Source organism: Oryza glaberrima, chromosome 8, assembly GCF_000147395.1.
Source record: "Oryza glaberrima chromosome 8, OglaRS2, whole genome shotgun sequence".
In the NCBI taxonomy this organism is placed as follows: Eukaryota; Viridiplantae; Streptophyta; class Magnoliopsida; order Poales; family Poaceae; genus Oryza; species Oryza glaberrima.
In genome coordinates this window covers 10,978,507-11,050,595 of record NC_068333.1, presented here as the reverse complement: position 1 = coordinate 11,050,595, position 72,089 = coordinate 10,978,507, and the positions used below count along the sequence as shown (strand labels likewise).

General features: G+C 42.9%; 1 protein-coding gene, 2 long non-coding RNA genes and 1 pseudogene across 5 annotated transcripts in view; 2 read left to right on the top strand and 2 right to left on the bottom strand.

Annotated features, from left to right (window-relative positions):
• The first annotated feature begins 29,204 nt into the window (after positions 1-29,204).
• On the top strand, positions 29,205-49,539 carry LOC127782496 (PGR5-like protein 1B, chloroplastic; annotated as a pseudogene).
• On the bottom strand, positions 44,135-47,265 carry LOC127782497 (uncharacterized). 3 transcript variants are annotated; one of them, XR_008019186.1, is made up of 4 exons: positions 46,423-47,265; positions 46,164-46,246; positions 45,918-45,965; positions 44,135-44,383 (listed from the first exon to the last, which is right to left on the bottom strand). It is a non-coding gene; the product is annotated as an uncharacterized LOC127782497 (long non-coding RNA). The 3 variants fall into 3 exon arrangements; XR_008019187.1 differs by having other exon boundaries at positions 45,918-46,246; XR_008019185.1 differs by having other exon boundaries at positions 44,135-46,246.
• Positions 49,540-61,540: 12,001 nt separating the features above from the next.
• On the bottom strand, positions 61,541-64,952 carry LOC127783391 (uncharacterized). The gene is made up of 4 exons (XM_052310657.1): positions 64,457-64,952; positions 63,080-63,163; positions 62,907-62,996; positions 61,541-62,141 (listed from the first exon to the last, which is right to left on the bottom strand). Exons 1-4 carry the CDS (start codon positions 64,895-64,897, stop codon positions 61,863-61,865), a joined length of 894 nt encoding a protein of 297 aa, XP_052166617.1. The 5' UTR covers positions 64,898-64,952; the 3' UTR covers positions 61,541-61,862.
• A 4,981-nt stretch (positions 64,953-69,933) lies between these two features.
• Positions 69,934-72,089, top strand: part of LOC127781169 (uncharacterized) — a 2,207-nt gene continuing 51 nt past the window's right edge. Inside the window, exons 1-2 of the long non-coding RNA XR_008018934.1 lie at positions 69,934-71,107; positions 71,870-72,089. The exon at positions 71,870-72,089 is cut by the window's right edge and continues 51 nt beyond it. This is a non-coding gene — a long non-coding RNA (uncharacterized LOC127781169). The remainder of the gene's footprint in view (positions 71,108-71,869) is intronic.

Sequence of the window (72,089 nt, the reverse complement as noted above, 5' to 3'; positions counted from 1 at the left end):
GTTGTCCCTCAATTAAGTCTTTAACTCCACTAGATTTAAATAGCTGTTTGGCCGATTAATCTCAACTAATCCTCCTTTTGATTTGCAGACAACAGAATCCTCTCCTCCCCGTCAAAGCAACAGTGGTAAGGATATCCAATATGCTCCAGGTTTAATCCCTAACGGAGATGGGCTATCTCCTCCGGTTATTGGCTATGATGCCCCCAAGACCTCAGCTCTTCTTCAAGGGCTTATCAGAGAACCAGCCGATGCCGGTAAAAAGAGGAAAACCAGGTCGTCAGCTGTAAACATCGCAACCCCAAGTAAGAAGAAGAAGACAAAGAAAACCAAACCAGCCGATGACCTGCCTACCCTAGACCCATCCATTGAACAAGCGCTGGATGAAGAGATAATCGAAGACGAAATTGATCAGGCTGCAGCCGAAGTAAGCGATACTGAAAAAACACCATCGGCTTCGCCCAAGCCAACCCCTCCAACTCCTTCAGCTCCAGTCCACTTTTCAAGAGTAAGCAACTTACTTTAATTCCTTTCATAACTATTTTGTCTTATAGCTAGTCACTCCCAGGTCTTATAATTGCAGAAAAAGAAGACCGCGGTGAAGAAGAAATCGGCTGTAACAACATCTAAGCCAGCCCCACCGGTAAAATAGTTTTAACTCTCATTAGTTAATTTTCAACCGATTTTGTCTGACACTTGTTTGTTTTCAGCCTCCCCCTCCTCCTTCTCCTCTGTACAGCAATCATCAAGTGACCAGACTCCTTCAGCTGTGGGGAGTCATCACGTTGAGGAGAAAGAACCACCAGCTGCTCCTGCTATCCCAGTAAGTTTTTCTTTGTCTCAACAAGCATTCAGATCGGCTATGCCTGTTTAACCTCTAACTGCTTCTAAATCATTGCTGCAGGTCTTAGCCGATCTTTTCTCTTTCGACATTGGAGACTACCTTGATGAAGGAGAAGAAGATACCACAAGCAAAGCTTTAGCCCCTTTATCTGATGATGTGAAGAAAACTCTAGGAAGTATCTTGGATCAGCTAGAAGCATCATCACTAGATAGCTTGGTAGTTGATTGTGGCTCAATCAGAGCTCGGCTACATGAGATTCAGGCTCTAATCCCAGATGAGTTAGCCGATATCCTTACCCTAGCCATTTACCTTGAGCAACATCAATTCAAACTAGAGAAAGCCAAGTTAAGACTGGCCGAACAGCGAGAGCGCAAGGACATTGAACCTACTATCCAAGCTAATCGACAATTTGTGCATGAAGAGAAGTCCAAGCTTGATTAACTTTCTGAAGGCCCAATCAAGTCTAACATTGATCGGCTCAAGGCTCGCAAGATTGACCTCTTAGCACAACTCGAAGAATGCAATGCCGAGCTGGATATGGAGCACAAAAAGTTAGCCGATCTCCCAAAGTCTATTGAAGAACAGAAATCAAGACTCAAATCGGCTATCAAGCATGTTGCTGATCTGACCAAGTCTCTGAAAGTTATCCCTGGAACCGATGCTCAAGATTCCCAAGCCATAGAGGAAGTAGAACAGATTAGGCAGAAGGCTATATCGGCTATCCAGCGATACTTATCTCAATAACCCTTGTGTAATAGGACTTAGAAACTTTTGTAATCGGCTAAGACGTTTTGATACTTTACTGCCTTAACAATCCTTTGTGCCGATTAATATGACTTTGAAGTTTGCTCAAAAAATTTTGACTTTGAAATTTTTCACTGCATTTTGATATATATATGCCCCCCTAGTTTTACAATATCAAGAGCATTGATAAAATTATAAAACAACTAAGGGCGATATAACAATATCGGCCATTGTACATCGGCAAACCACAACCGATTACACCATGAACACGTAACCTTTGCAAGGGCTCGCAATCGCGACTGAACCAGATCCTCCCTCTCATCGGCCATAAGGTTGTAATACTCATCGGCTGTTAAATCGTTTTGTAACTCCGTCCGTCGAGAGCCGATTCTAACCTCCCATGGCAAAACAGCCTCATGCCCATAAACAAGTTTGTAAGGAGGAACATGAATTGATCCATGACAAGCCATCCTATAAGACCACAACGCTTCGGTCAACCGAGTATGCCATTGCCAAGGATAATCAGAAATTTTCCGCTTAATCAATTTTATCAAACTTTTATTAGACGCCTCGGCTTGCCCATTAGCTTGTGCATAATAAGGTGAAGAATTCAACAATTTGATACCCACGCTATCAGCAAACTGAACAAACTCATCGGACACGAAGATTGAACCCTGATCGGTAGTAATAGTTTGAGGAGGACCAAATCGGTAGATTATATGCTCTTGAACAAATTGAATAGCATCCCTAGAATCAACTTTCTTTAAAGGAATCGCCTCTACCCACTTGGTGAAGTAATCAGTTGCCACCAATATAAATTTATGTCCTTTACTCGATGGTGGGTTTATCATACCGATCATATCAATTCCCCAACCTCTGAACGGCCAAAGCTTAATAATAGGATTCATAGCCGACGCCGGCGCTTGCTGAATTGCTCCAAACTTCTGACAATCATGACATCCCTTATAATATCTGAAATAATCCTCCAGCATTATCGGCCAAAAGTACCCTGCACGCCGAAGCAACCACTTCATCTTATGAGCTGATTGATGAGTACCACAGATTCCCTCATGAACTTCGCCGAGTGCAACCTAGCCTGATCGGCACACAAGCACTTAAGCAATACTCCATCAATCGTCCGATAATAAAGCTCATTATCCAACAGTGTATACTTTAACACCTTATATCTTAATTTCTTGAATCAAAACCGAGCCGATTGACTTCTCACCAGCTGATAAATATAACCTAAACGGTATTCCTTTCTGTGGAGGAATCAAAACAGGAGGAGAGCTGAGATACTCTTTAATATTATCCATAGCCTTTTGCTGCTCTGCCCCCAAGTAAATTGCTGATCGGCTTTCAACCTCAATAAGGGTGTAAAAGGTTCCAACCTTCCAGACAAATTAGAAATAAACCTTCTAACAAAATTTATCTTGCCGATCATCTCTTGTAGCTCTGTCTTATTTTCCGGAGGCTGAATCTTCTTGATCGCATTAACGCTCCTTTGGGTTACCTCGATCCCCCTTTCATGAACAAGAAATCCCAAAAACTGGCCGGCCGACACACCAAAAGCACATTTTGTTGGATTCATCTTCAAGCCATATTTCCTGGTTCTCTCAAAAACTTTCCTTAAATCGGCTATGTGATCCTCCACTTCTTTAGATTTGACAACCACATCATCAATATAAACTTCAACCAGCCAGCCGATTAAATCATCATATATATAATTCATGGCCCTTTGATATGTTGCTCCAGCACTCTTCAAGCCAAAAGTCATGACGACCCATTCAAATAAGCCGATTGCACCAGGGCATCTAAAAGCCGTCTTATGGATATCTTCCTCAGCCATAAAGATCTGATTATATCCTGCGTTCCCATCCATAAAACTAAAAATTTTGTTCCCTGACACAGCATCAACCAGCTGATCGGTCACTAGCATTGGATATTCGTCCTTTGGTATAGCTTTATTCAGATCTCGAAAATCAATGCACACCCTGACCTTGCCATTCTTTTTAATAACTGGAACTATGCTAGAACCCATTCAGCATATCGGCAGGGACGAATAAAACCGGCATCATACAACTGTTTGATCTCAGCTTTAACAGGTTCAAGCATATCGGCTTTACATCTCCTCGGAGGTTGCTAGCATGGTCTAACCCCTGGCTTGATAGGTAGCCGATGTTCAACAATCGATCGGCTGAGTCCAGGCATCTCATAATACTCCTAAGCGAAGCAATCTCTGAACTCTTTTAAGAGCTCTATCAGCTTGGTTCTAAACTCTGGAGACAAATTCTTGCTAATAAATGTCGGCCTTTGCCGATCACCTGGACCTATGTCTATTTCTTCCAACTCATCGGCCGACATGAAACCTTGACCTTGCTTGTCATCGAGATCATCTACCGTATCCTTGGCGTAGACATTTGAACCCTCCACGACGCCCTCAAAGTAACAGCTTGGTTTCTCCATCTTCGATTGGCTGTATATCAGAATCAGATACTTTTAGAAAATCTCCATCCTAGACTTTTCCAGATAAACAATCAAGGCCATCCATCTCCCAAAGGGCTAAATCGGCACTGGCAACATTAACTGACCTGTCAGCTGGCACGATCTCTATCTTGTCGCCTTGGCATTGAATCAAGCATTGATGCATAGTCGAAGGAATGCAACAATTGGCGTGAATCCAATCCCTTCCAAGCAACAAGCTGTACGAACCCTTCCCATCGATGACAAAAAACGTGGTAGGAATAGTCTTACTGCCGACTGTCAGCTCCACATTTAGAACACCTTTGGTTTCCGATGGATTACCACCAAAGTCTTTGAGCACCATATTTGTCTTGATGAGATCCTCGGCGTTCCTACCCAACTTCCTGAACGTAGCATAAGGCATCAAATTTACCGCGGCCCCACCATTGACCATCATCTTAGACATCGGCCACCAGGTACTGCGAACCCGGCCGATGTATTTACTGACCCCGGATGCTGAATCGGCTGAACGATCTGCTGCCTCAACGGAGTCTGTTGGATCGGCTACAGGGGCTGCTGCCTTGGTGGTGTTTGCTGAGCCTGTTGTACTACCTGCTGTTGGGTTGGTTGTATAACCGGCTGGATTGGGGGTGCCTGCTGAATCGGCTGCTGCTGTACTGGATCAACAATAAGTGGAGGTGGCAGAAACATGGCAGTAACTTGGTCTTAGGTTAGCTGATTCGTAGCCCGCCCGCCATGTTGTGGTTGTTCCCTTGTTAACAACCGAGGGTTCACCGGCTGTCCTGGTGACATAGCTAGTGTAGCAGGCAAAGGAGTCGACGCTGGCGTCGTCGGCTGAGTCGTGGGTGCAACAGAGGGAACTGCTTGAACAGATGGCTGAGCATCGGTGATCAAAGATCGATAATTTGGGAAGACACCTCCTTGCAAGTAAACTGGGCCTGCAGCCTAATGCTCAGCTATCGAACCATCGGCTATTGTCTTCATCATGTTGGACAATGTATTGACTAATACCCTGGACTGATTGATCAAAGCATGATGCACAGCGTAATCAACCCGATCTTGGAAGTTATTGAAAAAATCTTGTGCTAGTTCACTATTCTGGTTAAGATTTCCTCCTTGTGGCTCCTGAGCACCATCACCTTGAACGCCATGAACTCCTTGAGAATTGTCGCCTTGATCGCTTGGGGAGCCGTCGGTAGCACCTTTAGTACTCGGCTGAGCCGAGCCGCCTGGAGCTTGTTTCCCATCTCCATCCCTAAGAGAGCTGGTCCCAGGATCATCAGCAATCACCTTTATTTTGTATTTCTGAACAAGTGTCTCCTTGCGGGTCTGCATAAATGAGTTTAAGAACTGATCCCGTGCTTGCTGCAACATTGCTTCAAATTCTTTCTTCTTCTCGGGCGTGAATTTCTCGGGGTCGATTGGCATGACGTTTTCTTCATTGACATCAGTCAATCCTAACTTCAACATCTTTTCCTTAACAGAGCCTGGGCTGGATGGTGGTGGTGGTTGTTTTTCGGCCATGAGGAAGAACTGTCGTCTGACTTCTTATAGGTCCCACCGGGCGTGCCAAAAGCGTGTTGACAGAAAACACGTGGCCTGGGAGATCTGCTTAACTCCAGTGCAGGTCCAAAGCTCGCCTTCGGATGTGTTAGCGTGCCAGTTGATTTGATCCTGTAATCAACAAGAAATGGAAGCAAAGAAACCGTGGTTAAATCTATAAATGATAGCCGATTGGCTAGAAGCCGATGACATATCATTTATCTTTGAGCCGATGTCATCTGTGTATCGATCGACAGTCATGAATAAGTAAAGAACTAAATCTACTCGATCGGCTGTAGATATTAACGATATATACTCTTTATATCGATGTATACTTAAAATCAAGTGATTGGGATAGATTGGTCATCATGCTGAGACAGTATAAATCACTTAGATCAAAATATATATCAATAACAGGACTATATATGTTTATAGCGTAGCCGATCAGATAGATCTAGCATGTATCGGCTAATACTCCGATACTACTCTATATCAGGATATTAAAGCAAGAATAATTTATCGAACAAGAGCTTAATATACTCAGACACAGCAATATCTTGATATAAAGGGCAGATTTAACATGTCAATGAAGCATATAGAACAAATATAGTTAAAGCAGATACGATCGGCTGCAACTCCGATGCTATTCTAATCGGCAACTAGAAGGCAGGCTAGAGATTGATATTCTAAGCACGACTTAATAGGTCAAACTCAACTGATACAGCATTAAGTATGAAAAGAAGAACGATATCTAGACAATCAAGCCGCTAGAAGTTTCATAGAATGGTAGATATCTCATATAATCTAGATCAACATCAAGATCTAACCTAATCGGATGCTTTCTGTATACAGATGTTAGCCGATAATAGATTAGGTGGCAATATTGCTAGAGATTATGTAAGATATACGATAACTTGACGAATTACATAAATGAGATTAGAGTATCATAAAGATGGAAGCACTAATCCTAGGAACGCAGGTCGTCATAACAAGTTTTACCTCTTGTTGAAGATCGAAACCGATGTAGCTCAACCCGAAAGCAAGAACTCATCGAAACAAAACTAAAACAAAAGGGTGGCGATGCGCCGAAATTGTATTGAACGTGTGTGTTGTTAATTACATAGGGCTCGGGGTCTATTTATACCCGAGAATTACAAGATATGCCCATACCGGACACGACTATTATCTCTAACAAACTCTAAGCTACCATAAGTCTTTGCGGCAGACTTTTGCCTACATTTATCTATAAGGAATTTACATAAGATATCCTAATTAATAGATACAATTGCCTTCCCAGGACTCTTTCCATGCGTGGCAATCATCTTGAAGTACATTAACTTGAACCCGATGTCGCGTACAAGTCATATTGTCGGGATCGGTTACATGGGCTTACCTAGCCCGACTCAGACCCAGCCGATCTTATCGTAGCCGATTTGGATTCCAGCCGATTCCTGCTCTGTTTTCAAACTCGATCTCCGCTTCCGACTTTGCTTCGATCTAATCTTCTCTCCCAACGCTGATATTACCAAATTTGGTTGTTAAAACGTGATTATCGTATGAGCATCCAATGCCTCATATTGCCTTTGAAGCTCAGGGGACATAGTAGCAAGCATGAGACAGCTTATATCAAGGTATTCATTGCATCGCCTTTCATGCTCCCTACGTTGAGCAGCCAGAGCATTGTTGGGCAAGTCAGCTGGAAAAGGCTGTGTAAGCACAAACTCTTTGTGCTCTTGTCTAAGAACAATTCTCAGGTTGCGATATCAATTCATAAAGTTTGTTCCAGTCAACTTCTCTTTCTCAAGAATAGACCGCAAGTTAAAATTGGATGGTGCAGGAGCTGCCATGATCTACAATACAAATATATGTAAAATCAGCACCATGTTTACATTTAACCTTTCATTAAACAATTTAACAAAAGATACTCCCACTATGTATTGTGAAACAAAATTCCCTCTAGTAACATAGTGAGTCAAGATCCTCATTTTATTAGTGTCTAGTGAGCTTTGGCATCACAGCTAGACAACTATCAAAATAGGTAAGCAACACCTTGCTAATCACATCATATGTGACTCTTGTGCTGTTGGGGTGACATCTCCATGTCCAACCCAACCTATGCCCCAAGGTCCAAAACTGTTTTGATAACCTTGTCTCCGCATATAGATGTCTGACATCTATCCTATTTTATCATGATAAAAAGTGACACTTTGCTATGGCAAACCCATCACTTATGATCACAACCGTAATAGGTGCAATTATTGGAAGAGCATAAATTACACTTAATTTTTCTATGGGAATCTATCGTACCATGTCATATCAAATATACAACAACAATAAAGTAAGATAGATATAAAAAACCCCAAGCGAAATCTAAGGGGCAACGCACACGGCGGTCCCGCTAGATCTCATCTACGATTCGCCATGTGAAAACCTTAACGGCGTAATCAAATTATGCCGAAACCGAGTCAATCTCATTGGCTCGTTTTTCTCATTGGCGTGCGGTTCCAGTGGACATCGGATCAGCCCTCTGTTGCCATTCTTGCGTCCATGCTATGTGTTCCTCAAGGTAGTGTTGGATCTCTCCCATCTGCATATCAAGAGTATCCATTCTCCTAGTGATTTCACTCAAGTCCCAACGAGAGGAACTTTAGCGCCATTCACCGGGAGATGGAGGCATACCACTTGATCTAGGGGACTGATTGTTCCAGCCTCCCTACTGTATGTCATCAGGCGCCCGCCATCGGCTCTCACTGGCACTTTCCCAGCTCGAGACTCCAATGCTATGGCATGGAGCTTAGGTCCATCTGGGCGCATCCCTAGTTGGCTCCCAACCAGCCTCATACATCTGTACGGGTGTTGAGGATGTTGAACCTTCTCGTTCATTCCTTGCCATGTTGCTGTTGGGATACGCGTAGGCTACGATAGCATAAATTAAAAATTTCTATCGCGTAAACCGAGAACCATGCAAGTATTAGATCATAGATCATTACCACTCAACGCGCTGTGCAGCGGAAGAAGACGCTGAGAAGTCGAAGTAACTCTCGCGAAGTAGCGCGCATCGATGTAGAGGAAGTAGTCGATCGCACCGGCTCGACCTTCTCCTCCTCGTGCGTTCTCCTCGCCGTACTCCCACGCCGATCAGCACCGCAAACTAGCGGCGCCACTACCGGTATCCACACGTACAGGGACGGAACGCCACGCGCAGATGTGCTAGCACCCGCGTGCGACTAGGGTTTTGCTTGGGGAGGGAAGTAACTGCTAGGGTTTCTCACGTGATGCAATGCCTCCGCCAGTCACACCCCTCACGAATATATAGGATCCATCACTCGGGCCTCCAAGGCCCGTAGGACTCCTATTCGGATCCCTATCCGAATTAAGCTCATATTGGATCTTTATCTAATCCCCTTATTCCGGCCCATTAAGCGTGCGACCTTGTAGGTTCATATATACTCGGCTATAACCCGAAAACTCCTTTTCGGTCCATGCGTCAACAGCGGCCCCTAGCAGAACGTATTGACCCACCGGGCATACATAAAGATCATATCGGCTGAACCTCTAGTGTATACTTGCATGAACCCCTTTGCCTCACGATATCGATTAAGCTCAAGGCTAGATATGTGCCATCCTCTAATAGCTCAATCATTCACTCGAACCTGTTGATAGATTATATAACTTGTGATTGACTCCTCAATCACCTTTGGCATGGCCATGCACTTCCATAATCTACAACATCGAGGGGCCCAGAGATATCTCTTCATAGGAGGGGCAAATCCCATCTTGATTATTCATATCCCACTACGTGTTTCATAGCATACCCAAAAACTACTTTTATAACTACCCAATTACGGAGTAGTGTTTAGCAGTCCCTAAGTAAGCTACTACACATGTTGAGAACCATCATAATCTCAGGTCTAAGGATTCAACACCAACACTCAATGAGATCACTGATGACACAACACATATGGCTCTTGCAGTGTCTCATGTTGGGTCTATCCAACAACATGTTCACCAACATGTATCCACATTATTAATTTGGTATCTCTATACCATGATCCATGAGACATGATCATCAATTAATACATGTGCTGATCATATAAACATATTTGTTCCACATATGATATTTGATCAGGGATCCTTTAGAAATAGTAACAAACAACATAAAGAGTCTCATGAAAGAATCACATATTCATTAACCAATAAGGAGTTATCTATTTCAAGGAACAGTGTCGGATCAATATGTAAACATAGTATGTGATACAATCATCTCTATGATTGCCTCTAGGGCATATCACTAACAGTTACGTGTCTCCCTGTATGTTCCACCTACACGAGATTCTTCTATGGTCTGTAGGGGAAAGATTAGTTCATGAAAGTTGTACAAATGTTATCCCGCGTTAGGCAACGGGATTTCATTTGGAGAACCGGGGAAAAGGTATATCAAAGATCTATCTACTCCATGTTTAAGAATATGCCCTTGCACTAGATAACTCTCATCAACACAAGGACAAGCGGTTGAAATATAAGCAATTTGGTCATTGGTAATAACCCCTAGTCCCTTTGCTATGCGAGTAATCAAGGAAGTGGTAACAAATATGTAGTTGTCTCAGAAAAAAAAATTTATCAATTTTCAGCGAGACAAAAGAAATATAGGTGATTTAGAAAATAATTGGCATTGGGCCACACAAAAACACTATATATTTGGATTGCCAATTGGACAACATTGATAGTTTTGGCTCACGGCTCCAGATCTTAAACCCACGCTAAATTTGTTGTATGTTAAACTATAGTAGTTTAAAATTTTATATTTCATCCACAATTGGAAACAAAACGATACATCAAAATGTTATTGAGGTAATCGTAGATCCATATTCATGGATTCATTAAGTTAGAAATACCTGTTTAAAAAAAATCTCAAATTAGAGTTGTGCCAAATAAAACCAGTATACCCGGAGTAAAATTAGCTAGCACGTCAATAGACGCGTTTATTTCTAGTTACTGATGATTAGCGGCACCTTTCTTTCTCGCAGCAACATGCGTTTAATTAACTGGACAAATCGACAGTGACGCTGAGCTGACACACGCAATGCCTAAAGAAACATGGAAACGCAAGTCTTCTTCCTAGACCAGTAAATTACTGTAACCGGCTGGTCCGCCGTAGCTCGAGTACCGCACCGTGTACAATTTAATACCACAATGCACATTATACTAGAGTTAAAATTTAGAGCTGAAAATTGATAAATTAGAAGACCTAAAAAATTAAGCGGTGACGGAGAGCAGCTGACTGCGGACGGCCGGTGGGCCGCGGGGCACGGCCGGCGGCGATCAGCAGTTGCTCGACAGCCAGGCGCGCGGTCGCGCTGGCGATATCAGCGGTCCTGGCGATGGCGCTCGGCGGCGCTACAGCACGGCAGCACCGCTTGGCAGATTGCTGTCTCGGCGGCGGTGTGCAGCGTTTTCCGTTTTAGGTGCTTGCGGATGTGGAGACGGAGTCGGCGACGACGGCGAGTCGTGCCGGAGATCCCTACCTGGCGCTGGTTTTAGGGTAGTTACATTAATTCTATTAGTCTTAGTTTCTATTAGATAATTACAGTTTGAGATAATGATGGTAGTAGTTAGGATTTTTTTCGTGAGATTTTTTTAACTAACAAATTAAAAAGAAATCTATATTTGAAGTCAAATTTTCAAAACTTTCAACTTCAAATTTGAATTTTTCAAGTCAAATTTTGAAAACTTTCAACTTTTCATCTCAAATTTGAAAAATTTTCAACCGAGATATGAAAACTTTTCAACTTGAGATTTGAAAAACTTTCAACTCGAGATTTGGAAACATTCAACTCGAGATTTGAAAACTTTCAACCCACTTTTGAAAACTTTCAACTCGAGATTTGAAAACTTTCGACTTAGATTTGAAAACTTTCAGCTCAAGATTTGAAAACTTTCGAATCAGATTTAAAAATTTTTAACTCGAGATTTAAAAACTTTCAACTCAAAACATTTTGAAAAAATATGTGGGCTAAAGATTAGAAAACATAAATCAGAAAAAACCCGGAAAAAAAGCCAAAAAAAATAAAAAAGGAAGGCGTAGCGTGGGGAGAGGCCGCGCGTCGTGCCTGCCTTTGCCTGTGTCCATGTGGCTGTGAGATCAGGTACGATAGGTGATTTTTGCTGGCTATACTGGGTTAAGCGCATGAGAGCAAGTTTAATAATAGCATAGCCAACTACTAGCTCCAAATTATTTATAGCCAATGTAATAGCCAATTTATATAATAGTTACTTACTATTCTATTAATATCTGGTCCCACCTGTTATACACAGATTACGTCTTAGAGTCCGTGCTGCAGCTGGCTGCAGATCTATAGTCCACTGCTTTTCTCTCTCTTCCTTTATCTCTGTAAAATATATTTATAGCTGCCTTATAGCCTGTTTTTTAACCTGCTCTGACCAGTTTCTGCTGAGCTCCACATAGGCTCCAATGCAACACTAGCAGCGCATGACCAGTTTCTATTGAGCTCCCGTGGCTGCTCGCTTCTCGAGAAAAATGAGTGGACACGAAAGCTTCAAGAGGATAAATTTTAGATTAAAAAATTAACCATGAACATACTAATAGCTCTTTTAGAGCAAGTTTAATAGTATAGCCCACTACTAGCTCCAATTCATCTATAGCCAATTCATATAATAAATACTTACTATACTATTAATATATGGTCCCACTTGTCATACACATACTGTGTCTCGGAGTCCGTGTTGCAGCTGGCTACATATCTGTAGCTCACTGCTCTTCTCTCATCTTTTATCTCATAAAAATATGTTTATAGCTGGCTAATAGTCTGCTATTGTACCTACTCTTATTGTATACTCCCTCCGTCCTAAAATATAAGCATTTTTAGCATAGTGATAAGTCAACATTTTCAACTTTGACTATTAATAGAAAAAAAAATAAAAAGATCAATCATGTCAAATTGATATCACTATGCTAAAAATCTTATATATTTAACTCTTTTTATTTGAAACATCTTATTTTTATAGATATTGTTGGTCAAAGTTACATCTCGTAGACCATGTTGGAGTCCAAAAATGCTTATATTTTGGGACGGATGGAGTACATACCACAGTAATTAGTTAATTAAATGCTGATGTGATACTTTTAAAGCCATCAGTTGGCTATATTATTAGACGTGCTCTGAGTCGAGTTGACGCAGAGTAGTCGGGAGTCGTGAAGATGTGCATGCCGCGCGAAAAACGAGCAGATGAGAGGAGAGATCGTGCCCGCGTCCCCGCGACTCTTCGCTTTCCAACCGCGTGCGCCAGTACCGGCATATTTCTTTTTTAGAATAGTACGAATTACCCCGTACTATCGCGGTCGACCAAATTACCCCTAAACTAGAAAACCAGACATTTTAAACCCTCAACTCTTTAATATGGATAAATTACACCCCTGAGCACTTATTTAGGCATTTCCCGATTGCAAAAATATATCCTATCTTCATATATAGTTGGTACCCACTAAGGGTCATTTACTCCTATAAAGCAAGGTATGCAAGAAGCCACATCATCAATAATTCTAAGCCATCGGATCACATTAGTACATAGCTATCAGCCGTTGGATGAAGAAGCTACTCATCTATCTAATTTAATAATTGATTACTCATCCAATCACCTCCCTGTAGCTCATAATCACGCGTGGCATTGTTATCCATTCTACACATAATACGATGTTTTCTCCTCCCAAGTCCACCAAGATAATACAAACTTATCTCTTTTTTTAATATAACTCAAATTATTGTATAAGATGTTAGTTTTGTTTTGTTATGAACAATTGGATAAGATAGAGTAATTAGGAATCATTAGCTCAAACCTATTTATAAAACAAGCTTGAGATAAAAGCAAAGAGGTGCAAACTACCCTAATTTGATGATATTGTTGATGCCAAAAACACACACTGGTCTGGGAGATCTGCTTAGCTCCAGTGCAGGTCCAAAGGTTGGTGAGATGCGGGCGTGCCAGTCAGTTTGATCCTACAACTGACAAGATATGTAAACAGTAGATCAAACAGCCGATCGGCTGACAAGCCGATGTTGTAGTTCTAGCCGATGCCAATGCCAGCCAATAGCAATAGGGTTTTGAGCTATCGGCTATATGTCCAATGTATATAATGATATGAAGGCAATCGGCTGATAATATAATATAGCAATATAATCCAGTATAAACCAATCGGCTAACAATATGATAGAATAAGCATTGATCCGAAGGTTAAAGCATACATCGGCTGCAGGTCCGATGTCATCAAATCCAAACGATTAGATAAATCAATGAAACCTTTGTCGCAATCGGCTAAATCCAATTCGTATGCAATCCTTGTAAGCCGATGCAACGTCCAGATAACTCCTCGGTTGAAACCCCGATGAAACCCTTATTGTCAATCAAGAAGCAGGCTAGAGATTATGGTTCTAAGCATGACTTAGTGGATCAGACTTAACTGATGTAGAAATAAGTATGAAAAGAAACATAATATCTAGACAATCAAGCCGTTGACTGAGTTTTCAGGGTGGTAGATGTCTAAGCTAATCTAATCTAGCAACGCGATTTAGCCGATACCAGCAGAAACCCTAAAACGAGAAGCAGCCGATAGAGCTAAATTGATATGTTAAGACTAGATTAACAGAGACATATGATAAATAGGTAGGCAAATATACCATCCAAACCAGAGTAATCCAATAGGTCGAATGTACTGATGCAGCCTTGAACGACACCAACGTAAACGATACAATTGCCTGGGCCGGCGGATCATTGGACTTACCCCTTAGCCGGAGATCGAACACCGATGCAGCCCCGCGTCAGGTGCCAAGTCCCGCCGGACGATAAAATAAAGTAGAAAAGGTAAAAGGTGGCGATGCGCCGAATTGTATTGATCGTGGAGATGATTACATAGACCCCGGGTGTACATATTTATACCCATTGGTTGATACAAGTCCTTGTCGGACAAGAAAGAAACTTTCCTAAAGATAAAAGGAAAACATAAACTCCTTATCGAACACTAAACACACTTTCCTAAAGATAAAAGAAAACTAACAAACTATTCCTAATTAATAGTTAAACTACCATGCCACATCCTTCTTGAAGTCGGACTCTTCTGGATAAATTTCCTTTAGTTGATCCGACTCCATCGAAAACACGGGTGCTGGCGATTTGACGACTCCTATCGGCTGATTCCACAACTCTGAAACCGATACTGACTCTAACTCTAAGTTAATGATGACTTTGGGCTTACCAAATTTCGTCGTTAACAGATATCCAAATTGTGCATGAAAATAACTTTCGTATATCATAACAATACACAATTATATTTATAAAAAATAAAACATTAATTGTATTTTAATAGCAGAGGCTATCTATGAAGCCAGATTACCATTTATTTTGTATATATACAGAGTTGCATCTAATCATTTAAAATATTAATTTTATTTGATGATAAAACTAGCAAATCCCGCGGCAAGGCGCGGGGTGCCAACTAGTATCACAGCCTGAATTTTCGTTTCAGGATTTATAAATTATTCAATAAATTATTAATAGAAATTATATTAAATGTGCACTAATTTATAAGTGAAGTTAAATGTGGGAAATAAAATTTCCTAAATATAAAGCATGTATGGATTTAATTTTTATTAAATTCTCCATGATTAATTATACTCTCTGAAATTTTCTCGGATTTTTCGGAGCTCAATTCCTAATTTTAATAATACAAAGAACATTTCAATAATTATTCACATATTAAAATTAATCATTTAATGGTCTGGTTTTAATATTTTTAAATACTTAGAGTGTCCAAGTATGTTCAAGATTTTTCTTGGAATTATTTGAGCATTGGAAGTATTTTTAACAATTGAAAGATCATCTCATTGGTTAATTTATTTGGAAAAGCAACAAAATCTTCCTTCCTAGTCTTGGGCCGAATTCAGCCCATTCTATCCCTTCCTCTCAGCCCGCAGAAATGTCTGTTTTGCCTCCCCCTCGCTACAGTACTACTGCTCCAAGCTCCAGCCGTCTCCAGCCTGTGCACGCTGTAGCAGAGCCCGATGCCGCCGATCCCCTTCCAAAATCCAACCTTCTCGTTGCTCCTCTTTCCAAATTAGTTGCGGGAATGGAATCCTCTACAATATCCCCAAGAAATCCCCAAAAGTTTCTGTTAGCAACTTTTTGTGACAAGTTGACAACAACGATCGCAGCACCTTATGCCTTGCGGTGATCCTAGAGTCACCAACCACCTCGATATAGCAAAGAGCTAAATCTAAATGGGTTTTGACAAATAAACCGGCTAGCGGAGCCGATTTAAGATAACTACTCATCTCGTGGGCAAAACGGAAGGTTTTCAGGACAAATCTACGAAGAGATGTCGCACTCTCGCAGCGGCGGCGGACGGCTTACGGCGCAAACCGACAAATATGGACAAACTAAGGGAAAACTAAAAGCAATATGAAAAACGATTCGATTGATTGATTGTAGATTGTTTTCTTACAATAGAACCGGCCATGTCCCTTATATAGGGGTCGGTCTTGCCCTCTACAGGCCCTCCTCCACGTCCAACTCGGGGTAGAAACTAAAGGAAACTCGAAACATGCCTTCCCGAGCAAGGAAACCTCGAAACCCGACGAAACATAGTCAGACTCAGACCTGTCGGTCAGACCGGCCACACACCGCCGGTCCGACCGGCCCTCAACCGGCGGTCTGACTGCCCAACACATAGCGCTCAGACCGGCCCACTCGAAGGAAACCGGAAGACTTCCAAATTTTGGCAATCTTTCCTATTTTAATCCTAGGTGCCAAATTTGGTTGTAAACACATGCCCCCCCTGCCTTTTTGATGAACAACATGAATCTAAAAGCATAGAACATGTTTTGGTCTTAGTACGATAATCCAATTACCGGCCATAGTACCTCCTAAGCGTCTTGCCAAACACTCGGGAAGTATTTCTTCAAGTATTTTCCGTTGATTGCTCGCTGAAAACGCTCCCCTTGAAGTGTCTCCAAAAAATGTGCGTTTCATCGAACAATGCCACATACTCGATAAGGACCCTCCCAGCTAGGGAACCACTTACCGAACTCCCTGGATCGAGTACCCAAAGGCAAAATTGTCTTTCAAACCAAGTCTCCAACTTGAAACAACTTTGCTTTCACCCTTTTGTTGTACGCCTTGGCCACCCTTGTCTTTCTCTATCTCCTCCAAAGCCTTCAAGCGCTTGTCAATGACTTCATCAAGGTTGTCTCCCATCAACGTCTTGTAATCTTCACTTGACAAATCATTTGCTTGATATAACGAAGAGGACCAAGATTTACTTCAACCGGTAAAACGGCTTCTTGACCATAAACCAACTCAAAAGGAGTGACTTTAGTGGCACCATGTTTAGATATTCTATGCGCCCACAATGCTTCGGAAAGCACTTCATGCCACCTCTTTGGGTGTTCCTCAATCTTCTTTTTTACTAGTTTCAACAATGTCTTATTACTCGACTCGGCATGTCCATTAGCCTGAGCGTAGTAAGGAGAAGAACTCAACAATTTAATACCATAAGATTCGGCAAAATTCCTCACTTCCTTAGATATAAAAGAAGCACCTCGATCTGTAGTTAACGTTTGTGGAATACCGAATCTATGGATAATATGATTCAAAATAAAGTCAATTACCTCCGTATGAGTCATATTCTTCAACGGCACAACTTCGGCCCACTTGGTGAAGTAATCCGTAGCAACTAGCACGAACCTATGCCCCTTTGATGACGAAGGATAAATTTGACCAATGAAATCTAAAGCCCAACCTCGGAACGGCCATGGTTTGATTATAGGATTCAACACGGTGGCGGGCGCCAATTGAACATTGCCGAACCGTTGACAAGCTTCACATCCTCTATAATATTTGAAGCAATCATCAATCATCCTCGGCCAATAGAATCCCGCTCTCCTAAGCAACCAATTCATCTTGTGGGCCGATTGATGAGTTCCACAAATTCCTTCATGTACCTCTCCCATAGCCACTTTAGATTGATCTTCATCTAAGCACTTCAACAAGACACCATCTATATTTCGGCGATATAAATCTTCATCAAGCAATGTGTATTTGAATGCTTGCCGCTGAATTTTCCGATCAACCTTAAGTGTGGGATCTTTCAAATATCGAACCAAAGGAATCCTCCAATCTTCTTCTGTTTCCTGGGCACAAATGTCCGAATTCACAATTAATTCGGTCTCTAAATTGATTAAAACGTGCCCCCCGGCGCTCTGCCCAGAACCGGTCAGACCGGCCATACAGGGCCGGTCAGACCGCTCGGGGTCGCCGGTCAGACCAACGGCATGTGGCCAGTCAGACCGCCCCTGGTCATCGGTTAGACCGGCCGTGCAATGCCGGTTAGACCGCCCCTGGTCTCCAGTTTTGCCAATTTCGCACAAAGATCTAAAATCAAGCACCGGCTCTTTTAATATTAGAAATAATCCTTTCTTCACATTATAGCCAGATGCTTGTTGTGCCAAGTCATTTGCTCTAGAATTATCATGCCTAGCAATATGTCTAATAGCAAAATTATCAAAATTGGCAATAATATCCAAACATGAATCGAGGTACCTATTTAGTGATTCGTCCAAGAATTTATAAACTCCGGCGACTTGTTGCACCACCAATTCCGAATCACCAAAAGCTTCCACGTACTTAGCTCCAACCATCTCCATGACTTGTAAGCCGAATAATAAAGCATTGTATTCGGCTTGATTATTTGTACAATAATATTCCAAATGAACCGATGCTTCATAACACATGCCATTAGGTGAAAACAAAACTACCCCTATGCCTTGACCTTCTTTGCAAGAAGAACCATCAAAATAAATCCTCCAAGGTATAACTTCAACTAGACAAATCTCTCCCTCATAAGCAATATCCACATGATGGTCCATTATAAAATCACATACAATTTGGCCTTTCATAGATTTCGATGGTTCATAAGCCAAATCATATTCTATCAAAGCATATGCCCACTTGCCAATTCTCCCACTTAGAATTGGCCTTTGCAACATGTGTTTAATAAAATCGGCTTGACAAGCAACTATGCATGTACTAGATAAGTAATGCCTCAATTTGGTACAAGCATAGTATAAGTATAAACAAAGTCTCTCTATAAAGACATACCTCGTTTCGGCATCCAAAAGACGGCGGCTCAAATATGTAATGAAATATTCCTTGCCATCTTCCTCTTGCGTCAAAACGGCACCAATGACTTTGTCTTCGGAGGCAATATATAACCGAAAAGGTTTTCCGGCTTTAGGCGCTGGCACAACGGGTGGAGTAGACAAATACCTCTTCAACTCCTCAAACGCCTCTTGTTGTTTTGCCCCCCAAGTAAAATCGGCTTCTTTTTTCAAGCGAAGTATAGGAACAAAAGCATCGATTTTACCCGCTAGGTTAGAAATAAATCTTCTCAAATAATTCACCTTACCTAGCAACTTTTGAACTTCCTTCTTGCATGTCGGCGCATTGAAATCACGAATCTTTTCTATCTTCTTAGGATCGATCTCAACTCATCTCTCATGCACCATGAATCCTAAGAACTTCCCCGCCGACACACCAAAAGCACATTTAAGTGGGTTCATCTTCAAACCATACCGGCGCATCCTCTCAAAAGCTAACATCAAATCGGCTATGTGTCCTTCCGTACCATCCGATTTGACAACAATATCATCGATATAGATCTCTAAGATAATACCTAGCAAATCATGAAACATCAAATTCATTGCCCTCTGATATGTTGCACCGGCGTTCTTCAACCCAAAAGTCATGACAACCCACTCAAACAAACCTACAAATCCCGGGCATCTAAAAGCCGTCTTGTACATATCCTCCTCTGCCATAAAAATTTGATTGTGGCCGGCATTATCATCTAAAAAGCTAATCACCTTATGACCCGAAGCATCATTGATCATCATGTCGGCTATAGGCATAGGATATTCATCTTTGGGAGTGGCTTTATTTAAATCTCTAAAATCTATGCAAACTCTAATCTTACCACTCCCCTTCTTCTCCACCGGGACTATACTAGAAACCCACTCCGCATAACGACATGGCCTAGTAAACCCCGCCTTCAACAACCGATCAATCTCCTCTTTGACTCGGTCATATAGCAAAGGATTAAAACAACGAGGTGGTTGTTTATGAGGCCTAAAACCTAGTTTAATTGGAAGCCGATGCTCAACAAGCTCACGGCTAAGACCTGGCATCTCATGGTACTCCCATGCAAAGCAATCAACATACTCTTTAAGTAGCTCGATTATCTTAACCTTATAATCGGCTCTCATATTTTTGTTTACAAAAGTCGGCCTTGGTTTGGTTCCATCACCTATGTCTACTTCCTCCAATGGATCGGCCGATGTAAACCCTTGTCCAAGCTTCTCCACTTCATCAAAATCTTCAATAGTTTCACCAATATTGTTCTTTGTAGACCGATATTCTTGCACCCTCTTTTGTAACCACTCTAAATTAGCCTCTTTACTCATTATACAATTTTATATGGCTTAACCGTGCTACACTAGCCAGCTTTACAGAGATAGGTACAAATTTGCCATCGGAGATACTAATAAAATCATAGCTAGAAAGATCCCTCCCCAATAAGCATTGAATATTCCTATGACGCCACTCAAAAGTAGCATCGGCCATTGCAACCTCGGCCAATGTATCCGCTTGAAAATTTTCAACATCATCGCCGTCCCATTGAATTAAACATTGATGCAAGGTAGAAGGCACACAACAATTGGCATGGATCTAACAACGACCCAAAATAACATTGTAGTTACCTTGCACATCGACGATGAAGAAAGCAGTTGGTAATGTCTTGTTCACCACGGTAAGCTCCGCCGAAAAGATACCCTTCGCCTCCGTTGGTTCACCATTGAAGCCATTGAGAATCATGTTAGTCTTCTTCAACTCATCATCTCCATGCCCCAACTTCTTGAACAACGAGTATGGCATCAAATTCACAGCGGCACCTCCATCCACAAGCATCCTAGAGACCGGCTTTCCATCAATATGACCTTTGAGATAGAGAGGCTTCATATGACGGTTCGATTCATCGGGCTTCTCAAAAACCGCATCTTTAGGACCTAGTGAAAATTGAGCAACCTCGGCTTCATCCATAGCACAAAACTCCATAGGCAACATATATACCATGTTGATATCCATGTCTTCTTTTGGAGATGACTCATCTTTAGCAACCGATTGTTCTTCCTTCTTCTCTACAACAACCGGTTCTTCCTTCTCTATGGTTTTACGCCTCCATACCGGTGGTGGTCGCAACTCATTGAACCTTTTATCCCTTTGCTCTTCAGCCTTTTTCAATTCTTCTTGAGATGGTATGATATGGCCTTTAGGTAATCTAATTTGTTTTTCTTGTAAAAGATAATCAAAAATCTTATCACACTTGGCCACATCAAAACTATATTTAACCTCACTTTGCCGATCTTTGCAAGGAGTCGCCATTAGGTTAGAACAAACAAAAGGCTTGTTTTTGTTAGTCCAAGACCATTCAGCAACATACATATCATGACCACCCTCATCTTCACTATCACTAGCCTCAGGGTAATAAATCACATTAACATTAGGCTTTTTCTCATATGGTCTAACAATTTTTTTATTATCCTTAACCCGGCTTTCCTGAGCCAGAGCCCTTTGCATAAGTTGACTAACATCAAGAAATTGTTGGCCATCTAGTCTTTCTCTAAGAGGAGCAACTAAACCATTAAAAGCAAGACCAGCCAAATCTCTATCAGTTATATTCAAGCTATAACATCGGTTTCTAACATCCCTAAATCTCTTAATATAATCAATGACAGGCTCATTATATTTTTGCTTAACCGATGTTAAATCACAAAACCTAAGCTCAGTTTCTCCACTATAGAAATAATCATGAAATCTTTCTTCTAATTGAGCCCAAGTATGAATAGAATTTGCCGGTAAAGAAGTAAACCATGTAAAAGCGGTACCGGACAAAGATAAAGAAAACAAGCGCATGTGGTCCTACCATCTTCATCACTATTAGCCTCATCACATTGCGCTAAAAATTGATCTACATGCTTCCATGTGGTCCTACCATCTTCACCACTAAATTTGGTAAATTCGGGAACTCTATAATTACGAGGAAACGGCACATTATGCCTTATGCCTTATGCCTTATTCCATGTGTTAGCAACTTTTTGTGACAAGTTGACAACAACGATCGCAGCACCTTATGCCTTGCGGTGATCCTCGAGTCGCCAACCACCTCGACCTAGCAAAGAGCTAAACCTAGATGGGTTTTGACAAATAAACCGGCTAGCGGAGCCGATTTAAGATAACTACCCGTCTCGTGGGCAAAACGGAAGGTTTTTCAGGACAAACCTACAAAGAGATGTCGCACTCTCGCAGCGGCGGCGGACGGTTTACGGTGCAAACCGACAAAGATGGACAAACTAAGGGAAAACTAAAAGCAATATAAAAAACGATTCGATTGATTGATTGTAGATTGTTTTTTTACAATAGAACCGGCCATGTCCCTTATATAGGGGTTGGTATTGCCCTCTACAGGCCCTCCTCCACGTCCAACTCGGGGTAGAAACTAAAGGAAACCCGAAACATGCCTTCCCGATCAAGGAAACCTCGAAACCCGATGAAACACAGTCGGACTCGGACCTGCCGGTCAGACCGGCCACACACCGCCGGTCCGACCGGCCCTCAACCGGCGGTCTGACCGCCCAACATACGGCGGTCAGACCGGCCCACTCAAAGGAAACCGGTAGACTTCCAAATTTTGGCAATCTTTCCTATTTTAATCCTAGGTGCCAAATTTGGGTGTAAACAGTTTCTATGGAAATCCTTTCCAATTTCTCGGTTCAATCTTTCCTTTTTCCTGCGAAGATCCTAAACTTTCCCGAGTTTTTCCCGTCGATGTGGGCTTGATCCTGAGCTCCCGTGCCTATATAATGGACCCCCTAGTCGTCCTCTACCTATCCCCTCAAGTCCGATCTTCTGTTGCCGCCCGAAACCTTCTCCCCGCGAGCACCTTCTCTCTCCGTCGCCGGTAGCCACTCCAGCCACCCCTAGCTGTCGCCTCGGCCGTCGCCCTCCTGCACCGCCACCTCCATCGGCTCCGCAAGGTCGAGCTCTACCCCGTCCACCGGTTCCCCTCCGCCAAGTCTCGCTGGAAGTCGTTGTCACCGTGAAGGCCGAGTTTGCTGCCTCGGTTTGATCTCCGGCCGAGCCTCCTCGCTGTTGCGGTCGTCGCCGGTTCACCCCGAGGCCGTCGTTGGCATCGCAGCGCCAAGCCGAAGCCCGTACACCCTTCTGTTGCCGCCGCTCATCGCCGGAAAGCCGTTGCTGTTGTTGACCCATACCTCGCCGTTGTCCCGATCTCGTCGCCGGCCATCTCCTTCGCCGTTCATCGCTGCGTAAGTGTTGGTAAGCATCGCCATTGCCTCCTCTTCCTCCCGGTGCCCTCCGTTTGCATTATTGTGCCGTGGTTTGCCAGCAACCATCGCTCCCATGCCGTTCACCGGTGAGGTTTTTCCCTAGAGCCTTAATCCAATCTAACCTAACCCGTTGTCTATCTAGCGTCACCGTCGTCTCCATGTGTTGCCGCCGGGTCACCGTCGTCATCTCTCTCTCTCCGATCGCTTTGGTTTGGTGAGACTTCCAACCATGTTACCTCGATTTAGTTTTTAATCTTTCATTTGTGTCGTCGAGTAGCCGCCGCCATGCCACGCTTAGCTGCTGCCCTAGCGTAGCCGCTGCGCTAGCCTCCTAGCCGTCGCTGTGCCGCTCCCTACTACAGCCGTGCTGCAGCTGCTTGTGCGTGCCAAGTCGCTGCCGTCCAGCTATCGTAGCGACCGTTTGCCGTCGTTGTGTGTAGTCGTCGCTGTGCCGTCGCCCTAACCCTAGCCGCGTGCCTCTGCCGAGCCGTCGCCGCCTAGCCGAGCCAAGTCGCCCTAGTGCCGCCGTGTCGTAGCTATGTGCCGCTTTAACCTAGCCGCCGCTTTAGCCGTTGCTCGGTAATCAAGTTGTCTAGCCGTAGGTGCATCCCTAAATTCCTACCGGCCTATCGTTTGTCGTACCGGGGCTTTACCATGAATCGTTTCTAGTCCACCGGTTTAGCCGCAGTCGTTGTTGAGTCGTTCGCTCGTTCGTTCGAACGAGGTGTCCCCGTGCTTCGTTAGTCCGTGTGGAGTCGTCCTTTAGTTTAGAGCCGTTCAGAGCCGCTGGTTCTGTTCGCCGGTTTCGGTTGATCATTTGGGTGATCCCGTGTCACATAGAATTGACTTGTTGAGTCGGTATCTCGTGAGGCTCGCTTGCCAGATCAATCTAAGCCATCCTATCTTGGTCGACTCGATCAAGATTAATCTCAGCCATATAAATCCTTTCCTCTCTTTCCAATGTTATATTATTTCTTTTTAATATATGTCATCTACCAAATATAATCTAATCTTTTCTGGAGGTTGTTTTAATCTTTTCTCTCAGTTATAAATCATTTGTAAATGGTTTAATTAATTTGGAATAGTCTTTTCTTTAATAGGTTCAAAAGGAATTAAATCTTGTAAAATTCATAACTAATTCATATGAAATTAGAATGAGGCCGTTTAAGTCTCTAAATTCATCTAAAATTATGATCTACATGTTTGTTTACTTTATATGTATTGTTTATTTGGTTTTTATTAGTCTTTTTCTTCGTTTTGCGTGTTAGCTTGTCGTTTCCGTCGTTGCAAAGGTTTGCGTGTGCGTCGGAAGTATTCCAGAAGACTTATTGAAGACCGATTATTGCAAGGCAAGTCACACAGATCCCAAACACAATTCCTTTGAGCATGTTGATCCTATATTTAAAGTCTCTATTTATTTCAACTGTGCATTTATTTTCGAATGTCACCGGGTTGTGTGAACTTATTCCTTTGTTATGGCCAATTTGCATTGATTATCCTATTTCTTGATTACCTTGGGTTATTATAATTTGACTAGATGAGCTTTATATATTGGTTCAGCTAGATGTTAGACATAATTGCTTAGCCATGCTTAGAAACATTAGCACACGATTGGGATAAGTAATGTTTCACTATTACTTAATGATGGATATTTAATGATTAGCTCACGATGGTCAATCGTGATTGGTTAATTAATTAATATGCCAACTAAAACTTGATAATGGTGGGTTGTGAGCACATGGTTTTGATGGTCGTGCTCATGACAATTAAGGACCGGTTCACGAGTTTCGGTTGTGAAACATTAACCGTGCCAACCACAAGCCAGCATGGGCAACGGCTTTACCTTTTGTATAGCATAGTTCATTGCGGGGCACCAGACTGAGAAGTGGCGGAGATAAGCCCACGGGGGTTGCTGGGGAGTCCATGCCTTGTTTATAAGGGGGTGGTTATGATCCAGGAACGGTGCGCTGTGGTGGATTGTGTTGTGCGAGGGGTACTGTCATAGCTCCTTCCCGAGGTACCGTGGTGGTATTGAGGCGCATGGTGACATGTTGTGGGGCTGTGTCTTGTGGGTACAGTGGTACACCTCTGGCCAGAGTAAAACTATTCGAATAGCCGTGCCCGCGGTTATGGGCGGGTCTAACAATGTCTTTCGTGATTAGTCTCACACTTCTCACCATAATAAATGATGCTATAACTGGTAATAATTTGATTAGCTCCTGGTTTGGAATGGTACATTCCAGGTTTGGAGATAGATCTGTATAGCCGGGTATGGTTGTTCAGCATGGGTATGTTGTTCAGTGTTGATTAATATTGATGATTGATTACTTTACAGTTTTACAATTCTCAAATGTTTGCTAAATGCTTCTTTTGCAAATGAGCCCTATATTATGCCATTCTTTGGTATCCTTGTGCACTTGCATATTTGCTGTGTGGCTTGCGGAGTATTCCATGTACTCACCTTGCAATAATCAATCAAACCTCAGTTGAAGACAAGTTACGAAGGAGAAGACGTTTGGCTTATACCCCAGTTGAGCTGCTTGTGGGAGTGGAGCCGGAGCTTCGCTTGACCGTAATTCCGCTGCAGTTTTCTTTTCTTTTGTAAGTATTTACGTTATTATTATGATGGATTTGTATATTAAATTGTCAGTTTGTATACCTCGGCTGATTCCTGGACGAGGGTTTTATGCACAAATTAGTTCGGAAATTACTAGTGAATTTCTGGGCGCGACAACTAGTTTCTAAAATAATGGGTCCGCCTCTTTAGTACTCCATATCTCCTTTGTTCTTTTCTTCTACCTCCTTCCCCAACGTCATTACGCCACCCGACAACCCCTCTTGCCACCTCCCCCGCCAGCCTCTCCATCGTTAGCACCGGCAGCCGCATCGGCACCTCGACATCCTCCTCGCCGTCCCCGTTCCTCTACCCGGCTAGAGGTGCCCCTCCTCCATGGTGCACGCCTTGGTATCCACCACGAGGGCGGAGCATGTGCGCGAACGGGCGTCGCCGCAGCTCCCCCGCCGGTGACTCTACGACGGTGAAGGCGAACACATTGCCGGCGACTCTGCAATGGCGAAGGGAAAGGCGGCGATGAGGTTGAACCGCGAGCTCCGAGAGGCCAGTGACGGTGGTGCAAGCGCGCACAGTGTAGCGATCTCGCGGTGGCCGAAGAAGAAGGGATGGTGGACGAGCGCGTCGGAGGGGGATACCATGTCCCTACCAGCATCCGACACTGGCTTGTACTCTGAGTGGTGGCACGTGGTGATGTCCTCGTCCATTCCTCTTCCTCCCCACCGTGACAGCCATGCCCCCTAGTAGCAGAGAGCGCTCGCGCAAAGGTGGCGGCAATGGTGATGGCCCTCCCCACCTAGACCACCACCGCTGATGCATTGCAGGAAAGGAGAGGGAGTCAGAAGAGAAGGAGAGGGGAAAGGGGAGACGTGTGGTTGGCCGGGAGAAGTTTGTGAAGGTCGGATCTCATGTCCGAAAGGGAAGAGATACCATTAGTGGAAGGAGAAGTGCTTTGTGTAACCTCTTGAGAAAAGGGTTAGCAAAGACCCGGCTCTTTGTGAGCTCCTCAACGGAGAGTAGAATCCCCTGAAGGATTCGAACTTCGGGAACAAGTTTGTGTGCTTCACCCTTGGTGATATTACTTCCTCCCACTCCTCTAGCTTTGCTTGATTGTGCGGCTATAGGTCTAGTTGCTGTTTGTGCTAGCATATTCTTGTTGTAGGCAGCTAGATCTAGAATTTACTTTGATTTGCGCTTACTCTGCTATTTTCGAAAATTCCGAAAATTACTGCTTCCGCATTTACTTAAGTTTTTGAATTAGTCTATTCACCCCCTATAGGTCTCATCGACCCTTTCAGTTCTAAATTTTGATATGGGGTGGTGTCAGTCACCATTTTTTTTTGTCTGGGGACCACCTGGACCACCATTAGATCCGCCCATTAAGTGTACTTTACTGTCTGGGTCAATGGTGCAACTGTGAGTAAAAAGTTTCTTTAATCGATATACAATCGTCTAGGTAAAAACTAAAAACAAGTAAATAGATTACTATCACTATACGAGTGTACGAGTAAAATTATTTAGTTATTTTATTCTAGAGATGAATGGGAGGGGGAACGATGTGGATAGGGCTGGTGTAATTCTTTTACAAGACGTGGCTCAGAAATTAAGGGATGGGAATGAGGAGATGGGGTTGGGCATGCGAACCTAGGAGGAGGGAGATGGAACATGAAAATCGGGAAAGTGGAACCGAGAAAATGAAAAACAAGGAGGGGAGCACTCTGAGGCGCGTGGATTAACAATCCAATCCACGCGCTTCGCGCGAATTAGCGTGTTTATTCAGAATAAACTTGTTAAAACTTAGAGAAATTTGACTAGAAATAAATCAGAATGACCTTTAGTAAAAACAGAGAGAGTACCTTCTACGTGTACTATTACTATTACTAGTTATATATTTACGGATTTTATCCAGAATCATATGCCTGAACACGGTCTTTTCTACTTAAAACCTACTCAAAGAAAAACCCCCCGGTTCTTGCCTCGGGAACAATTGGTAAACCGGGGGTTGGCGCTCATCCGCCAGAGTGCCAGACCACCACACATCGCTCCCCGTTCACCAAAACCACCACCACCTTATCCACTTTCGCATGACCGCATCTCCCGCACACGCGCACGGCGCACGCACGCAAGGATCCGGCCGCTTCCCCGTTGCCATGACGGTTGCCGCTCTCTCGTACTACCAGCACCTGTTGCCTCGCCTACCTAGCTGCTGGCCTGGCCGGCGTCGCGTGCATTAACCGAAAACTTTTAGTGGAAATAAAAGTTACCATCGAAATCGATGGAAGTCGATCTGACCGAGATTAATCTGCCGGTCTGACCGAATGGGTGCCGCCGGTCTGACCGGTGTTGAATCTCCGGTCTGACCGCCAAAGTCGCCTGCCGCACCTGTCGCCGCCGCCGGTCTGACCGCCTCGCTCCCGCTGGTCTGACCGCCGCAATGCTGCCGGTCTGACCACCGGTGAGTTGCCGGTTAGACCGCCGAAACCCGGTGAAACACAAATCGAAGAACTCTTAAAGTGGATGACAACTTTATTACTTCTCTCTGTATTTACAAAGTGCAACAACAGCACTCCTTACAAAAATTTCGACTAAACTCGAAACCCTAAACCAAAACTCAACTCTATTGCTCTCTAAAGTGATACAGGAAGCCTCACGCTCCCTCTCTATTTATACCACAAAAACCCCTACTCAAAGTAGGTGTAGAACTCCTATACACAATAGGACTCCATCCTTCAGATTCCATACGTTTTACAATTTCCAAACGTGCAGCAAACAACCGGCCACACCAGAAATCCAAAACGGATTCGCTCCCAAGCTGACGTCCACGCGTGACCGTCTCCGACTCGCTGCCAGCTGGGCCCTTGCTTCTCCTGGGCCGACTTGGCATGCCGCCAACAGCCACCGAAGCCCACCGAGCCGCTCTCCTGCTGCTCGGCCAACCAGTCATGCACACATACATGCTTCACCATGCATGTATCGATCACACATACATGTACAGCACCGTACATGCATGCATATCTGCACGCTACAGTACCTCGTGTACTGTAGCACCATATACTACTCCAACTTTACAATTCCCTTGGCGAACACCGGCACTTTCACGCACACCTCGTGAAGCCTGTTGCGAAGATCTCTCCCACACGATGTCCATCCACCGTATGCCATCTTGTATCCAACTTCGTCACCCGGTATCCTTAACCGTCTGGACCTCAACTCCTCCCTGAGTCTAGTCCCGATCTCCACCGTTGACCGAAGTTGACATCCAAGAATCCAGACTCTAGTCACCTTCTCACATGGTATCCCGACCGCAATAGATCTCTGCTCCTCCCTGAGCATAGTCCCGGTCCTCACCATTGACCAAGACTGACCTTAAGTCACCTGCACACAATCAGACAAAACAACCGTTTCTAGACACAGATATCACAACCTGACCCACATTAGTCACACGCACTCACACCAACATTCACACAAACTCTCAAACCAATTCTTTGATTAAATCATTTGCATAGCCAATTGTTCATCACAAATATTGATCATGACAATGATTTCACACATGGCCTCGCTCCTACCCCGCCCGGTGCTTCCCGCTGCCGCCGCGGCATCCACATGCTCCTCCTCGAGGTGCCGGTACCACATCACAACGTCATCTTCGGCGTGCGGTTGGTCCAACTGTCAGGGCTGGAGATTCCGTCACCGGGTTTGGGCCGCCCATGCTGCTGATCAGCAAGGAGGAGTGCAACAGCAGCAACAACAAGAAAGTGAAGACGATGTAGTCGACAGCAACGTGCTCCCCTATTGTAGCATCAACCGGAAGGAGAAGAAGACCATTGGGGAGATGGAGCAGGAGTTTCTCTCCAGGCGCTGCAGGCCCGTGCCCTGCCCTTCCCTCTTGTTGAATCCGGCTACCTCCTACCATACATACTATATACTCACAAGTCAATTGAGTCACAATTTAACCCGATTAGATTCCTCTTTTCCTTCTTCTTTAGGCCTTTTATTACGACAAGAAGGCCGTAATATCGAACGAGGTGTTCGATAACCTCAAGGAGGAGCTTATGTGGGAAGGAAGCAGCGTTGTGATGCTAAGTAAGTGGTATAAAATATTCCTTTTCTTCTAGCTGTACACTATAAGTGTGCACGCCGCTGAAAAGAAAAGATTATTGTTGGAAATTCAGAGATAATCCTATCTATATTCTTGTAGCTCATTTAGCTGCTACTATCATTTTCTGGCTGTCCGGTTGCGTGGTGAGCAGTTGTGCATGTCGTGTCGTGCGCCGTGATCGGGCCGTGTGGGATGGCACACACTGAGAACCGATCATGGTGTACTAAGTTGTGGATCGTGGCGATTTACCCATCCGCGTTTTTCCTATATATCGCAATGGAAGAGAAACATAAAAGTGGTCGTCTTATCGCAGCACTAATACCTTGTGTTCTGGATATAGTTCACCATATCGCCTTGTGTTCGATAGAGGACAGTGAGTTTGTGATAGCGTTCGCTGGATTGGCACCGTCATATTATGTCCACCCAATGCAAGTTACATTGGAAGCTCAATTCTTAAGGCAACATATCTCCATCATTAAGTGAATGCGAGACATCCCTGCTAATTTTCAGGAAAAAGAGAAAATGATTGTAAGCATTCTTATCAACACTGCACACTTCACCTGGCTATGTGTATGCAGGCAGGCTCCCGATAAGCGATACCAAGTGATAACAGATCCCTGTTCTCCCATTCTTGTTTGCTCGTTCTTAGCTCTAGAGCATAATAATTTGGAGCAACAAACATCTGGATGCTTTTCAACATTAAAATTGTCGACAACTGTGTGTGTGTAGATATATATATTTTTTCATATTTTTTTGAGTTTCTCCAATAACATTAGAACAGCAGGAGCGACAGGAAAATGGATGAACTGCAAACAGAGGAATGTTTGTGTCCAATTTGTAAATAAAAAAAATACTAGGAGAGGTTTTTTAATTCAGCGATGCTAATGTTGTCATGTTAATGCTTAATCATTGCTTTTTATTTAATAGTTTTTTTGTTAGGCCCTGAGAGCAGGTACAATAGCAGGCTATTAGCCAGCTGTAAACATATTTTAATGGGATAAAAGATGAGAGATAAGAGCAGCGGGCTACAGATCTGTAGCCAGCTGCAGCGCGGACTCTAAGACGAAATGTGTGTATGATAGGTGGGGTCATATATTAATAGTATAACTATTATATTAATTGGCTATTAGATTGGCTATAAATGAATTGTAGCTAGCAGTGGGCTATACTATTAAACTTGCTCTGATGAGCAAAGACTTTTGGAAGCATCAATGGCATATGTGTCTGGCAACCCCATTATGACAGATGCTGAATTCGATGAACTAAAGCTGAGATTAAGGGTTGGTCTTTCTCGTCCCTAGTAACCTTATACTTGCTACAATGTGTAATGTTAAGTGCTGTAAAAAATTAATGATATTCTACCTTATTATTTAATATCAATGATAGATTTTTCTCAGTGCTGTAGCATGATAATGATGCTAATGTTGCCTTATAAAAAACATGAGTTAAATGGTATATTTTAGTAATTTCTATCATGATATTTGGTTGCCAGTTAGCTTCTGTGTAAATGAGATTTAAAGATGAAACCATACATTGTAGCAGTAATGTAAATCCGAGACTGAACTTACATGTCAATCTGTTATTATTTTTTTTTCTCTTGGCCAGAAAGAGGGAAGTGAAATCGTACAAGAAGGTCCAAGATGTAGTCTTCAGAGTCGAAAGGTTGGGATCGACTTATTTGGTTTTATTATACTAGTTCATTTTTTTTTGGAAACTGCAGTTTAGTAATTACATAATTACATTAATCTATTGAAACATAACAGATATGGGAAATTTACAATCATAAAGTTTCAGTTTAGCAGCTCTAAAAAGTAGTTAGCCAAATGGCAGCCCATGGCTGTGGAATAAAAACTGTTGAAAATGAAAAGTATGGTAAGCAATTTCCATTTTGATAAGTATGCTTCAATCATCTGGTTAACAAAAAGTATTGTGTTTAAATTAGGAAAAAGTACGAATTATCCCCCTTCCGAACTATCGCGGTCGACCGAATTACACCCCCCCTCACCTAAACTCGAAAACCAGACATCATTCACCCTAAACTTTCAATACCGGACAAATTACCCCCCCCCCCTCGATCCAATCCAGAGCGGTTTTGTCCTACGTGGCATACACATGGCAATCTAATCCGCATATTTATTTTTTAAAATGGTGGGGCCCACATGTGATACTCTCTCACCTCCTCTTTCCCCTCTTCCTCTCTCTCACACACACACACTCACTCTTCCTCTCTCGAGTCATTCCGTCGTAGCCGGCGAGGCGCATGGAGAAAGCGTCGTGGTTGTGGTCGCGGAACCTCCCGCGCAGCGTTGTCGTCGTGGCCGGCCTTGTGGATAGCAGCAAGAGCAGCAACACGGTTAGCCCCAGCAAGCCCAATGTCCACAGGAGGCAAGCTCACGAACAACGACGACAAACACCAGGCACTTCGTGCTCTTGCGGATCGGCGCCCTCGACGGCATGCATGGTACTGCGCTGCCGCCGCAAAGAGGTAAGCCGGAGAGGACGAGCTCGCACCGCCGCTTGCGGCCTCTTCCACCCGGCCTCTTCCGCCGGTGCCCTGCCCAAGCAAACTCGAGCTCGTCTGCGGCGCCTGCATCGCGGCCACGCATGGCTGGCGCTTCCTGTGCACCGTACGCGTCGCCACTCACCGCTGGCTACCAGCACCTGCGGCGGCAACGCCTTGCTCAACATACACGCGACGCGGATTATTAAGTTGCATGCACCAGCAAGCACCAGCCAGTTGAACCTAAAGTCTAAACTGATAGGGAAAGGCGGGCAATTCACTTTATACACTCCAACACTCCCCCTCAAGTCTCAAGCGTGGAATATTGGAGTGGGCTGCAATTATTTTATTTAATTGCGCGCTAGCCAGGATTCGAAACTCGAGACCTCTGGCTCTGATACCATATTAAGTTGCATGCACCAGCCAGTTACACCTAAAAGCCTAAGCTGATAGGAAAAGGCGGGCAATTCACCTTATACACTCCAACACTCCCTCTCACGCGAGACCCCCTCAAGTCTCAAGCGTGGAATATTGGAGTGGGCTGCAATTATTTTATTTAATTGCGCGCCAGCCAGGATTCGAACTCGAGACCTCTGGCTCTGATACCATATTAAGTTACATGCACCAGCTAGTTGCACCTAAAAGCCTAAGCTGATAGGGAAAGGCGGCAATTCACTTTATACACTCCAATACTCCCCCTCACGCGAGACCCCCTCAAGTCTCAAGCGTGGAATATTGGGGTGGGCTGCAATTATTTTATTTAATTGCGCGCTAGCCAGGATTCGAACTCGAGACCTCTGGCTCTGATACCATATTAAGTTACCTGCACCAGCTAGTTGCACCTAAAAGTCTAAGCTGATAGGAAAAGGCGGGCAATTCATTTTATACACTCCAACACAGATCATGCTCTTGGCCTCACGGATCTTGTTGGCTGTCCTGAGGAAGGTGGCTATCGCGGCGTGCGCGACGACGGAGCGCCTGTTTGTAGAAGCCAAGGCCTAGAAGGCACATGCGTACCGCGCTCTCGCCGTGGCCTTGGGCATCGACACGCAGGTGCTGTCTACAAACCATGGCACCAACCAACCCCTCCTGATGCTACAGGCGCCGCTGCTCGACGATATGTGATGAGGACATCAACACCGTCGATACATCCACGTCCCCCCATGTACAGCATGATGGTCCTATTACCCGCGCTCGTGCACGTCAACTAAATTATCAGGTGAGTTCTTTCTTGAGTTCATATTCCTCGTCTTTATACCCCGGAGACGCGTGCACTCGTGTTTTACTCAGGAACGATGGAGAGGATCCAAAGGGAAGAGGATTCGCGCGGGGTGGATTCGGACTGCAGGGCAGCGCCAACTTCTGACGGCCGCCACGACTTCATGTGAACTCCGATTTGGGCGTGCAAGTACTTCATGGAAAGCTTATCAAGTCTACTTTCAAATGGATCCAGCCACATGTCCATATCTCTTCTGGAGCGGCCGCAATTGTCATTTTACTCCCGACTGTTTTCTGTCCATGGTGCTGCGTCACCTCTTTTGGCCCAATGGGCTGTGTATCCAAGTTGGGCCCATTAGGGGCGCGTCCTAGGGTTGGAGCACGACCCTATGGTCGTTCTTCCCCTCTTCTTATACCTCTAGTCGCCGCCAAGAACAGGCGGGTTTTGATGATAGAGATAGCTACTTGCTACCGGCTCGCAGCGCGCGTGTTGGCTAAACCGCCCGTCTGCCTGTAATCGGAACCCCACCATATTGTGTTTGATAGCGAAACTTTCATCTTTATCTAGCAATTTCAGTGCTTGTCCTACTTGTTCTTGCTTGTTCTTCGATTGCTTGCAGGACGAGTGCCCTCGTGGCCGGGTTGACACGCACCACAAGTTCGCGGCGACCATAGGAGACGGTGTATCGGTTGCTAAGGCGCAGCGTCTTTGGACGGTTGTAGTCGGGCCGTGAACGTCGTCTTCATCCAATCGAGTTATCCCTTACCTCTCATCGAAAGATCGGGCCACAAACCCTAGCGGGTTCGCATCAATATGGCATCGGAGAGCAGCACGATGTTGGTATTTCTTACGACCACAGATAAATTTGCAAGCGTACGGAATACCGCTGTAGCACTTCACCTTGGGTGATGTCACGCCCGGAAATTCACTAGTAATTTCCGAACTAATTTGTGTATGAAATCCTCGTCCAGGAATCAGCCGAGGTACACAAATTGACAATTTAATATACAGATTCATCAAAAGAACTAAAGCAATAAATACTTACATAAGAGGCACTTAGGCCTCACCAGGAAGAAAACTGCAGCGGAAAAATAAAATCTAGCGAAGCTCCGGCTCCACTCCCACAGGCAGCTCAACTGGGGTATAAGCCAAACGTCTTCTCCATCGCAACTTGTCTTCACCTGAGGTTTGATTGATTATTGCAAGGTGAGCATATGACATACTCAGCAAGCCACACAGCAAATATGCAAGTGCACAAGGATACCAAAGAATGGAATAATATAGGGTTCATTTGCGAAAACAGCATTTAACAAACATTTGAGAATTGTAAAACAGTAGAGTAATTAATCATCAATATTAATCAACACTGTACAGCATACCCATGCTGCACAGGCCCAACCATCCTGAACAACCATACCCGGCTGTACAGACCTATCTCCAAACCAGGAATGTACCATTCCAAACTAGGAGCTAATCAAATTATTACCAGTTATAGCATCATTTATTATGGTGAGAAGTGTGAGACTAATCACGAAAGACATTGTTAGACCCGCCCATAACCGCGGGCACGGCTATTCGAATAGTTTTACTCTAGCCAGAGGTGTACCACTGTACCCACAAGACACAGCCCCACAACATGTCACCATGCGCCTCGATACCACCACGGTACCTCGGAAAGGAGCTGTGACAGTACCCCTCGCACAACAACTCAAAGCAGTGCACCGTTCCTGGATCATAATCACCTCCTTATAAACAAGGCATGGACTCCCCAGCGACCCCCGTGGGCTTATCTCCGCCACTTCTCAGTCTGGTGCTCCGCAATGAACCATGCTATACAAAAGGTAAAGCCGTTGCCCACGTTGGCTTGTGGTTGGCACGGTTAATGTTTCACAACCGAAACTCATGAACCGGTCCTTAATTGTCATGAGCACGACCATCAAAACCATGTGCTCACAACCCACCATTATCAAGTTTTAATTGGCAAGTAATTAATTAACCAATCACGATTGACCATCATGAGCTTCCATTAAATATCCACAAGTGATAGTGAAACATGATTTATCCCATTAGTGAGCTATTGTTTCTAAGCATGGCTAAGCATCTATTATAAGCATCTAGCTGAACCAAACCAATATATAAGGTTCTAGCTAATCAAATTATAACCCATAGGAAAATAAAGTCATCTTCGGCCATAATTAAATGGGAAAGGCTCACCACCCGATGACATTCGAAAATAAATGCACAGTTGAAATAAATAGAGAATTTAAATATAGGATCAACATGCTCAAAGGAATTGTGTTTGGGATCTGTGTGACTTGCCTTGCAATACTCGGTCTTCAATAAGTCTTCTGGAACACTTCCAACGCACTTGCGAACCTTCGAAACGACGGAAACGACAAGCTAACACGCAAAAACGAGGAGAAAGACTAATAAAAACCAAATAAACAGTACATAAAAGTAAACAAACATGTAGATCATGATTTTAGATGAATTATGAGACTTGAACGGCCTCATTCTGACTTCATATGAATTAGTTACGAATTTTACAAGATTTAATTCCAATTAAACCTATTAAAGAAAAGACTATTCCAAATTAATTAAATCATTTACAAATGATTTATAACTGAGATAAAATATTCAAACAACCTCCGGAAAAAGATTAGATTATATTTGGTAGATGACATATATTAAAAAGAAATAATATGCCACTGAAAAGAGAGAACGGATTTATATCAAATTTTGACGGCTGAGATTAATCTTGACCAAGAGTTGACCAATATCGGATGGCTTGGGTCGATCCAGCAAGCGGGCCTCATGAGATACCGACTCAACGAGTCAATTCTACGTGACATGGGATCATCCAAATGATCAACCGAAACCGGCGAACGGAACCGGCGGCTCTGAACAGCTCTAAACTAAAGGACGACTCCACACGGACGAACGAACGAAGCACGGGGAACACCTCGTTCGAACGAACGAGCGAACGACTCAACAACGGCTGCGGCTAAACCGGTGGGCTAGACACGATTCACGGTAAAGCCCCGGTACGGCAAACGATAGGCCGATAGGAACCTAGGGATGCACCTACGGCTAGACAACTTGATTACCGAGCAACGGCTAAAGCGGCGGCTAGGTTTAAGCGGCACACAGCTGCGACACGGCACAACAGCGACGGCACGGCAACAAGGCGCTGGCGGCAGCGGTGACATCGCAACACGAGCCACGAGCAGCAGCGGCAACGTGGCTTGGTCGGCAACGGCAAAGCGGCACGGCGCAACAGCACGACTGAGGCAGGGAGCGACACGGCGGCGGCTAGGCGGCTAGCGCACACTAAGGCAGCAGCTAAGCGCCGCACGGCGGTGTGGCAGCGACAACGTGGCTACTCGACGACACAAATGAGAGATTAAAACCTAAACCGAGGGAACACGAATAGAAGTCTCACCGAACCAAAATGATCGGAGAGGGAGAGATGATGAAGGCCACCTGGCGGCAACACACGGAGACGACGACTACGCTAGACAGACATCGGATTAGGTTAGATTGGATTAAGACCCTAGGGATAAACTACACCGGTGAACAACATAGGAGCGCGGTTGCCGGCGAACCATGGCACAATAATGCAAATGGAGGGCACCGGGAGGAAGAGCGCAAGGCGACGGTCCTTACCAACACTTACGCGACGACAGACGGCGACGGAAGATGGCCGGCGACGAGCTTCGAAGGGCGGCGAGGTACTGTCCACGGCGGCGACGATTTTCCGGCGACGAACGGAGGCAACAGAGGGGTGGACGGGGTTCACTTCGCAGCTGCGATGCCGAGGGAGGCTGCGGCGAAGCTTGGCGATGACGGAAGGAGCAGCAAGGCCTTGCCGGAGATCAAAACGCGACGGCGAACTTCGAGTTGACGGCGACGACAGGCTTCCCGGGGTCTTCGACGCAAGGGAACCGGCTGCCGGGCTTGCTCTTGACGTTGCGGAGCCAAGAGAGGTGGCGGCACAGGAGGGCGACGGCCGAGGCGACGGCGAGGTGCGGCTGGACCAGCGGCCGGCGGCGGCGAAGCTTGGATTCACGTCAGCCAGGTACTTCCAGAGGTCTTCGGCGACGGGGAAGTGGAGGCCGGTCTTCTTCTCCTCCTTGCAAACCCAACCGCGGCAGCGGCGACCGAAGGCGACGACCACAGCGACGGCGCAGGGCTGCTGGAGCAGCGGCCGGAGGTGGAGAGAGAAGGCGAGCGCGGGGAGAGCGATTCCGGCGACGACGGCGGACGGGACTTGAGGGGATAGGTAGAGGACGACTAGGGGGTCCTTTATATAGGCACGGGAGCTCGGGATCAAGCACACAACGACGGGAAAAACTCGGGAAAGTTTAGGATCTTCGCCGGGAAAAGGAAAGATTGAACCGCGAAATTGGAAAGGATTTCCATAGAAACATTTGGGGATTTCTTGGGGAAAAGGAAGAGGAGATTGAGAGGATTCCATTCCCGCAACTAATTTGGAAAAAGGAGCAACGAGGTGGCCGGATTTTGGAAGGGGATCGGCGGCACTGTACACGGCACGGGAGACAGTCGGCTGGAGGAGGAAGATGGAGTACTGTAGCGCGGGAGAGGCAAAACAGACTTTCGGCCGGGCTGAGAGGAAAGGGAGGGAATGGGCTGAATTCGGCCCAAGACTAGGAAGGATGATTTTATTGCTTTTCCAAATAAATTAACCAATGAGATGATCTTTCAATTGTTAAAAATACTTCTAATGCTCAAATAATTCCAAGAAAAATCTTGAACATATTTGGACACTCAAAGTATTTAATATAATAATATCCAGATCATTTAATGATTAATTTATTATTTAAATAATTGCTAAACTGTTCTTTGTATTATTAAAATTAAGAATTGAGCTTTGAAAAATCCGAGAAAATTCCAGAGAGTATAATTAATCATGGAGAATTTAATAAAAATTAAATCCAACCATGCTTTATATTTAGGAAATTTTATTTCCCACATTTAACTTCACTTGTAAATTAATGAACATTTAATATAAATTCTATTAATAATTTATAAATCCTGAAACGAAATTTCAGGTGTGACAGGTGACCCCTAAAGGATATCAAACACAGGGAACGTGTGTAATCTACCTAAGGCTAAGACGATCCAAGGACAACAACTGATGATAGGTAGGCTAGGCTAGAGAGGTCTTTCTATTGGTTTTAATTATCTGAGCTAAGTTGAAGGTAATTCCCTATCTGTTGCTTCGGGCACCGACCCCTGCTAGTTTGCCAGCGTGGTTCCGGCTATAGCTCTATGATGTATCCGAACGTGGAGGATTACTAGGACTGGATTCAGGGCTGTCACCGCCTGCCGCCTACCTCTGACAAATCCGTGGGATACGCAACAAACAAAGGTAATCTCTAACCTAGACATCATGCCTAAGTTATTAATTACTACTCTAATACTTGCGCAGAAACTTCCTTCTTTATCCAGAGTCCTAGTACTAGAGCACTTAGTATAAATACTAAACAATAAACCCGCAAAGATGGAAATCTATCTTACTCAGACTAAATAATTAAATAACATAAGAAAAGAACACGAATGCTTACTTTATAGAAGAAGTTCTCCGAACCCGGAGCAGAGTGTACCGACAGCTCCGGTACTCCTCCAGAATTCCTCCTAGGAAGCTACACTCGTCGAGGTAGAAGTCGGAGAGAGCGCCAAACCTTCCGGGCACTCCTCCAGAGCTTCCCCTCACTCTCTACCTTATTCTAATGTACAAAAGATACAATAGAGCCTCTTGTAATTCAGCTCAAAGTTGTGTGTGTTGGAATGAAAGTGAAGACCTGCTTATCTAGGCTCCAAATGACGGTTAAGGGTATGGGAAATGAACAAAACACCCTGCAACCGCCATAGGGGAGGAATCCAAGCCATCCACGTGAAGCCAGATGGCGGGAGGCGCCAGGATTGGTTTGGCCGAACTAGTGGTTCGGCCGAACCAAAAATCCGTCCTCCTGGCCTCTCCTTTGGTCGGTAGGTAGCTTTTTGGGCCCCCAACATCTTGCACAATGTTTTAGCCCAATTCTAAGTGGTTTTAGTTGACATATGGGCCCTCCAATCCGTGTAAACGTGTCCTGAATGCGCGGAGGTGCATTATGTCGCATGACGGATGTGTTTTCTCCTCAAAATACCTGCATACACATATTTCACCAACACTAGTGGAAATGATTAGTAATAAACCCTACCACTAAGTTGGATACCATATTTTATTTCATTATATGCAAGTATTGACGGTCAAATATTATGATTTAAGGACCGTCAACACACGGCAAGCATGGGCGAGGTCGTCTTACTGCCATCCAAGAATGTGGCGACGGAAAGCAACGCGTCGAGCATGATGGCGCTGGCGCTGGCACCTTCATCTGAGAACATGCCATCGAAAGGCAGCCTGGTGTTGACGGAAAACACGAGGCCTGGGAGATCTGCTTAACTCCAGTGCAGGTCCAAAACTCGCCTTTGGGTATGCTAGTGTGCCAGTTGATTTGACCCTGCAATCAACAAGAAATAACGACAAAGAAACCACGGTTAAACCTATAAACGATAGTCGATCGGCTAAGTGCCGATGACATATCATTTATCTTTGAGCCGATGTCATATATAAATCGATCGGCGATTATAAATAGGTAATAAAGAACTAAATCTACTCGATCGGCTGTAGATATTAACAATGTATAATCCTGATGTCGATATATACTTAAATCAAGTGATTGGGATAGATCTGTTGCCATGCCGAGACAGTATAAATCACTTAGATCGAAATATATATTAACAACTAGACTATATATGTTCATAGCATAGCCGATCAGATAGATCTAGCATGTATCGGCTAATACTCCGATACAACTCTATGTTAAGATATTAAAACAAGCAGAATATACCAAACAGAAGCTTAATATACTTAGATGCAATAAAATCTTGACATAAAGGGCAGATTTAACGTATCCATGAAGCATATAGAGCAAATATAGTTAAATCAGATAAGATCGGCTGAAACCCTGATGCTACCCTAATCGGCAACCAGAAGGCAGGCTAGAGATTGATATTCTAAGCACGACTTAATAGATCAAACTCAACTGATGCAGCATTAAGTATGAAAAGAGGAACAATATCTAGACAATTAAGCCGCTGGAAGTTTCATAGAGTGGTGAATATCTTATATAATCTAAATCAACGTCGATGTTTAACCTAATCAGCTGCCCTCTACCGCCAAATGTTAGCCGATTGTAGGTTAAATAGCGATATTGCTGGAGATTATGTAAGATATATGATAACTCGACGAATTACATAAACGAGATTAGAGTATCATAAAGATGGAAGCACTAATCCCGAGAATACAAGCCGTCATAACAAGTTTTACTTCTTGTTGAAGATCGAAACCGATGCAGCTCAACCCGAAAGCAAGAACTCGTCGAAATAAAACTAAAGCAAAAGGGTGGCGATGCGCCGAAATTGTATTGAATGTGTGTGTTAATTGATTACACGGGGTTTGGGGTCTATTTACACCCGAAAATTAGAAACTATGTCCATATCGGACACGACTCTTATCTCTAACAAACTCTAAGATACCATAAGTCTTTACAGCAGACTTTTGCTCTAAACATATCTCTAAAGAAATTACATAAAATATCCTAATTAATAGATACAATTGCCTTCTCAGGACTCTATCCATGTGCGGCAATCATCTTGAAGCATATCAACTCAATCCGATGTCGTACACCAAGTCGTATTGTGGAATCGGCTGTATCGGCTTACCCAGTCTAACTCGGACCCAGCCGATCCTAATTGTAGCCGATTTGGACTCCAGCCGATTTTCACTTCGTTCTAGGATCGATTTCCGCCTTTGATTCCTCTTCAATCTAATCCTCTTTTCCGATGTAGATATTACCAAATTTGGTTGTTAATACCTGGTGGCCATGGCCATGGGCCTGGACCTCAATGCTCTGCCGCCATCCCTAGGGGGAATCGTCACCTCCTCCAAGCTACCTCGCCGTCAAGCTGGAGTCGTGCGGAGGCTCGCGAGTTCGCCAGCGCCCTAAACTTTGGGTCGATTCGCATTCGCCCGATCAAGCTTCGTCTCCGGTCTCCGCCTTCCTTCTCCAGCCACAGGTATAGAGAGAGAGAGAGAGCGAGAACGAGCATGCAGAGGGGATAGTTGGAAGGAAAGAGATGACATGTGGTCCCAAATAATTTTTTTTATTTTTTTTTTTTGCCGACTGGATTGCCATGTTGGCACCACGTGTGCTAGATCAAGTCAAAACCGCTCAAAATAGTGCTTGGGGGGGAGGGGCTATTTGTCCGGTATAAATAGGTTTTTTTTTAAAGGAATACTACCAGGTAATGGCCCAGTACTGTATTTTATAGAAGCCAACAAAGTATTTACAGGGAAAAAAGAAAAATTACAAAAGGCTACAGCCCCCTATAGAAACTATAAAGTTTGTAACTAATCAGAAACCAATTGTCTAAGATCATCATTCATCCTACACATATGTAGAAGAATTTCATACTTGAAAGAATTCCACCATCTGTCAAAAGAAGGATCTATATTCTGGAAAATCATTCCATTCCTTTGCTTCCAAATGTGCCAACACGCAATTTCTCTGCCAACATTTTCTAAGATCAGAAACCAATTGTCTAAGATATTCCTAGCTCCTGCCAACATTTTCTACTAAAAGGGCATTGAAAGAACAGGTGAGACAAAGTTTCTCTGTGATGCAAAGGGCATAAGACACAAGTAATATCTGGTATTTGAGTTTAAGGAGGTAATTCGGTCAACCGCTATAGTTCAGGGGGTAATTCGTACTTTTTTCTTTAAATTATGCCTCTTAGAAGAACTCAGCCCCAAAGGGGAAGACCTCCCTAGGGTATTATAATTAAGAAGAAGCACATGAAACCGGGGCCAAGAAAGGTCACGAAAGCCAATCCCCCCTATGATAAACCCTGAGCTCCACTCGAGACACTCACGGCTATGATTTGCCCGAACTTTCGGTGAGTTGAAGATAACTATGATTTGGAAGAAACGTTGACGACCCAACTATAACCATACGAGATGTTGTTGTGTTGCGCCTTAGTGATCGATACACCTTTCAGTGGGTTGTTGATCTAGCCGGTGTAGATCAACCTTATTCTTGCAAGCAAATCGAAGAAACATGCAAGAACAAGAACAAGATAAAAGGAATCTGAATTGTAAATAAGAATTAAATACAAATGATAAGTTGGGGTTCCGGAACGAGCAAACCAGCGATCTAACCGATCACGGGATTACACGGCAAAGTAGAAGCTAAACTTTAATCTAAACAAAACCCTATAAACTCTGAAGGGGTACCTAGCTATTTAAGAATGTGAGAACACGACCTAGGGGTCCCTAGGGTCGTGCTCCACCTGGTTGTGGCGCACCCCACATGGGCTCCACTTGGGCCGGGGTCCCAAACAAAGTTACAAGCCCAAAGGCCCATGACAGGTGGCGCAACACCTTGTTTCTCTATTTTGCCGACGACTTACTACGAATTTGGAGATGAGATTGGATCCGTTGGAAAGAGGATTCCAAGAGCTTTCCATCGACTCAAAACAGAGCTTGTATGCGCATTTGCGGTCGTTTGAAGTCAACACTGTAGCAGGTGGCCGAATTGGATTTCAAAAATTGGTCAACTTAATCTTGATATGAGCGACGATTGTATCAATAGTAGCCATGGTCACATCACCCTACATGGGGAGCTTCCCCATGTAGATATCTATAAGAATATTTCCAACAACAAGCTATGATCTAGTGTCAAAATTAAAACAAGAAAAGTCTATCTTAGAGAACTATTTTGTAGAGACATGACCTTATTCACATTATCACTATTTTGGGTGCTAATGTGATGTTGTTTAGGTAATCTATCCTGGAATAACAAATTTGCAATTTTCGCAGGTCTACAGTGACTTGACTGTCGATTACTTCAAGATGTTCATGCTAAATGTTCCAGCAGCAGTTGTAGCTCTAACATTGTGAGAATCATATGACATGATGTCAGAGATTTTTTTTTCTGCGTTACACCATGTTTAATAAATTTTTTCTTGACCAGATTTATGGTCATTTTTCACTTTGATGAAGAATCATTATTGTTTTTGGCAGTTCTGTGTGTGTACTAAATACTTTGTTTATATCTAATCTACATTTCTTTTTCACAGATTCTTCTTCCTGGATGATTTGACAGGTTTTGAGATCACATATCTTCTTGAGGTTAGTTCTAACAAATCCAAGATAATATACCAATTGAGATCCATGCAGTACTTCATACCAATTGAGATCCATGCAGTACTTCTCACTGACATATGAGCCCGAGGGTCTGTGGCGCCCTCTCTCATGATATACCTTAATACTTCTTCCTTCCCATAATAAGTTCATTTTGCCTCCTATTTGTCCCAAAATAAGTCCACTTTTAAGCAATCATTGTATCGTAATTTGTGAAAGTAGGGTATAATTGCATTGAGATTTGATAAAGTGAGGGTATTATGTTCTTTTTGGTTTTGTGCTGGTATGTATGGGATGGGTATAATATATCTTTAGTTCTTTACATGTATAATGTATAAAATCCTGATGATGTTATATATACTAGAAAAGGTTTGCGCGCTACGCCGTGCAGGGAAAAAATTAAACAGAAAATATTACAGGACGATTAGGTGATTAATGCATACATGTACTCCGTAAGTGATCATTTACATTGATTAAAAAACAATACACTAATATATAGGACAAATAAAGTAGCTGCCTTTTTCTAGTGAGATCAAACTGGTGGCTACAGGAAATGTTCCATTTATAAGTTCATGTGCATTCTTCTCTCCTGCTAGTTCAATCCACAACAAAAGCACAGCAGTATGAATGGCGCTTTGGTCCTGCAAACATGAAATGGTTATGCTTATGTTGGACGATATAATGCACATAATAATTTCATTATAAAGCAGCACCGACTGAAGAGTGGGAGCATCAAACTAAATGGATTAAACATAAAAGAAGAATATATATATTGAAATATAGCGCAGTCTCCGGCTCTTCTCAGTCAAAATAAATAAGTAAATAAAAGAATATATAATATATAGAAATATGTAAGAGCAGCAGGAAAATGATTATCCGTAGGCATCGCCATCGTTTGGAAAGCCTTTGTGTCATATTATTAAACTCCGAAAAGTATTCTAGAATGACATAAGACCAACACCCCGTGAGTTGTTTGTTTATAAACAAGTTGCCCGTTAAAAGAGTAAACTATGATTGAAACAAAAAAAGGGACAAAATCATGCTAGCTAGCTACTTACTGGGAAACCAAGATTTACGACCATTAAAATTAAACCACCATACATAGTACTGTTTAGCAACGATACATATGGATCAGCAAGTATGCTATGGAGGTAGTCACTGAGCACACATAAAACCCCACGTTTAAGGAAGAGAAATTGAATGTAACTCATAGGAGGACAATTCAGTTTTGGAAAATATGTCGTTTCGGCATGTGTTTCGGTATGGCCACTAATCTTCGCATATTAAATAACATTACTTAATATCATATTGCTGGGCTTGTGGAAAAATAAAACAAAGTCCAATCATCCAAAACCAAACTGTCACCATAACCAAACCAAATCTATATCTAAGGACTGTCAGCCTAGTAATCTCACATTAGCGCAAACAAACTTGTTGTGTAACATAATTGACCTAACAATATATATAGGAAGCTCATCAACAAACAACATTGTGTGACACAACGACCTAAGAGACCAAGAAAATACACCTAGGTTTCTATCTAGCATATCCATCAAACAAAAGTTAAGTTGGGAGTGGCTTGTTTTTCACTTAATCTTCATGTCTGAATAATGCATAGCTTTAAGTAGAGACAACCATCATGAAGAAAATATCCATATGGATACCAAAAATGTACTACTAGTAGGAAGTAGTAGGTCATAACACAAGGAAGGGTGGCTTATGGCATAGCTGCATAGCATCTTAAAGCCCCTTTGATCAAAGCACACAAATAGGAAAAACCCAGGAATAAAACTGATGTGCTTCTTTAATCCTACAGGAATAAAAAACATAGGAAAAGATAATAGGAGCCCTTTGATAGTGCCATAGGAAAAACAAAGGAAAATTTACAAAGAGGTTATACCACTTAGTATTTTTCCTATAAAAGTGAAGCATAGGAACATAATCCTGTAAGTCAAAGGGAAACATAGGAAGAAAAATCCGTTGGAATTTGAATCCTATAAAATTCTTTGCCACTCCTATGAATCAAAAGGTCCCTAACACCGTAAGTAATGTTAGCTGACAGATGCAATAAACATTTCCTTATGTAATCCATTATTGACATATTGCTTTCAAAAGCAGAGTGGGAGCAGTGACACTGTAAAATTACAGCGAACAGTTAACTGCATAATACATCACCTGCAGGAGAGAATGACGGCGCTGAATAATTGTAGCTTTTGTCATCACCTACACAAATATACCACTTCACTTTAATCAGAAGTAAAGAACATTCACAGCCCTCGCGGAAGCACCTATCCACCTACTAATGTGGGACTTTACTGTAAGAAAACATGATACAATGGTTGCTAACCAAAACTACTGCACCAAAATCGAAAGCAGTCATCCAAATTTTGTTGGTCTTATGTTGGCAACAAAGAGCCCCACCTTCGGTTTCTCTAGCTAGGTAGTGGCCTTAACTCTCTTATGCTGAATGTACATTAACTTATGCTTGGTGCAGTCTATTTTCCCTGCATGGAGAAGTAAAAAGATAGAAATGAAATTGCTATGGATCTAGATGTGATACTGAAGAGGCAACCATCTTAAACATCAAAGGGGATAATAAAATATTATCTGGAACTTATGCTAAGCAGGTGTGAATGATGCTATGTAAATCCTAAATGCTAATGTAATACGTACTAAATACCTTGTTTCATCTCCAGGGACTATGTGTCCTGTAACTGAATCTGCATATAGCACTGAAAAGTAAGTAAGATTCAGAGGCCCCGCAAAAAAAGTAAGATTCAGAGGCAATGCAACGGCATGAACAAAAAAAGAAAACTGCAATAATAAGATAGAATTGGTCAGCAGCAACACATCCACATCACAGCAAGCATGAGGAAAAGCAAAGCAGTACAGTGCAGAGGAGGAAATACATATGGAGGGACGGAGGAGGCTTATTTCCTCGAGGCGACGTTGTTGTCCATGAAGCCTGGGATAACATCCAAATAGATTTAATCTATCAACTATTTAATTTAGGTGTCGGTCTGCAAGCAACGGTAGGATCAGTAATCTTTAAGTCCCCAAAACGAACAGATCAACAAATTGGAAATCGCTTAAATAGCTCGAGATGAGCACGCACCATTGTAGAAGGAATGCAGCCAACAAAAAATAGATGAGAGGAGAAAGAACTCTAAGCAAAATACCAAAATGCAATTAGGATAGCAATCTCGATGGAGAAAACCCTAAATACCCTAAATCCTTGGCATTCTCCATCAATTTCCCTTGGTCCCAGGTTGGGAGCCAATACGGCTGCCGCCGGCGTGAACACACATGGGTGAAGCGCCTCTACCATCGCCTGGCACCCATGCGCATGCCCGGCGGCGATGGCCTGGTGAAGAGGGAGAGGCAACACGGGTGGTTGGGGAGGGGGGAGGGAGGCGGAGGTGCGAGCTGAAGGTGGAGAGTGCGCGGCGGTGGCTAACACTACCCGCCGCCATCGAGATTGGGCGCCATGAGAGCGAGCGACTCGAGGGAGGCGAGCGAAATGGTGACGTGGGAAACTCTGCGCCCATCGTTCCCACGACTCGGTAAGGACGCGCAACGCGGAGGCACGGACGGATGGATGTTGCCCAAAGCATAGAATCAAACGGCTCTGAGTAGGCGGACTGGATTGCAAATACCAAAACAATGAGGGGTTTTCTGCAAAATCTGATGCTGTGGGCTTGCGGCGACTCTAGCACCTTTAAGATATCTAGTGTATATGATATCCTTAGGATTTTATACATGTAAAGAACTAAATATACATTATAGTTCTATAATTTGTTCACTCGCTAGAATAGACTTTGAAAAGTCATAATTAGGTATAACCTTTATACCTCTATTTTACCGTAATCAATGAGCCAGGTGGCAATTAAAGATGACGATTTGGCTGCTCGGCTTGGTTTGCTGCATGGGCCTAAGTGCGCACTAAGACAGAGGCATGAAGGGGGGGGCAGTAATTCCAGCTAGGAAGTGAGAGTTAGGAGTGATATGATGGAGGGAGTGAGGGGTCAAAATTTGTAATTTGCATAGGAGACAAGAGGGGAGGGTGAGGGCAGGCTTGTTTTCTTTCCATAGAAGTAATGGGTGGGGAAATATCTTTAACTGTTCTTTGCCAACCTGCTAATGTCAGTTGAAAGTCTTCAATGATCTTGGCTTTATTCTTCTTGCATATTTTCCAACAAGCTATAAGAAATATGTTCACGAACCATCTTCCTTGTTCAATTAACGCCATTGTTTTAACTGTTGGGCTTCCATTGATGATGTCATACCTGATATGTGCTTTCCATGTCATGTACATGTATGGATTTTTCCAGAAAATAAATATTACAGCAGTGCCACGATAACCATCTAAAAGTAAACAGCAATGTTGTTTTTGAAATACTCAGCATGGTAGACTCCGGTAATTCTATATCATACATGTCACCTTTGGAACAAACTGTCTAATTCTACATCAAACCTTACAGTGGATCTGATGCCATAAAACAAACTTTGTTATTTACTGATTTTTTTAGATAATAAACATTGTTATTTACTGATTGCATTCATGAATGATGCAGTTGCCAGAGCCTTTCAGTTTCATCTTCACATGGTTTGCCGCACTGCCTCTAATATTTTGGGTAGCACAGGCAATTACGAGTGCCATAGTGAAGGACTTTTTAATTTTGAAGGTATTTTCATTGTCTTATCATACATCGTTGGCATGTTAAGTATGGTACAAAATGACAAATCTTTTGATAATTAGGGACCGTGCCCGAACTGTGGCAATGAAAATCTTTCCTTCTTTGGGACTATACTGTCTGTGCCTAGCGGTGGTGCAAGAAACAGTGTGAAATGTGCAAAGTATGGATTTGAAATCTACTACTCGGTTTCTGATGCATTCTATCTTATATTTTAACTAATGTGGTTACTTTGTATGTTTATCAGTTGTGGCAGTTCATTGGTATACGATTCTGCATCCCGATTGATTACACTCCCAGAAACAGCTGAGGCTTGATTGAAGATCACTTCGGTGAGTCATTACCCTAATGACTTGTCTATAAACTGCATATTTCTGGATACTTTTAAGCATTTGAACTGTTGATAATGTGAAGGCTGAAGATCATCCGGTAGTTTTTACAAATGTAAAATTTCTGGAGAAGAGTAACTGAACCGACAATTTAAAGAAGTTAAGTGGGGAAGCATCACGTGGAAATGGTACACTTTTTGCAAATTTCATTTCCACTCGGTCTAGACATTCCCAAGCTAGAGACGGACAAAATTTCTAGTCCAAATTCAAACTTAATTGGATAGATAAGAAAAATACATACTTACTGAACAATGAACTTGTCCTCTATTTTCTGAGTATTTGTTTTTTTGAAATCTAGCAAATGAAATTGATTTTCATCAAAAAAAATTTGCTTGAATAGAATATGTCTACCCTGTAATTTCTTCAATTTTTTTATGTATACATAGAGAAAATAAAATTTGCAACACTTGTGCTAGTGTGTAGTTAGGAAACATACTGAATATGAACGTGGTAATTAATGACAGCTTGCTTGGTGGCATCTAAAAATAACGGAGTTGGAAAATACCAACATATATGTTATTGACAGGCCCCGCATGCCATTCTCACATGCGATGATATCTTGCAGCTTGTATCTTTTCGATGGCATTTTCCTTATTTCCTCTTAATAAGATGAAAAACTCCAATTTACATTAGCAGGACAGGAGCTGCACCAAAGCAATTCCTTGTATCTACCATGGAGAGCAAGATGAACTTTTCATCTTGTGACAATCGTGTAGTGAAGCATCTTTTTTTATACTCCTTTGTCTGCCTCTTTAAATATTGTATATATTTGCATTTCTTAAGAGTTTAAGAAATAGCTATGACTATATATACTGTACAAATACTTTCGAAAGTTTATATTGTGCATGAACTAAACTGTCGTCATACCATGATGAATGTCTGACTGGCCCATGCTTATTGAGTAAATTATGTTAGCAGTACCTGAAGACGCAAGATATATGTAATAGTGCACAGACTGATGCACGAACTTGTGTACTGCGTGCGAATCAAGGCCAAATGACATACGAGGGCTTATTTTGCTGTTTTGGACACTGGCTGACACCACGTAATCAGGGTGGGTCTAGTCCGCGAACGTTCGTGAAACAGTCGATAACCTTTTTCCTTGTTCGTTATAATGATACGGTTAACTATGAAATGCTTCTTTTCCGTTATAATGACATGATTAACCATAATTTGCTCCTATCGAGCACTAGTATTTCGTTGTTTCGGTTCGATGTTGTGCTCCCTCATGAAGGCTGTCTGAGTTGGTTTCACTATACGATCAGCCACCGAATTGATTCTATTAGTGGCAACTTCAGTGGCATCTAAAAGTCTATCGGTCTGAATTGTTGTATTCGGTTAGTCTCTTTTACTTTGGGTATCAAGGTGATTATCCCAAAATTAAGGCTAAGAAATTGGGAACACTCCAGCATAAAATTCATTGAACATAAGCAACAAATCATGCTTGAGAACATCCCAAAATTTTTGCTAAAATTCAGCTGGAAAGCCATCTTAACCTGGCGCCTTATTTGTTTCCATCCCAAAAATCGCCTCTCTTACTTCCTCCTCGGAGAAAGGGCAATAATAAGATCATTTTCTGCCTCCGACACTTGGGGATGTTATCTAATCTGGAATCATCTAGGGAAAGGGAACTTACTTCTGGTGGTCTAACAAACTTTTTATAGAATTTTGTGAAGTAATTTTTTAAAGCATCGTTCCCCTCAATCTTTTATTCATCCTGGTTTAGGCTAATAATTTGTTTCTTCCTATGTTTGTCATTAGCAATCAAGTGATAATATTTAGTATTATTATCACCAAGAAGAACACTGGTCGAGTTAGCCCTTTGATACCATTTAGTTTCTTCTTCTCCAAATAGGTGTGCCAACCGATCAAGGTTGAGCAAGCGTATGTCTTTCCAGATCAGTTAGGACACGACTTTCTACGGTGATATCAAGAGTATCAATGGTGTGTTGCAGATTTCCTTTCTCTATTTGATAAAAGCCACTAGTGTCATTGCTCAGCCTTTTAGTTGGTACCGTTAGGCACTCATCTTATTGTTCCATCTTTGGACAGCATTTCGCCCTTTCACCGGCTTATTCCATACCTCTACCACTTGATCATGGAAATCTTCCCGTAGGAACCAGCCAAGTTCGAGCCTGAACTGCTTAGTGTTCCCTGTAAAATCCGGTGCATCAGTGTCTAGAAGAAGTGATAAACCTTGAGCTGCACTAGACACTAACGGCTGTTGTTGGCCCGATCTTTCGGTGAGTTGATGATAACTACGATTTGGGAGAAACATTGATGACCCGACTACAACCGTACAAGACGTTGTGTTTTGTGCCTTAGCGATCGATACACCTCTCCGTGGGTTGTTGATCTTGCCGATGCAGATCAACCCTATTTCTGCAAGCAAATCGAAGAAACAAGAAAGAACAAGATAAAAGTAATCTAATATTGCAAATAGGAATTAAATACCCACGATAAGTTGGGGTTTCGAAGACAAGCATACGGAGGATCTAGCCAACACGCGCGCTGCAAGTAAGTAGCAATGGCTAAATTTTAATTTAAACAAAAGCCGAGAAACCCTGAAGGGGTACCTAGCTATTTATAGAGGTGGGAGGACGACCAAGGGTGCTCTAGGGTCGCGCTCCACCAGATTGGGGCACACCTAACATGGACGAAGTTACATGCCCATGGGCCCACTATTGGTGATTCAATACCTTGTTTTTTTTTATTGCGGAAATTATGCATTGCAAGCATAGCTAGTCTTCTTTCATTGGGTAATATTGACAGTCGAAATTGGTCGATAACGACCATCAACAAACCCCCCAAGCTTGAACCTTTGCTCGTCCCGAGTAATGGATGAAAGGAAACAAAGACTTGGTTGTTGATTAATGTTGTATATTTAGAATGTACAAAATGCATAGTATGGGTACTCTTACCAGAATTAAGTCAGTCAGCACGGTGGCTTACTCATGCGCCTAATGAATGCGCACAGATGTAGCCTAGAGGAGGGGTGAATAGGATTGCCTAAAAACTTAAAAACAAATCGCAGCGGTAAAATTCAACAGGCCCGAAACCTCCTGGTGTAGAACACCGGAACTTCCGGTCTGCTCAGACAGCCTAGAACTTTCAGGTACACAGATGAAATTCAAATTTCACTTCCAGAAACTTAGCCAACTCTCACAAGATGAATCACAGATAAACAGAGAAGCAACAGGATCACAGATACAAGCACAGAAACATCACAGAATGGACAAGGAGGATTTTTCCCTGAAGTTCGGATCTTGCGATCCTACTCTCCGTTGAGGAGCTCCAAAGAGATGGGTCTCAATTAACCCCTTGCCTCACTTGTGCAAAAATCTCAGAGGAAATTCACAGCCTTCAACCCCAACACCTCTAGGTCATTTTCTAGAATTGGGTGATCACCAAGATCCAACTCAACCTACTTCTAGAAAACACCAGAAGTTGCTCTACTAAGAAAACCTCTAGGACTTCAGCACAAGATTCTTTACTCACTTACTCATTCCCTTACAGAGGTGAAGAAAACCTTTACAGACTTTCCCGGGACATCCACAATTGCAAAGGAAGCTCGCGGGCGACACCTAACCGTCTAGGAGATGATCTCCAAGAGTAATAAGCACCGAGATGTCAGCCCACAAGATACCCCAAGTGCTCACACCAATCCTAGCCTTCACACCATCTCCAAATCTTCTCCTTCACCCTCAAAAGCACACTCTCTCACAAGAATGGCTCAAGATTGAGTGGAGGAAGTAAAGAAACACTTGGGAGAGACAGCAACAGCTATGGAATGGAAAAGCAAAAGTGCAATGGCCAAAGGGTGAGCTGAGGACGATCTAGATATATATAATGGCTAGGTGACGTCATCTAGCCGTTACTAACATTTTTGAACTGGAAACAGGGCCGAAACTTCTACTCCTCTGGAAGCTCTCGACCACACTTAGGAAAATTTCTCCAATTGTCGGCCCGGAACTTCCGGATCCAAAGGACCGGAACTTTCGGCCAAGCCTTTCTATCTTGAGCAGAGCTATTTTCAAAAATCGCTCTCAAAAATATTTTTGACACTTGGATATCACTAAGAGCACTTGTTGTATCCCAGAACCACACCTGGAACCCCTCTTAATACTACGGTTTTTCCTAGAACTCGATTGCAAAAAGTAAACTAGCCTATGCACACTTCGAGTTCCAACCCTGCTTGAATCTATGTTTTTTTTTGGGGGGGGGGGGGGGGGTCTCCAAGCATCTCTTGACCACACCTTGACATCATGGGACTAAAGCACCTGAGTGTAGCTCAATAAAACTCATTAATCCCTTAGCCACATTGTTATTAATCACCAAAACCCACTAGGGGGATAAATGCACCTTCACCTAAACTGTGAGGCATCATGCTTCACCTCGTCTTGGGCAGTTGAGAGACAGAATGGTTAGTGAAGCACTACTCAACCATTCCTTGTCTAACTTTTATTCCGGAGGTTTTCTCAAATGATTTTTTGCAAATAAAAACCAAGTTCCTCATATGATTCTCTCAATCCCTTAACGGTGTATAATTGTATTCCTCACCAAGATATTGACTTTTGTCCCTATTCTAAGGTCATATATGTGGAGTTTGGTAGGGATCAAACGAGACATACTTGTATTCACATTTATTACTAAGTAAAAAATCTGGACCAAAGAAGATAGCAAAACATACTTCTGATCAAGATAGTGCAAGATGTGTGTGTGGAATATGTGGTGGAAGTAAGACCTATTTGGTGGATAAACATAAAACTAAACTTTACTACTTTTTGATATACCTGCTCCTCCTTTATTTTTTTCAAGCTTTGAGAAAATACGGCTAGCTCGATTCTTTCTCTCTCTTTTCTTTTCATCATGCCCCATACTTTATATGAGCAAGATTTTCTCTTTTTTTTCTTCTTCTTTTTTTTCAGCATAGCCATACCTTCTTTCTTTTGAGCTTTTTTTGGGGGAAAAGGCATATATAATATGGAGTATTTATTTGGTGGTAGACATGGAAGAAAATAGAAAATATGGACGTGGTGGATGTAGTGGATGCTAACTTCCGGTGTAGAAGACTTAGCATATGTGTGTGTATATGTGGAAGTGTGTGATCTTGATCATAAAGTATTAGAAGCATCTACCAAAGGTCACAAGAAATTTGACAAAGTACAATGGAATAGCAAGCAACCAAAAGATATAAGGTTCTTCAATAAAAGATCATATGGCTCTGGTAGGAATATATATCAAATATGAAACTTTATAAATTCATCATTTTTGAAAAACAAACATCTAGAAATCCAGTCAAACTCAGAACAGGATCATAGAAACTCTATTTTACCACATCATATCTCATAACAACATAGACTTGTATCCGACAATTTGCTACTCACAAGATTTAGGTTACCGAGCAATGGTTGGCTTTCCGACTTAAAACTACAAAGAATACTTGACTATGAACCCATACATATTTGGTTAACCTGATATATAGACGTATACTAAAAGTCCTCGCATTTCTCACTTTTCCTCGGCTCCTCCTCTCTCTTTACTCTTCTCCTTGAATCGACTTGTCAAGCTTTTCTGTCACGTCCCAAAACGACCCTAAAATATATCCTTTAAATTATGCCTAGAATAATTAAAATCCTTGTGAAAGCCTCTAAAAATTAAAATGTGCAAAGTAAAAGTCAAATAAGGCTTAGAGGATTTTTGTATATTTCCTAAAAGCCTAAAATGTGTAAATAAATTTTAGTGGAATTTTCAGAGCACAAATAATAATTGTTAAGAAATAAACAAAGTTAAAAAGGTTTTATAAAAAGAAAAACCCTAAAAAGTCCCCTTCCCTCTCTTGGGCTGGCTCGGCCCATCTCCCTCCCCCCCTCTCTCTCTCTCCTCTCCCCCGCGGCCCATTCGGCCTCCCTCCCCACACGCGCGCCGCTGACGGGCGGGCCCGCCCGCCACCCTCGCTGACGGGTGGGGCCCACCCGTCATCCCCGTCCTCCCGCCGCTCCCGCCGCCTCGCCTGCGCCTAGCGCCGCCGCCGCCGCGAATCCCGCCGCCTCCCGTCGTCCCCGCGTGAAATCAATAGGTGGGAATTACTCCCCGTGATCCCCTCTCCCTTTCCACCCATTTTTCCCTCTCTCTCGCATTCAAACGGCCGGATTTGCTCCCGCAAATCTCGCCGGCGCCATTGATGGCGGCCGGACCTCCCGGCCAGTTTCCTTCCTTCCCCGGCCACCCTCTCCCCCTTCCAACCCTATTTAAACCCTCCCCGCGCCTCCCTTGCCCGTTTTCGCCCCTTGCCGCACCTTCTCCTCGCCGGCATCGAGCTCGCGCCGTTGCCCTCTCTCTCCTCCGTCGCCGACGACCTTCGGCCGGCTCTCTCCGCTCGCCGGGACCGTTTCCCGCCCCAGCGTCGCCTCCTCCGGCTTCGCCGCACCGTCGCCGTCCCCGTCCACCCCCTCGTCGAGCTCACCGACCGCCGGAGCGCCGCCGTCCCCGTCGACCCGAGCCGCGCCGCTGCCTTCCTCCGCTCCGGCCGCCTTTTTCGTCGTCGCCGTCGACCAAGGGTGAGCTGTGGATCACCGCCTCGTTTCCCCCTCCCCCCCCCCTCTCTCGGCCGCTGCTCCGCTGTGCCTATGGCCGCCGCCGGCGACCATAGGGGCGCGGGCGCGCCGCCTCCCGCCGGCCGTGCCGACATGGCCGCCTTCGGGCGCGTCGAGCGGCTGCCGCGTGGGGCCCGGCCGTCAGCCGCCCGCGCCCTCGGGTGCGGCTGACGCGTGGGGCCCACGGCGCCGGCCGGTGTGAGCCCGGGTGCACCCGGTCCACCGTGGACCGTGAGGCTGCCGCGTGGGCCCCACTCCCGTGGACACGGTCCGCGCGCCCTCTCCCCTCGGCTGACGCAATAAACCATTTTTAAATTAAAATTTAAATGAAGAAATTCATAAATATTCATTTAAAGAGCATATAAACTTCAAATGGCCATAACTTGGCCATTTGAACTCGGAATTGGACCGTTCAAGTCTCTAATTTTTTCTTAAGAAGTCAAGAACCCATTTTTGTGCTTTGTTCCTGCTTGTTATGTGGAGTTTATTAGAGTAAAAGCCTTTTTCCTTTCCGTTGGTCGTATAGACGCTGCAGCTTCGGAAGATCCGCTCTACGTGGAGGTTGAAGCCGACGTTTGGGAAAGCGAGCAGGGCAAGTCACATCATCCTTGAACATATTGAATCCCAGTTTATAAAATTATTTTGATCTAAATTATTGCATTATCGCTTTATTTAAATTCCCGCGTTATCACTGTTTTATTTAGCCATGCCTATTTACCTTTGTTATGACCTTATTATTATTGTTATTGTTATTATTACCTTGTTCACCCTAGAATAAACAAAACCCCAACTAGTGGGTACTCTATTCGTGGTTCCACTAGTATGAATTTAGGTAGATGCTTCGCTGTTTAATTAGGCAACATTAGGTGGTTTTATAACTCTAGACTTTGGGAATATTCATATCACTTGGACATTATGGAATGATTGGATTATTGTGGAATTGGATGCACACTTTCCCCTCTATTCAAAACCCTCAAAATGGTTTTAGGTTGGGTTCGGGGTGCATGGTTTTGATAGTAGCACCTCGGCCATATAAGGACCGGTCTTCGGGCCTCTATTGCAAAGCACTACCGTACTTCTACATGTCTAGTGGGTAAGGCTTAGTTTGTGGCTCAGTCTGGTTATAAACAAAAGTACACGGATGGAGATGGATGAAGTCGGGGGTCGATGGACATCTCTAGGGCAAATGAAGGCTACACGAGCTGCGGCCCGGTAGTCGAGATGTCATGGCACAGGGCTGGTGTCCTGCTGCTAGGGGCTCAGTCCTGCCTACCTGTCCCGGAGGTTCCGGCCGTAGGTGGGGTTGGGTCGGTACTCTTGTCTATGGCTAGGATGGGTTGGAAACTATGTCACGTCTTCCGTCCGTATACCGTGGTGGTATGTGGCACATGGTTACACGTGAGGAAGATGTGTCTTGTGGGTAAAGATGTACACCTCTGATCAGAGTATAACCTATTCGAATAGCCGCGCTCTCGGTTATGGGCAAGCCGAGCAATGTACCCAAGTTAGTGTTTTAATTCTTAAAACCTGCTTAACAACTAAAATGTGGAATGGTTGGCCTGGGTTGGCTTGGGACGAGCTGGGACCTAGGGTCGGGTTGCCAGTTCGGTCTGAATCATCGTAGGCCTTGGGTTAAGGCAGGTTCGTGTGGGTTCACGGCCTTGATTAATAATATTGTATAGCTCTAGGATCGTATTTACAAAATAGCTTTGAGCAACTAAGTGTCTTTTAATGCTGTTTACTGCAAACCCTAACCCCCTATATTATAACTCCCTTGTACTCCCTTGCATTTATTCTGCACTCGTGGGTGTGTCTTGTTGAGTACGGTGGTTGTACTCAGTCTTGCTCAATTTTTCCCAACCCCAGAAGAGGAGTTCCTGGATGATGAAGGCTTTGGTGTCTAGCTCGTGCCTGCCGTCAAGCGCCTGTGGTCATCGCCCTAGTCTTCCGCTGTCTTTTCGTTTGTCTTCATGTGTGCTGGGCCTTCGTCGCCCATGTAATAAATTATCTATTTACACTTCCGCTTGTTAAACTCTGTATTGTATCAACTTTTGGTGTACCTTGCCTCCTGGGACAAGGAATAATACACGCACGCAAGGAACGCCCGTTGGGTGATTTCCAGTCGTGACATTTTCAAAGGTCCTGAGATCAGTTGAGCTACAACAGATACTAGTCTATCCCAAAAAAAGCCAAACTCTGGCTATGAACCTGGACACGCATGTGTCCAGGTTCGTAGCTAGGATTGGACTTTTTTTTGGGACGGAGGGGTAAGTAGCAGAAAAATAAACATAATAATTTATTATGTACAAAACTTTTATTTTTGGTATTTTTAGTTTTGCAAATTATTGTGTGGTTTTCAGGTTTATAAATGCAATGCAAAAAAAATAAACATGAAATGAAAGCTTGCTTCTTGCTATGACCCATGGTGGGGATCAAATCCCTGGTAGCAGTAAAATGCTTGCCAGTCAGCTTGCTGTTGTTGCATCATGGTATTGAAGTTTGCGATCTGTGCATCAACAGACTGCTGCCACTCTCGTGACTGTACCACATGATCCTCCAAGGTGTGCTGGATGTTCCCCGCTTGCAGTTCAAGTGCATCGATCCTCCGGGTGAGTTCTCCTAGATCCCCTCCAAAGGAGACTGAGCGACACATCCGAGAGGATGGAGGTAGACCACTTGAACTGGAGGAGCATGAGTATCCCCAGTGCAGCTCCTATGGCACATGCCACCGGCTATCGCTGGCACTCTGCTAGGACGAACCTCCGGTGTCATGTTGCGAGAATTGGGTCCAACAGGGGGCATCCGTGGTCAGGTCCCAACTGTCCCCGTACATCTGCACTGGTGGTAAAGAGGAAGAAGCCTACTGGGGTGCTTCTCTCGCCATTCGTCGTGTTAACCTGCGTGGGACATCACGGTGCAACTCCACTTGGAGTGGAATTGTTAGTTCTCGACAGTTATACAAATGAAACTCCGGGTTAGGTAACATAATCTCATTTGTGATTTTTTGATATGCTCTTCCTGCCTCCTCTCCTCCAAGTTGCTGGTTTTTCCTCCTCCCCCTCTTCATGCTTCTCCTTTTTTGGCTGTTAATGCCGTGGCGGATATCTTGGGGGTGGATGGCGGCTGTCCGGATTTGTGGGGTTGGAGGGGGGAGGCGCGCTGTCGTGGCTATGGCTCGGCCCACGCGAAGCATGCTAGCTAGCTATTTTTGACCAGGTCGCACACGCGGGGATGGGGAAAGCGCGGTTTCCTAAGGAAACCGCCCGTCACGGATGTAATGGCGTCCATATTGTGTGCATTGCTTCGTTTCTCCAAACAACCCCACTTGTATTTCACCAACCTAAAATACCCGGCTCTTAGGCACATCAACAAGTCAGCATGGCAATTGTCGGACTAGCAGTATAGCTCTTCCCTCTCTGACGTACCCAGGCAAGGGTGAGCATAATGGAGTTTGGTCGGCCCCGGTTTAAGGTTTGATTGGCTGTCGGATTCACCGCGGTGCACGGGAGGCTGCCCACCTCGGTTTAACGCTGGGGGCGAAACCTCAGCATGATGCACTTGATTAGGGGAAGTTATGCAAAGGGTCTTGTCACAGTTCATTTCCGATATGTCATGGTGGCATGTTGGCGCACAAAAACGTGCCGTAGGCCTATGTATTGAGGGTACAGTTGTACGCCTCTAGCCAGAGTAAAACTATTTAAATAACCGTGCTCGTGGTTATGTCGATCAACCAGCCTCATGGCGATTTGTCTCATCATTAATAATTTGACTTAACGGAATTGGTATTGTTCAGGTGGATGGTTGGGCCTGTCACAACGTGGTTTAGCATTGGATAGTGATGATTAATATTGTCTAATCTATTTCAATAGTTTTACTGCTCTCAACTATTGCTTTAGAACTACTTTATGCAAAAAAGCACCTAGCCTCCTTGTAAATGCTTGCATCATACCTCTTATTGGTATGACTTGTCGAGTACAGTGGATAGTACTCAGTCTTTATCTATTTCCCTCACCTTAGAGTTGGACTACTACTTGGATGGAGGTAACTCGGATGAGTAAGCTTCGTTGCTACCATCAAGAATGCCTGTGGGGTGGAGTCACAGCACTGCTAGCATCAATTATCACAAGTTTAGCCAACTTTACCTTTTTCGTTGCATTTGAAAGAATTTATAATGTTTTGTAAGACTTATGTCAATTTTGTTATTTGTGTACCCTGGTCGGTCCTGAGCAGGGGTTTAATGCACATTTTGCTTAGAATTCTGGTTCGTGAATTTCTGGTAAGCTGTTGGCTAGGGTTAAAAAAAAAAGAGGGGCGCAGCGCGAGAGTTCAACGCGACATGGAGGAGCACAGCGGGCTAGCGTCGCTGGTAACTGTGCGAGGGCTCGACATGCCGGTGGCGCAGCCGCGTGGGCGAGTGCGCGAAGAGCAGTGCAAGCACCTGGCGCGGCTAGGGTGAGCGTGAAAAGGGATCACAAACAGCTAAGTTTTTGTTTCTCTTTAATTGGGACGATAGCCCACAAGCAGAAGCAACCCACCTATCATGCTGAGATGTCTACCCTAGCTCGTTAAGATTCATGAGATTTTATGTTAGCTCGGCTCATTATGAAAATGAAATGAGTCACGCCAATCTTGTCACAGACCAAACAAGCTAATAAGCTACAAGCTTCACATCCACCCCAAACCGTAGAGCATTTGGATTGCCCTAAGCCCCCAACAGATCATCACAAGTGTCATATCCTATATACTTATACATTTGATCCCACTAACTAGAATTTCCTGCCCTCTCATGTCAAAAAAAAAAATTTCCTGCCCTCTTAGTGATCCATGTCACCTGTTTTAGTGGCAGCCATCGGATAGCAGATCACTGGCTCCTCAAGGCACCTCTTAGTTTTCCTATCTCATCGCACATGCCTGTGATGAATTAATCAAAAAGCCCACTAACGTCGGAACATCGGATGTCCCGTTAATGCTGAATCATTGTGGAACCTAAGCTTCTGTGACAACAAGCTGCATGCACATCGAGAGCCTTTCATCTTCCACATGCATGCATGCACTAAATTTTCTACCCTGATCCCCACTAAGTAGAATTTCCTGCCCTCTTAGTGATCCACGTCACCTGTTTTAATGGCAGCCATCGGATAGCAGATCACTGGCTCCTCAAGGCACCTCTTAGTTTTCCTATCTCATCGCATGCCTGTGATGAATTAATCAAAGAAGCCCACTAACGTTGAAACATGGGATGTCCCGTTAATTTTGGATCATTGTGGAACCTAAGCTTCTGTGAGAACAAGCTGCATGCACATGGAGAGCCTTTCATCTTGCACATGCATGCATGCACTAAATTTTCTACCGTAACTAAAAAAGTAAGGTGGACAGTCATTCTTCAATTTCCATGTCTTTATATTCATCTTCTGATATGGGCATCACAGATTCATGGGTCGGATCAATATGCATGATCGACAAACGGATTGTAGCAGTTCCCGTCGTTTTCTGAAGGAATGGAAATAGCCATCATGCGATTCATGACCAAAGTTTGCTCCATGCAGTTTCTCCATTTGGTCACTGCCACCTGAATCCAACCGTAAGTTCATGTTACCACTTTCGTCATCCCCTCATTGCCCATGATCATGCTTTAGCCATGTCAGCATACCAACATGCATTTTGTGTTTACTTTTTGTTCCTCATATCTATTGTTATTTTGTACCGTTTAAGTAGAAGGGGGTGCAGTTCAGTTTTTTCTCAGCATAATATTGATGCAATGTATTTGATAATATTATTACAATCTTGCAGGCTACACGCACTATTGTACAATTGCATTTGTTTGTTATATAGCAGTTTAAAGGAACATGCATACATATCAATTAGTTGCTATCAAGCATTTAGCCTACATTTTATTTTTGAGATTTTTCGTATTTTATATCTTCGCTTGAACTTTTCTTCTTTCATGTGATTATTCATTCCAATTTTATAGATCCAATTGCTCTTAAATTTTCGCAGCAACGCGTGAAGTATCGTCTAGTTCATTTTATAAGATTGCCTTGATAAACGGGTAAAAGTTAAAAGGAGGGCACCTCACTTATCTTGTTATTCAACAAACAATCCGATTATTTATGCAAAACTTCAAACGAAAATTCTCATGTTTAATGCACAACTATTGATATCAGAACTAAATATATATCTAAAATAATCCAAATGCTGGACTCACAGCAGTTGTTGACCGCGACACGAGCATCTTTGAGTTTTAGATCAAGAGGTATAGCAGTCCTGTCCGGCTCACGTGTTGGTGATGTGACTACGGGTAAAGAAAAATGACATACTGGTCTAAATGACAAGCAAACATACCGAACTTGCTACCAAGGGATCCTTCAAATAAAGGACAGTTGATTCTTGTGCATGCCCAATTCAAAACTCTAGTTCAGAGGAGCATCTTCATGCTCCCTTCTACGCAATCACTCGAGCAGCTTCACGTTTTGCTGCAAATTCCAATTCTTCTGGTGTGAAGGGAAGCGGCTTTGTTGGGGCAGGCAGGCGGCCAATGCTATCAACCTTGTCTCGTTGCTTGGGTGGGGGCCTTGCTGCTTTAGGTAAAAGTCGGCCTTTCTTTGCAAACCACTCGGGCTTGAGAAGTGCCCTGAATCCAAGGTTATTGTAGTACACCAGTCTTACCGTTCCACCAGCTGCTTCAACTGCAGCTTTTGCCCTAGCAGTTGTCCTTGATACCTACAAATGTTCAATCATATATTATTTAAGGGATTTTCGAATAAATAGATCATAAATGCAAAATGTTATGAGGGGTGGACATTAGGATAGCTAAAAGAGTAAGATCTCATCTACCGAGTACCCACAGAAGGCACACTCAGACCTAATCTAATGAAAACCTTTTAAGTTGTAACCAAATCACAATTGACCAACCTTTAAAACTTCAACCACTAATATGCATGTATTTGTATCTATCATGAAAAATTAGAACGGTATTGTTTTTCCTGAAAAAAATATTTTCATATTATTAAAGCTTAAATGTGTATCAAAGAATGATAAAAATGTGTGTGTGGTAGATAATGTGACATCTAAAACAAGTAAACAAGAAAAGAGAAAAATAAAGTTGCTTTCTAGTCATCTAGCCATTTAAGGCTTACATGAACCACATTAGTCAGATTAAAGCCACATCATACTGATAAAATGGATATTTTAAGTCAACTTTGATTACTTATAGCACGAAGTAATCATCTGTTCTCCGAATGATCATCATCCATGGGCAAGTAGACCATGTAATGAAGTAACATATGGGCTACATGAGATCTCAGTTTAATATAATAATTATGAGTATATGCAAATTTAGTTAGAATTTTCTATCTCGCTCATAACATGAAGAGAGAAACAGGAGATAATATTTGAAGAGTATGGCCAGACGATAATATTTCCAAGTTAGAGCATGAAGGTCATGATTAAATGAGAACATCTCATTTAGCGGAATCTTATGCTTGCCTCAAGGTGGATTGGCCATTTAATTTCCTCTGCTCCACGGCCCATTAGTCGAATTCCATCCTTTATTTGTTTTCCAATAGCACCTGTATCCTGGCAAAGCAGGAAAAAGAAATTCAAAACTACAAAAAGAGCAGAACATATCTTTTTCTTTAAAAAAAAAAGATTGTTAGTACCTTCAGTGTCTTCATTGTGATCAATTCAGAGGAATCAATTTTTCCAGCGTTGATGAGCTTTGCAATTTTCCCCAGACCACATGGCTGATCAAAGGGAATATTAATATCATCAGATATCGTTCTAGATGCCTTTGTAAAATACAGCTTTGGATTAGATTGAAGAATAAGCAACGTTAAGATGACACATTGCATCTCTTCTAAAATGAAGACATAGTTGCCTAAATAGATATCAAAACCTACATGGCTACATTCTCTCTAGAGGTTGAAATGGAAATGTGCATGAATCAACAGTATTCCGAATTTGCTGAATACAATCACTTAAAAGTCTTAAACAATAACCTGAGATGGGTACTATCATACAGGAATAGTTTTTTCGGAACCTGGGAGATTGTAATACAAAATGAGAAATTACTCGTTCATTTAGGAAAGATGTTTGCACTTTCACTTTGCACCGGCCTAATCACTCTGGTTGGGGTATGCTCTCCTGGTGCTGATGAGCCCATAACACCCTTTGCCTTCAGGTATGCTATATTTGTTAGTAGTATGTAAACTGATTCAACCTGAAGTGTTTAGGAAGTGTGAAGTGCAACTTATTTGTTAGTTTGGTATAAAGTGAAAGTGTTCGCTAACCCCATTGCAAATTGCAATTTACTCAAGAAATAATCTAGAATACCTTACCATATAGGAGATACATTACAGAAAAATGTAAAAGTGATGCATTTGTTCACACCCCATTGCAATATTCAATGCCATATGAGGGTGGTAAAGAAAGCTCATCATAGCAGGATCCATATAAATGAAACTCTCTTATTCTGCTAGGTATTTCTCTTCTTATCAGCTCTAATTGGTCTCTATGAGCCTAACTATATCCAAGAACTACATATAATCATTAAAAAGAATGGACTTGGGCAGGATAGAATCAATCATATCAGTTGGCTCATGCCAAAATGGTTTTAAAGGACCTACATTCCCCATGTTTTAGTCATCTTTCACGTGTGTTAAGCCACCCACTAGTGCTGCCTTTGACATCTTAGCCCATCTAAGGGATATCGCCAAATTTTCTTCGTTTAAAACAAGGAACTTATAGGATAACAACGAAATCCTTATAATGGCATTGGCAGCACAAAATGGAAGTATATCAAGCTAGATCAAGTATGTGCAAAGTGCAAACCAAATTCAAGTGGTCGACTAGGTAAGTATGGGCAGCCTTCAACCCAGCAACATTTCGATGGGGCAACCAAGCCTGATTCGTAAAGAAACAAGAGCGAAATGCAGGTATATGTGATCAAACCCTGCGCGCAGAACACCTGTCGAACACCTTTCGTGCAACACTCTACATCATACAACCTGCGATACGACGGGTGGGGAAAGGCGAACCTGAAACGTCAGAGAGAAGCGGTTCTTGAAGCCGCGACGGGGGAGGCGGCGACGGAGCGGGGTCTGGCCGCCCTCGAAGCCGAATCTGGCGGTGCCCCGCGCCTTCTGCCCCTTGTGGCCGCGGCCAGCCGTCTTGCCCTTCCCGGAGCCGATCCCTCGGCCCTTCCGGGTCTTCTGCTTCCGCGCCCCCGGATTGTCCCTCAGGTCGTTGAGCCGCAGCAGACTCCCCACCGTTCTCGGGGCCCTCGCCGCCGGCACGGCCGCCGCCGCCGCGGCTTGGGTGGCGTAGGATAAGGATGAGGCGAGCTTTGGGGCGGGCAGGACGGTGGGGATTGCGGTTGCGGGGGCGGGATATGGGTGAGGGACGCGGCGGGAGACCGCGGTGGCGGTGGCGGTGGCGGTGGCGGTGGCGCGGAGGAGGTGGGAGGCGCGGCGCCACATGGCTGGAGTGGTGGGCTGGCTTTCTTCCTCGTCCGCTGGTTTGGGTGGGTTTGGGGGTTTTAGGGTTCGTTCCACCGGTGCGATCTGTTCCCTACTTTTTCTTTACAAATTGGTATTTTTCTAAAACTCATTTTGAATTTAGATCGTAACTTCAACCAAAAATAAGTCACCGGCTGGCACTAATGTTACACAAATCAGCACCAGACACGTTGGCACTGATCCCCTCGCAAACGTGGCAGAGCTCAACGTCATAGCGGTTGGTGTTGACCCCTCTAACCTCAACGCTAGCTGCGTTGGTGCTGAGGTAGAGGGGACTTAACCCCATGGTCGAGCCACGCCGGCTCTATCTAAGGCTAGGGTTTGCTCCCCCGTGGTGCCCTCTCTCCTCCTCTCCCAAAAATCTCCTCAAATCTCTCTCAAATCGAAGGTTATTTTGTGGTTATTGCGTTGATGAAAAAAACACACACTGGCCTGAGAGGTTTGCTTCACTCTAATGCAGATCCAAATCTTACTTTCGGGTTTAAGGTGTGTCAGTTGTTTAGATCCTGCCACCAACAAGAATAAAATAAAACAGTTAAATCGGCAAACGATAGCCGATCGGCTGGAAAGCCGATGACGTATCGTCTTTAACGTAGCCAATGCAATTATGTAGAATCAACCGTCACGTATAATCTTAAAAGAATATAGGTAAACTCTAAATATGTCGTATCGACTGTAGAGATAATTGACCATACAATCCCTAAATTAATATGCTCTAAATTATACACAAACAGTACAGATCAGACCTAACCAAGACAGCATAGATTGTACATAGATCAGAAGACAATACTCAGATAAAAAATAATGTATTAGCTAATACTCTAATACAACATTATGCATGTACTCCTTCCATTTCAGGTTATAAGACGTTTTGGCTTTAGTCAAAGTCAAATTGTTTCAAGTTTGACTAAGTTTATAGACAAATATAGTATTATTTATAATACTACATTAGTTTCATCAAATCAGTAATTGAATATATTTTCATAATAAATTTGTCTTTGATTAAAAATGTTTCTACTTTTTTCTACAAACTTGGTCAAACTTAAAGTAGTTTGACTTTGACCAAAGTCAAAACATCTTATAAAATGAAACGGAGGGAGTATCTCAGTTGGCCTCAATCAAAGAAACAAGGTGTTGCGTCACCAAAAGTGGGCCCATAGCTCTCGGAGTCCTCGGAGTCTTCAGAGGAATTTCGGTATGACTTTAGGAGTTTTCCTTCTTTCTTTTGTAAGACCTTCGAAATTAATGAAATACTTTATATGCTCTCGATACTTTAGTATATCTAAGTATTATATTGACTTTATATATGTACCGGTATAGTCGTATAGTTAGCCTATCAGAGAGGTGTAGTGGTGTGGGTTTAATGTTTGTTTACTCGGTTGCTCAATGTTATCTCGAGAGATGTAGAGTAGTATTTAATAATGTAGACGTGTTGTCTAGATTATTAAGTATTATTATCTGGGCATATATGCTACGGGTCAGTCGAAGTGGGCCGCTGATGGTGATAACTCAGTACGGGTATTCCTCCACGATAGTATATATTCCTGAGAAACTTTCCTAGGGAGTTACTCCTCCGTATTTAGCTCTGGTTGGACGGCCATGATAGGTTGTTGTAAGAAACTCGGCAATCCGGGGTGGACTCTCGAAACACCACGAGGGTACTCTTAGAGGGTATTGGCTATATGGTTATATACTAGCAGGTGTAAACTAAAGTTGAGTGTGTATATTAAAATTATAGGAATTAATTGTTCTTCTATTTCTTCTTCCACTTAGTTTAGGAATGATTTAATGAGATATATGAGTGATTTGCTTTGTGTCACTCTACCCATATAAATATCTTAACCCCTGCTTAGACTTTGATTATACAAGTGGCAAGCATACATTATTAGCATAGTTCTCTCTTACAATCTTCCCTTGGGATTAAATAAATACGATACCTTGGAATACTCCTGGGTGAAATAATATAATGGTATATCCGTGCACTTGCGGATTCTTTCTGTAAACCATATATATATCAGGACCATTTCTAGCGCCATTGCTGGGAATTTATATTTCTAGTAATGTCGTTAAGAAATACCAACAATATACTCATATGTAGTAACATTGTCTTGTCCTAACACTACAAGAATCTATTTAATCTGTGACGAAATTTGACGAAATTTTCGTGATGTTTTCAGAGATCGTCACGGATATACAACTATGGATACCAGGCCCATAATACCGTGACAGTTTATCGATTTCGTCATAAACTGGCCCAAAACCTGTGATGTTATAGCAATTTCGTCACGATTTAAATACTTCAAAACCATATAAGAGATATGTAAATTTTGTGAACAATGTTACTATTATTTTACCGAATGAAGAACTGACCAAATTAAAAGTTATAGATATTGATGAGTTATACAACTTTGATGTTGATGACTTTTTCAATTGAAATCATTTAATATTTGAAAATATTGTTTGAACTTGTCATAATTTGAAATTCAAATTCAAATTATTGAAACAAAGTCATACAGCAAAATGACCAAAACAAAAGTTGTAGATATTGATGATTTATACATCCTTGTTATTGATGACTTTTTCAGTTGAAATCATTTAATATTTGAAAATGTTGTTTGAAGTTATCATAATTTGAAATTCAAATTCAAATTATTGAAACCGAGTCATATAGCAAAATGACCAAAACAAAAGTTGTAGATATTGATGATTTATACAACTTTGCTGTGGATGACTTTTTCAGTCGAAATCATTTAGTATTTGAAAATGTTGTTTGAAGTTATTATAATTCAAAATTCAAATTCAAATTATTGAAACAGAGTCATATAGCAAAATGACCAAAACAAAAGTTGTAGATATTGATGATTTATATAACTTTGCTGTTGATGACTTTTTCAGTTGAAATCACTTAGTATTTCAAATGTTGTTTGAAGTTGTCATAATTTGAAATTCAAATTTAAATTATTGAAACAAAGTCATATAACAAAATGACCAAAACAAAATTTGTAGATATAATTTTGTTGATCATGACTTTTTCAGTTGAAATCGTTTAGTATTTGAAAATGTTTTTTGAACTTGTCATAATTTGAAATTCAAATTTTATATACGTCAATCAAACTCATATGGAGAAATAACCAAAATAAGATTGGTAGATCTCAATAAGTTATACAACTTTGTTTTTGACAACTTTTCCACATAAGTTCATTTAGTATGATAAAATTCGATTCGAAGGTTTAATATTTTCAAGTTAATTGAAAAGAGGGAAAAAAATGGACTTCTTGTCAAGGGATAAGCAAAAGGGCTGGCCCGTAACAGGCCTTTTGCTCCTCCCCGCCGAGAAGTTCATTTTGCCTCCCTCTTTTCAATTAATTTGGAAATATTAAATCTTCGAATCAAATTTATCATACTAAATGAACTTATGTGAAAAAGTTGTCAAAAATAAAGTTGTATAACTTATTGAGATGTACTAATCTTATTTTGGTTATTTCTCCATCTGAATTTGATTGACCTATATAAAATTTGAATTTCAAATTTTGACAACTTCAAATAACATTTTTAAATACTAAATGATTTCAACTGAAAAAAGTCATCAACAACAAAGTTGTATAACTCATCAATATTTACAACTTTTGTTTTGTTTATTTTGCTATATGACTTTGTTTCAATAATTTGAATTTGAATTTCAAATTATGACAACTTCAAACAACATTTTCAAATAGTAAATGATTTCAACTGAAAAAGACATCAACAACAAAGTTGTATAACTTACCAATGTCTATAACTTTTATTTAGGTCATTTCTTCATTCGGAAAAGTGATAATAACATTGTTCACAAAATTTACATATCTCTCTTATAGTTTATAAACTATATAAGAGATATTTACATTTTGTGAGCAATGTTACAAACTGTTTTGTCGGATAAAGAAATGACCCAAATAAAAGTTATAGATCTTGATGAGTTATACAACTTTCATGTTGATGACTTTTTCAGTTGAAATCATTTAGTAATTGAAAATGTTGTTTGAAGTTGTTATAATTTAAATTCAAATTCATATTGTTAAAAAAAGTCATATAGAAAAATAACCAAAACAAAAGTTGTAAGTCTTGATAAATTATACAACTTTGTTGTTTATGACTTTTTGAGTTGAAATCATTTAGTAATTGAAAATGTTATTTGAATTTGTTATAATTTGAAATTCAAATTTTATATAGTTCGATCAAACTCGGATGGAGAAATGACCAAAAGAAAAATGGTAGATCTAAATAAGTTGTACAACTTTGTTTTTTACAACTTTTTCATACGAGTTGATTTAGAACCATAAAAATCGATTCGAAATTTCTAATGAAAATTTTCCCTCCTCACCACTTCAAAAATTTTTCATCAACCTCCTCTTCTCTCTCTCCCCCCACTGATATTTTCCCCTTCTCACTCTTTCTCTTCCTCTCTCTCACTCTTTCTCTCCTCTCCCTCTTTCTATTCCTCTTCCGGCGACAAGCACGAGTGGGCGGCGTGCGCGTGCCGGCAGCTGGCGGCCGCCGCATCGTCCCCGTCGCTCGGGCTGCCCCCTCCGCGGCGGCGCTGACCCCGACGACAACGAGGAGGCGCGACCCCGGCAACGACGACGCCGACCCCGACGACGAGTGGGCGGTGACGCGGGCCTCGTCCCGCCCGGATCCGGCGGCGGGAGTGGGCGGCGGCGGCGCGGCGGATCCGGCTCGGGCGCGGCGACGACGACGGTGGCGGGCGGCAGCGGCGAGGTCGGGCACGGCGGATCCAGAGCGGTTGCGAGCGGTGGCGGCGAGCTCGGACGCGACGACGACCTCGGCGACGACGACGGCGGCGGATTCGGCTCGGGCGCGGCGACAACGACGGCGGCGGGCGGCGGCTAGCTCGGGCGCGACGACGACCTCGGCGACGACGAAGGCGGCGCACGTCGGCGAGGTTGGGCGCGACGGATCCAGCGCGGTGGCGGGTGGCGGCGGTGAGCTCGGGTATATGTCCGTACTCAAGAAACTTCTATCTATTACATGATCGTGCATTGTGCAAGATGGTTACTTACTTGATTTGGGGATGATGCAAAATTCAACTGTGACGACTGGTTGAAAAGTACATTATTTTGTTTTATGAGATTCTTCACTATTATGCTTAAACTCATGTGCATCCATCCTTTTGTTACAGTGAAGCTATATGTTGTTGCTTGAGATTCAGCTGATGTTACCGTGTATCAGTACCCAATCCATTTTCTTTCTCTTCTCATGTGTTACAACTTTGATTTGTCATTCGTGCTGCTATACATGTTCATTTCTGAAGATCTGTAGTTTATCAGGATGCAATCGTGACTCGGAAAATATAAAGTAGAGTGTGATTCCTTATACAATAAGACCCAATCTTAGATTCGATGTTCACATGCTCATGAACCAAATATTATTGGAGTTGTTGGTTTGAATGATATGCACATTGAACTGTTACTAAAAAAGCATGTTCTAAGGGGCTGTTCTGATTTTTTATGTGCGACTTCATGCATTATCTTTAGGATGGTAAATTTGTAATGGTGAGTGAGTTTTGTTCTCATCAGAATCTTTAGCACCATTTCTATTAAATTAGTCATCAATGGGTAACCTGTGTATGCTGTTCGATTCATGTGCTACAACTTTGCTCGATAATTCTTTCTTGGTTGTCTTAGACAATCACTGATTTAGTCTGAAAGCAAATGATTTAACCTAATCAACCGAGTTGTATGCCGCCACAGGCAGCGCGGCATGGCGCGCCCCAGCCTCTAGTAGGAGTCCATGAGTAGCATATTTTTAATAAAGAGATCAATTTGAATAATTAGGGAGTCTATGAACAGAAACATAGACCTTTATAATTATAGCATGCATGCAATCATGTGCGAGCATTTCTCATTAACTCTTTCTTAGACTTATTACTGGGATTTTGCACATGGCAGCTAAGGAGAAACAATATGAAATGGATGGATTAGTTAGTTAATTTGAGTGTGCTTGATTTCTTTCGGTCATTGTTCTTACCGAAAGCAATATTTTCTTAATTTCTAACGGGAAATGTACACAGTTTTGCGAAGAAGAAGGGGGAAAAGAAGAGGATGAGTATGTATTGCTAGAGTTGGATGATTGTCTTTATCTGACATAAAACCAAATGCTCCATATGTGCTCTCTGTAAGTTGGTCCTCCATTTTTTTAATCAGTGGCTTAATGGTACGGATGGGCACGCTTTGAGTGTACAAAATCTGTTTCTCTGAATGTTTTTAATCAGTGGCTTAATGGTACGGATGGGCACGCTTTGAGTGTACAAAATCTGTTTCTCTGAATGTTAGATTTTAGTTGTGCATGTAGTTCCCAGAAGTAGCTCTAAGATTTCCTTTGTAGCAAAACGACCAACATTAAAAATGCCATATGCGCATAGAAATGTAGCAGTGAGCTCTGTGCTGATTATCTAGGAGAGTTCTTGCCATCAGCATTTAAAATCGCCTAATAGAATTACAAAAGGACAAAGACATATATGTTTCATTTATTTTGAAAATAGGAACTGAACTTAAGCTCAGTTGGTTGACTTGAACTTGGATGCCTATTTCTTGTCTATAAATTGATACTGAGATTCTCCTTGTCATCCATCACCTTTTTTATATATATTTTGAGCAGCCTTTGTTGCTACAAAGTGCTACCAGTGTGTGTTATGTGGTAGCTTTGGGGAGAAAATATATAGTCTACCATGTGATGTGAGAAAATGGTATGCCAGCACATATTCTGCTTATTAATCTGTTTAATGCCATGATTTATGGACGTGAAAATAACAAAGTTAAGTTTTTCTCCCACATCCTTTGATCACTGAGACGTTGCCTCATATCTATTTCAAAAAGTTTGTTCACTGTCTTTATCTCATACTGAACACTACTGAGTTTTTCTTGTCATGTTTTTCAGGGTATCTGATTCCTTCTGGTCGTCCTCGTCTTGATCCAGATCAAGCGTGATCCCGATCTGCGCGCTTACTTTCTTGGCTTGGATTGATTGATTGAAAATGTGTGTGTTTCTCAGGCCGCCTCCTGTTATTAGGTTGAATTTGAGATGAACTATTATTTAAATTCTGTTGTATTCTGGTTGTATCTATTATTAGTTGAATCTGAGATGGTATTTGTTGTTA

Excerpts from the sequence above, each read along its gene's own strand:
- LOC127783391 (XM_052310657.1), bottom strand. The coding sequence starts at position 64,897 with ATGTGGCGCCGCGCCTCCCACCTCCTCCGCGCCACCGCCACCGCCACC. Across the intron at positions 63,164-64,456 it reads GCTTCTCTCTGACGTTTCAG|CCATGTGGTCTGGGGAAAAT; the intron begins GTTCGCCTTTCC and ends CCCTTTGATCAG. Across the intron at positions 62,142-62,906 it reads AATGGCCAATCCACCTTGAG|GTATCAAGGACAACTGCTAG; the intron begins GCAAGCATAAGA and ends GAACATTTGTAG.